General features: G+C 43.7%; 2 protein-coding genes and 2 pseudogenes across 2 annotated transcripts; 2 read left to right on the forward strand and 2 right to left on the reverse strand.

Moving 5' to 3' along the window:
- Window positions 1-1951: 1951 nt before the first annotated feature.
- LOC146812299 (microtubule-associated protein 1 light chain 3 gamma-like) lies at window positions 1952-2504 on the forward strand (annotated as a pseudogene).
- Window positions 2505-5622: 3118 nt separating this feature from the next.
- On the reverse strand, window positions 5623-17364 carry LOC146812300 (phosphoenolpyruvate carboxykinase, cytosolic [GTP]). Its single transcript, XM_085619291.1, has 10 exons — window positions 17219-17364; window positions 15557-15830; window positions 14438-14619; window positions 11384-11587; window positions 11087-11274; window positions 10051-10213; window positions 9709-9933; window positions 9450-9581; window positions 8215-8310; window positions 5623-6920 (listed from the first exon to the last, which is right to left on the reverse strand). The coding sequence occupies exons 2-10, from the start codon at window positions 15778-15780 to the stop codon at window positions 6466-6468; spliced, it is 1869 nt and encodes a 622-aa protein (XP_085475417.1). The 5' UTR covers window positions 15781-15830; window positions 17219-17364; the 3' UTR covers window positions 5623-6465.
- Window positions 17365-33027: 15663 nt separating this feature from the next.
- Window positions 33028-35079, forward strand: LOC146812301 (microtubule-associated protein 1 light chain 3 gamma pseudogene; annotated as a pseudogene).
- A 5410-nt stretch (window positions 35080-40489) lies between these two features.
- On the reverse strand, window positions 40490-52006 carry LOC146812302 (phosphoenolpyruvate carboxykinase, cytosolic [GTP]-like). Its single transcript, XM_085619292.1, has 10 exons — window positions 51874-52006; window positions 50142-50415; window positions 48619-48800; window positions 46120-46323; window positions 45823-46010; window positions 44775-44937; window positions 44433-44657; window positions 44174-44305; window positions 43064-43159; window positions 40490-41774 (listed from the first exon to the last, which is right to left on the reverse strand). The coding sequence occupies exons 2-10, from the start codon at window positions 50363-50365 to the stop codon at window positions 41320-41322; spliced, it is 1869 nt and encodes a 622-aa protein (XP_085475418.1). The 5' UTR covers window positions 50366-50415; window positions 51874-52006; the 3' UTR covers window positions 40490-41319.
- Window positions 52007-72089: the final 20083 nt, after the last annotated feature.

A 72089-nucleotide genomic window follows, 5' to 3' on the forward strand; every position in this document is an offset into this window, starting at 1 on the left:
TTCGCTGGGAACGGGAACAGGAAGATGGGTCTGTAGTTTTTTAGGTTAGGGCTTCTTCAGGAGGGGGTTGACCTCGGTGTTTTTCCAGTCGTCGGGGAACGAGGCGGTCGCCAGGGAGCGGTTGATGGTGTGGCGGAGCATGGGTGTGATGGGAAGTGCTACATAAATGCAATCACATTTCAATCTAATACAATACACTAACGTGAAGGCTTTCACTAAGTTGTCATCAATTCTAAATGATCAAAAGGAAGCGCTTGGCTTTTTTCTATCAAGATATAAACCCCTAATCAGAGACCTACAACACTCACAAATGGACAATATGGAGTCACAAACAAACAGTGGGGATTTGTTTACTGTCAGTAAAATGACCATAACAATAAATTGGTCAATGTACAAACATGCAACAATAAGGTGGAAATCAGTCATATGTGAGGTTTCAGTCATGTCTCAAGGAGTTAAGTTAGCATCCAGATTTAAATGTATACTTATCTTTGCTGATCTGTCATCATAGATGTTGACAAAATGGAAGAGGCTAAGCAGAGTCAAAAAGCACCTCAAAAAATGGAGTGAACATGGACCTGTTTCAATCAGGTACATTTACAGAGACTGTGGGAAATCACAAAAATCTCCTTTGGGGGCTGGGGACAGAAAATGCGCAATGGGCCAAGATGCAAGCTGGGAGGGACATGGGGAAGGGAGCATGCAAAAAATGGATAGGTGGTAGATGTTTCAAGGCTAAGCCATACTACTTTAGCTGAAAAGGTAGGAGCACTGGTGTTCCACGTAGGGACAGAGTTTTATCTTGGTGTTAGGCCATCGATTAATATGAGACTAACATAAAAAAATATACTAAAACAAGTGCAGGTGACGCTGCGGGGTAGCAGACCATTTCCAATGTGTTCATGGACACATATCAGTTGCTGATTGCTGTATTCAGGTGTCAAACTGGTTCTAAAGATATGAAACTTCAGTACATCTAGTATTAATATGTGTTACTATGAGAAAATAGCAAAATAATAATGCCACAGAATGTGCACCATTTTACCAAATAGTTTGCCTTTTCATGCTGCATAATTGAGTCTATTCTGCCACATAAGTTGGTCCTCCATTGCCACAGAATTCCAGAGGCCCTGGATTTAGTTAGTGCCCTACTAAAAAAATTGACAGTGTATGGTTAGAGACAGTCTGAGAGAAAGTCACCTACTCAAACATGTCCCTAATCACTGACAGTATATCGAAAGAGACAAAGAACAGAGTCAATGGGAGATCACTTTACTCTAGAAAACTCCATGGAGTTCCAGTGGATCGTTGCTTTAATTGGTATACATGTGTAGCACTGATGTATTTTCATAAGTAATTAATGTTACACTGCTTTAATGGGTGGGACTGTAAATAACATAAACTGAGTAATGAGTTTCTAGGGCAAGAGATGGACCCAGGGCGCCTTTTCTACTCCCCGTTAGTCAAACAAGAGTTGCCTTTCTGTAGCTTTTACCTGTCTTATCTCTTTCAGCATTGTGACACTAAGGCAGAGGCCTTCAAACGGTGGGACGTGCCCCCTGGGGGTTGGGAGGGGGGTGGCATGGATGTGTTCCCAGGGTGGTGCAAATGGGTCTGCAATTACATGTCAATGAAGATAGCCTGGAAGCGCGAAAGGCATGTTTCAAGGCTTTCAATTCCATGCAGCAGTTAAAGGTCATTAAAAAAGTGTGAGGACAGTACTACTGAGTGGCATGGGGCAGGGTAAGTGAGCCTGAAGTCGGGGTCAGGGACAAGGCTAAAAAGAAGAAGAAATTTAGCATTTTATTGTTTTTTGCTCCCCGTCGAATAACTGCATATAAAAACACACAAGCCTCGAGGAAAAATCATCAATGAACTGTCAATAAGGCCTAGAGGGCATGGTCTAGAGCCATGGTCAGCGAGCAACAGTGTAAACCTGTTGGGGAATGGAATGAAGCGTTTGCAGGGAAACGAAAACCCAATCCAGTGGAAGAGTTTAGCAACTCGGAAGGGTGAGGTGGCTGATATACACATAACGTTTTCGGCCTGCCGGTGGTCGTCGAAAGGTATCAAAGGGTAAAGACCCTGCCCAAAGCGCTGACCATGATGAAATGTATCACCATTATTCAATGCCGAATGGCGCTGTCCACAACCCAGGCTTTCTACCTTACGGTGAACCACAAGACCTTAAAGTCCTTGGGGCAGATTTATGAGCCCCTTGCGCCACTTTTGCGTCACTTTTAACATGGGAAAAGTGACGCAAAAGTGGCGCAAGGGGCTCATAAATCTGCCCCCTTGTTTCTCACAATGTCGGAAGGGTATCGGGATCACAAAAACACAACACAACATAACATAACAGATGGATATCACAAGGATGAAGATGGCTTCCTGTACATGACCTAAGTATCCCAGGAGATATCTGGCTGCAATCTGACCATGGCTGCAGTCTGACCAGTGACCAGCGGGAATGGACAGACTGCTCCTCACCAATACGGAATTTGTAACATTAAAGTAGGTTTCATTCAGAGAAAATGCTTTTTAGATAGCCACTGCACAGCCTTGAGGAGTGTGAACACTTGCTACCAAACCAACATATTTTGTATGTTAGCTGCTCCTGGAGAGAAGTTTAAATCAAGTCTTTAAAAACTACTTGTTGGGAGGCTCAACCAACAAGGATTTTTCTTTTTTGTAGAAAAAACGTTGTAGGAGTACAACTTCACAGGACTTACTTCAGCATTTTTGTATTTTGGAGATGGTGAGGATAAAGTGCTCTTAATCAATCATGTGTCTCTTCATCCTGAGGAAACCAACATATCCGATTTTGTTTTCAAGTGTGGCGGTTGCAGGTTAGAAAGTTGTAAATTGATGACATATGTCACCTAGTATGCTCTTTGGGGCATTGAGAGACGATAGTCACTGGTCCTGCACACAATTACTGCACCACAGTGACCATTGTAAAAGGACTTTGAGGTTATGCAGATAAGGACATCCGGTTTTTAATAGAAAATACATCTTATTTTAGTATCTTCGACTCTGTACGTTACATTTTATAACGCGTAATATCTAACTTATGTTCTATTTTTAAAGATGCAATTATATTTGTAATAAAGACACACACTTCAAATGAAAAATAAATGTAAGTTAAACTAATCAAATGGAAATATACGCTTAAACTTATGAAACATCAGTTAACTAATGTGATAACTGCAGATGGCTTCCTGTGTGACCACAGAGTCACATAATTAAATCCTTTTTGGTGGAGTGAGGAATAGTGACTTGTATATAGTGCTGTGATGTCCCAGTCTGTGACAGAAAGCACTGTGAGTGTCATTGTTTTAAAGTTGCATTACACTGTATACAACAGGCTGCTGCAAAGTACTATTTAAGATAAAACAAATGCTTTAAAAATATACATTTTTGTGATAAGAATTCAGGCAATTTATAATGTAAACATGTTTATATATGTCCATTAAAAGGGTGCACCCCATTTAATGGAAACATAGATTACCTCTCAAAACGAATACATATTTGTCACTATGATGATTCGACTCCATAACCTACACTGGCTTCAACCATTGAACTCATTTACATTTCTTTCAGGTATCGGGCAACATGGTGAGAGGGCAAGTTTCTTCTTTTGTTCTCTACTATCTGTTTTGCAGCAGAGGAGCCCTCCTCCAACCACACACACTCTGTGAGTGGACAATGAACCCCAGTTATGGCAGTCTTACTATGCAAAAGAACATGGGGCGCATTTTCCTTGCTAGCATTAGGGCCCAGGACGCCTTGGTTGTGCAAGGAACAGGGCCCGAGCAACTGGAGGAGGGGCTATATATGCTTTTATGTAGTTCTATTTTGCAGAAAGCTTGCTTTGAGCATTGGGCCTAGAAGTAATGGTCCTGGTGAGTGGGTACAGGAGACAGCCTGCTTTGCTGATCTGTAGGTATCATCTGCGTTGCAGCTGCATTAGCGGCCAGGGCACACATCCTGTGCCGGTGTTTGTTTGTAACTTGGAGTAATGGACCATGGGAGGGAAAAAAGGAGCAGAGGTGACACCTTGATTTGGGCATCAGAGAGATGAGATGGAGAGAATGATGAGAGGTGGGAGGGAGGGTTGGTGTGAGATTGGATCCCATGCTGTCAACAAAGGTCAGAGGTGACAGCAAAGAAGCAGATATCATTAGTGAAACAAGTGCAGTGACACTTTTCCAACAGGGCCCACTGCATCACAGTTAGGAATATTTTACAATAAAAAGTGGGCATGGAGCTCATTTTCCTTGCTAGGATGGACTGGACTGACTGGACTCCAGCGAGCCCGGTTGATAAGGGGTGATACCCCGAAAACGGTCCCAGGATGCTTGTTTACGTTCCAGGGGGGACCTGGCCTGGCAATTCGGGCTGGACTGCTCCCATGGAGAGCAGGGTCAAGACTGATTTGCATATGGCTGGGTCCAAACTGGAATGGCATGGTCAGCAAAAAAAACAATAGATTTAGTCCCAGATCTCTTTACTGGGGATGAAGGTTTCACATTGATCAGCATTCCGTCCATCAATTGTTCTTTTAGCATTACGGCAGATGGCGCCTTTAGCCCAAAAAAGGGGGAAGCATGCAGAAGCTCATTTTTTTTCATAAAGAGACCGGACTTGTTTCAACATTAAAGTGATTGTTAGGCATGGTGGGGAAGGAGTGAAAGAAGAGGAGATAGCCTGTTTCTCAGGGCTACAGGTATCTTTAGTGCTGCAGGTGGAATGCATTGGGGGCCAAAGCACCCCAAATATGTGGAGTAGTGTTTTTTATTAATATTGTTCTTGTTTGATACTGGTGCTTTTTTATATGTGCCACATTTAGTGTGGATTAGGAAGTACAGAACATAACTCCCCTCTTCTCCCACTCCGTAAATCCTTGCCATATAGTTTTGGAGGGGCACAACGACGAAACATTTCGCTTAGGGGAGACTCAGAGCAAAAAAGGAAAGTTTGAAGATCTGTGCCCTATGGGGTATACACTTTGTCCATTCAAACAGTGAGGTAAGTCATGAGTTCAGGAAAGGGGGGCAACAGAATGCGGGGGCTCTCATCCCCCCTCATCCCAGGCAGTAATAAGAGTAGAAAAGGTGGCTGTAGTGAGAGAGAGAGAGAGAGAGAGAGAGAGAGAGAGAGAGAGAGAGAGAGAGAGAGAGAGAGACAAAGAGAGAGAGAGAGAGAGACGAAGAGAGAGAGAGCGAGAGAGAGAGAGAGAGAGAGACAGAGACAGAGACAGAGAGAGAGCGAGAGAGAGAGAGAGAGAAAGAGAGAATCTGAGTGTAATTTCCAGGAGAAGAGCGGAAGAGTAAGTAGTGGGTGATGAGTAGGGTGACCCCACACATAGGTTAAGGAGGAAGCCAGGATCGCAGTAGTTGGGAGAATTCCAGCTTTTCCTTGGTCATGTGCCCCAGTCAAATCGAATTTTGAAGGAAATGAACATATTCCAAGACTCACTCTCTCTAATAGCCTATTTATCTTTCTTAAATGTACACAGACCATGTTTCTACATAAAATGGATTCTACAGATTTAACCCAGGTAGTACTACTAGGGCACCCTGGGTTCATGCAAAAAAACTTCAAAAGAAGAGCAAAACATTGAAAGGTTTTAAAAAAAAAGTTTTTTTAATCATTACCGCTGAGCAGTAGAGAACAAATACTTAATTTAGGCAGATATGAAATAGAAAATATTTTAAAATAGGCATATGCATTGTGCACACAATTTTCTTTAACTAAAACTTAGAAATCTCTAGTGAAATTGCTATGAAATGCATAGATCAATATAAATACACAAATGTTTTAAATATAAATATAGACATATATCCATATATTTGTCTCATCCATCATCGATCACTCATCTAACATCCAGCTAGTTGAACCATGGCTACCTGAAATAGTTACAACAAATCTTTTGCAAACATTTGACTATCCTGTTTTCAGTTGCATAATTTACTTGTTTGCTCATTGTTTCATAACCCATACTACAGCTATGGTGTCTAAATTCAATATCAATAGATGTTGATGTGAGCTCATAACGCTAACATTCCCCTTTGCTGCTTCCACACACATCCCTTCTCTGAACTCCATGAGAAGGAACTGATTTTCTGGTCAAATTGACCATTATAGGTGTTATTACATAAAACCTCAAGAATACCCGTTGCTCCAAATACATAGAAAAATCAATCATATGCCTAATAAGCAGATAATGTTAAAATTTAGTCTAAGCATTGGAGATGCAGCTGTAAAGCCCAAAACTCTATCATCGTGCCACTTCTGGCCTTGCTCCATTCGCTGAGTAATGCAATCAAATGCACATAGTATGCAGATCCCTGTAGAATGGAAATCAAGCCTGGGCAGGAACATACTAGACAGAGTTTTGAATTTCTTTCTTATTGTAAACATCTGTTTACAGTATGATTTATAAACCACTCTTTGACCAGCAGCTCACAGCTGCTTTATTCTGTTCTCCAGCTCGAGAAGCTCCCGCTCTATTTCATATGGAAGGTCAGCATTGACTTGTTCTTCAAAGTATTTCTTGATGTCCTCCACCTCCTCTTCCCAGAAGTCCCTGGACAGGTGGAAAAGCTCTGCCATGTTGACATCTCCCAGCCCTTTTAAGTTGAGGCCCGTGGCAGTGGGCACATAGCCGACGGCTGTACGCTTGGCACACTCTTCGTCATTTATCCTTCTGAACATCCACTCCAGCACGCGGGAGTTCTCACCATAGCCGGGCCAAAGGAAATTACCCTGCGCATCCTTGCGGAACCAGTTCACGTGGAAAATTTTGGGCAGCTTTGCGGCAGGGTAGTGCTCCATGCTCAGCCAGTGGGCGAGATAGCGGCCGAAGTTGTAGCCAAAGAAAGGCCTCATGGCAAAAGGATCATGCATGATGACTTTCCCTGAAAGAACAAGGATTAATGGACATGTCAACTTTTTTGTAATATTTAAGAGATTCACATTCATGAGCTATTTTAAATAACATGTTCATTCAAAAACGTGTTCACTCAAGCAGAGAGCTACTATGAGGCAGAGATGCCTGATAGAGGGCGGCTGACCTATTGAGAAACTTTAATGTAAAGGGACAATCAGTGAACTGTAATATTGCTGGAAGAGGATCAGGCCCATTTCAGTCACTGAATTTAGAAGGTTATGCTTTTATTACAAGCAGGTTAAACATTTAGCATAGCTGTCAGACCAAAGGGATAGGGTGATATACCTTATTCCCATGGGATTCTCTAAAAAAAACCACAATATTGAAAAATCATGATCCGGTGATTCCTCCTTGATGGGACATTTTGATGAAATTTACCCAGTGAATGGCTTTCCCCGGGTTCAGAAAATTACCACGCTGAGTGCCTTTCATAACCTAAAGGATTTGTTGACTCTGTTTAGATCTCAGTTCCCCTTTGCCTTAACTAAAATGTAAAGCCCGTGATGTGATCTTTAACCAACCCTGACCAATTTCCCTTCTTTTCTTTCATCCTCCTTTCCCTTTTCTTGTTCCTTCTCTCGTGTGTTGTTCTTCATTTGAGGTTAAAGAGGCAGGAGAGGGGCACCTCTCACAAATCTACCCACCTCGCCATTTCCCCTTGTTTCATCTCTCCCTCTTCCGCCTTTCCATGATTCTCACACTGAATGTTTTTTATTTCTTTTTCTGAATGTTGCCCCTACTTCCCTTCCTATCAACCTGAAAATCAAACATCCATACACCTGCTCTTCTCTTTAATGATTTCCTTACTTTTATCCCTCATTCAATCCTTAGCCCCATTTCCTCCTTTCTCACAACAGCAGTCCCGCTAGACATAGAAAAAAGTCTGCTTTGATCCTATTTCTTTTTTATATTACTGATTCCTGTTTGGCATATCCCAGGTGGTTATTGTTTACCCAATTAAACTTATAATTCATTTAATTGTAGAAATTATAATAGGTTTTTGTTAGTTCATTTTGTTTTGCTATTTTCTCCTTGAGGTCAGAAAAGTGATACCAGCATATGGTTTTGTATCATTACTCAAGAGTCCTACAAGTTGCAAATTGACTTTTGACAACTTGACGGCTGGTCAATTTGGCTCAGTTTGATGCCGTCATATTGACACTACATGCCATGTGTTCTTAAAATTGACTTCCATTGACATTGGCTTTCTCCAGCTGCATGAATGTCCTTGTATAACAATGTGCAATAGAATTCTCAATTACCTTTGTGCTCTGCTGCTGCTGTTGACTCGGATCTCATGGCCGCCCCCACAAAGACTCCATGCTGCCAGTTCAGTGCTTCATAGACCAGAGGTACACCTGCAGATCAGAGGAGGCAAGTTTAGAAAGTTGTATTAGTCCTACAATGTCCCTTTTCTTTTGCATTTTATAAACAGAACACTGAATGTACCCTACCATGTTACGTCCAGATAATCATGTTTTGGTTACTTCATCTTATAGAGATGATCCCTATATAGCACTGACATTCTTCTAAAGTTGTTTCAGGGCACTACAATAACCCAAAAGGATTTAATTTAACAAGTGTAGGTCACACAGACATGGATTTGGGAGATATTTTAGGCCTCAACATTAGACAAACAAGAAGGGTATTGTGTACTGTTGTGAAAGTGAGCTCATTTACTTCTGTTTACCCTGGAGGATAACCGGACATTTTCCTGCACACAGGATAGAGTCGGCTTCCTCCTCCCCTAAATGTAGTTCTATGGCAAAGTAAGATGAGGCAATCACATGGAGGTCCACCAGTAGGAGACAGCTGATACCCAATGAGAGCCACAAAAGATGTGAGGCAGCCAAAAATCTATGTATGGGACCTAACAATGCCAAGAGTGCTGTATAAGTTGGTCTAGGGGCACCACATGAGGTTTATAATGGGTAATGCTGCTTTTCAGGGGATTAGGACATTAACAATTGGCTTGCCCAGTTTAGGTCACTTTGTTAAAAACAAAAGGAATGTCATTTGGAAATGACTCTATCAGACTTTCGATGCAGAGGTCAGGTGTCTGTATTGTGCATGTTTCCAATGAGCCCTATATGAAGAGATACCAAGATGGGTCTTTCAGAGATACAGACTTATACCGAAAACCATTGCATGGATCAGTCAGCTTCTGATTGGAGAGGGCAAGCTTCATAACAGAAATGAAACTGGCCGACAACAGTCTACGAAGAGTAATCAAAGACAGAGGTGGAGACCAACGTAGCATCTTGGTTACTACAGTGCTCATATTCCCTCAAAGATACTTGTATAAGGAAACCCTACTTTTAAATTCTGCATATTAGGAAGTGTATAATGATTTCTGTAAGGAGTAAATCATGTTCTACATGGTTATTTTATGGCCCATTTCAGTAGATGATTTAACACATTTACATTTAAATAATGATTATCTGAACACCAAATGCCAATAACGCCTACAGCACAAAGTTTTTTTTCCATTTGTTACCTTTGGGCCTTCGTCCTCCAAAAATAATGCCCTCAATAGGCACACCTTCAGGAGATTCCCATGCCGGATCAATGATGGGGCACTGGATGGCGGGAGTGCAGAAACGGGAATTGGGATGGGCGCAAGGCTCATCTGGAAGGGAAGAGCAATTGTGAGAAGGTGTAATAACTATCGATCAAATCAGATCATGTCTGATCAAGATAGAACTGATTGAGAATATGTATGGAACAATCCATAACCATGGCAGTCCCTTCCTTACCACTCTCCGGTGACCATTCCTTGTTCTTCCATGATGTCAGTGTCACCCCAGGTTCTAGGATATCTCCGATGCCCTCCCAGTAGATGCCTCCATCACTGGTCTCCCCAACATTGGTGAAGATTGTGTTCTTCTCGATGGTCTTCATGGCATTTGGGTTTGTCTTGACTGATGTTCCAGGAGCAACACCAAAAAATCCATTCTCTGGGTTAATAGCCCTGAGGTGACCTGCAATACAATGAAGTCAGTGATTAGAAAGGAAAGAAAGACTTACACTGAGTGTGGTTCACCACACAATGTACATTCCAGTAGGTTATCTTGCAGCTTTAGATGGAGGCTGCTTACCTTGTTCATCAAACTTCATCCAGGCAATGTCATCTCCCACACACTCAATTTTCCATCCAGGCAATGTTGGATTCATCATGGCCAAGTTGGTTTTACCGCAGGCGCTAGGGAAGGCGGCTGCAAAATATTTCTTCTCACCCTCTGGATTTGTGATGCCCAATATCTATGATAGATAAAGATATGTTTTCTTACTGGGTGTTTCAAACATATTATTACACCTAATGGAGAACTGTTCATTAACACAGAAGTTTATGTCCTGTTTTCCGACTAATTGAATATGAAAATTAAACACTAGAAATGTCTCTGAATATTAAATCTGCTACATATACATACCCATCACCACCTATGTTTACAGACACACATGACAGTCATTTTTAGAGTTTTAGATACTTTTTAAATCTCTTCTCATCTTAATGGGTGTTCTAGGGTGGACAGCATGGTGGTACCTGTGTTGCTGGTGCTGCACCATAATTGTCTGTCCTTTTTCCCTCTACTGCACGCATACTCTATTTCTATTGTCTCTCCCGCATTTTTTGTTTTGTGTCAACGCAATTCCCTGGACTTCCAATTTCTTTTTTTGATTTCCACCATCCTTGTGCCTCATATGTCCTATTCCCCACCCAACAGCATCTCCTGCTTCAGATTTTACATTTGTGTTGCTTTCTTCAGATTTGTTTTTCTTTATTACTCTGCATGCTTCATTTTGTAAACATGCCACCACTTGTACAAAGTATTTTACCAAAAATAAAAATAGGCGTATTCTTAGCCTAAGCTCGTTGTACTTGTCGTTACAAACCATGAGACTTTATGTCATCATTTCTAAACATTGTTTGTGCCATCCTTACAATATGCATTGTGCCACAGGACTACCAATTTTGGCATTGGATTTGTCTTGTGTTTTGTGACCTGATTTCTTTATCGATTTGTGTTACATCACAATTTTCATAACAACTGGTGGAAAATAAATAAGGGAGTCATTGGAATTATTTCTTATTGAAGTTGTTTGTCTATTGGTGTCGATATAACCATCTCTTACCAGCATGTGTTCAGCTAGCCAGCCTTCCTCCTTGGCAATCCTGCTGGCGATCCTCAGCGCAAAGCACTTTTTCCCCAACAAGGAGTTCCCTCCGTAGCCGCTGCCGAAGGACACGATCTCTCTGCGTTCAGGAACGTGTGCGATGAGCGTCATATCTGGGTTACAGGGCCAGTTGTTCACCAAGGGTTCTGTAGACACACAAGAAGATGCCTTACTAATGCGCCTGGACTCACTGGCCGCATGTCAGTTTAGGAATGGGTGTGAGGGAATGACCACAAGACCACGTCACTAACGTACTTTTCAGTGGTAAGGGGCAGCCGACCGAATGGAGGCATTTCACAAATTCGCCATGGCCCAGGGCTCTCAAGACGTCGGTGCCCATCCGGGTCATGATCCTCATGCTGGCCACGACGTACGGCGAATCCGTCAACTCAATCCCAATCTTGGACAGGGGCGACCCAATGGGACCCATACTGAAAGGGATGACGTACATGGTGCGACCTATAAAATAAGATATGTTCAAAAATGAAGGAAGGTTGCAACAGAGGTAACATTATGTAAAGAAAAGAATTTACATACAGGAACATCCTGTAATGTAACCTATGACTTCCATGAACTAAGTGACTTTTTTTACCGGATCAAATATACAATTATTGATAAACGCTGTAATTTATCAAAATGAATGTATTTTGTAAAAAGAAATATTGAGGAGTATCGAAGGGTAAGAAGGAGAGCTATGTGATTGTGCAGGGGGGCCATTCTCAATATAATCCTGACTTGTGAATCACAACCTTCCATTAAAACTGACCAACTTTTGGCTTCTCGTTGAGTAATATGGCTCATAAATTGTGATTCTCGTGCCAATTAACAATAATCTATAAATATAATGTTACATATATATAGGGCTCCCGGTTTTAAGGTATTTCTTTTTTTTTATATTTCTGTCTGTATTAATGCATATTTATTTTTTTGCTAATATTATCTATATTTACCCATATTTATTTTGGGTTTCGTGAAAAAATGTATCTGAAATTAGTTTATTTCCACATTTATTTCATCAATAAATATAAACTCATGTTTGAATACCTACCAGGTTTCAATGCTATGAACACACGCAGAACATAAATCAATACACTTAACTGAAAATATCCAGATTTCAGTATCAACCTTGCGCATATCTACTGCTGTTTAAGTCTCTTTACTAAAATTAAATTCTTTTTTAACCCCCTTCCCGATCAATCCACACAGCTATTGATCTGGCAGTCATGGCAGACAGACTGTATTTTGAAAAACTCAAGGAGCAACCAAGTTTCATTTTTTTTCCACTTTTATAAATAAATACAGACAAGAAAATAAATGTTTGTCTGACTATTTATCTGTAAAAATCAGTAAAATCGGGAAACAGGGAGCCTTACATATCTAGTTAACTTAATTATTTTCCATATTCCACCGCAGTCTGTTTTCTATGTCTTTTTATTGCGGGTTTATTGTAGCATGTTATTTAGGTAGCAAAGCCCCTGTACTCACTACAGCACTATTTATGCACAATATGACATATGAATGGAAGTGAGTTACTGTTGACTTCCATGAGGAAGACAAGAGTACTCTTGGTATACTGCTGTCCTGCAAATCAGGTGTACAAAAAGCGTAGGTCACATTAAAATCAGCCCGTGCAGGTAAAAGCGGGAGGGGGTTGAGGGGGGGATTCGACAGACGACCATGAGGGAAAATAAAAACAATATTTAATTTCCCCTCAGCATCGTCTGTCGAAATCCCCCTACCTGACCTCACCGCTCCTACCTGCACGGGCCGCGGCTGATTAAAATCTGTATTAATCGGACCATTAATTCCATCTGTCGCCCTTTAGTTTCTCTGCTTTGCTTCTTTTCCCTGTCCCTGCTAATCGAGAAATAAGCCTTGCTAACACTTTAAACACTTTGGGGCAGATTTACAAGCCCCTTGCGCCACTTTTGCGTCACTTTTAACATGGGGAAAGTGACGCAAAAGTGGTGGAAGGGGCTTGTAAATCTGTCCCTTTAATTGGTCATTAGACTGACGTATTGATCAGGCCATTTTTGTAGACTTAGGGGCAGATTTATGACGACTGGCGCATCCCTGCATATCAGCAGGGATGCGCCAGTTATTATGCGCCACTGCTGCGCCACCATGGATGCGCCGCATTTATAATGCGGCGCACCATGGGGCAAAAACGGCACAGATGCGTGACGCATCTGTGCCGAAAAGTGGCGCATTGCTGGAGTTGCGTCGCAAGCGCGACGCAGCTCCAGCAATGATCTGGGGGGCCCTATCTTTACAATGCTGCGTCAATCCTTACGCCTGCTTAAAGCAGGCGCAGGGTTTTGACGCAGCATGGGCCTAAAAGTGACTGAGTGAAATCTTGTAGATTTCACTCAGCCACTTTTAGGAGGCGTTCCTGCGCCGGAACGCCCCCACCTGCCCTGGAACACCTACATGTGGTGCAGGGCTTTACAACGTGACGCATCTCTCAGATGCGTCACGTTGTAAATACCCCGCACCATGGCGCAGGATTTGCGCCGCTAATGCGTCACAAAAGTGACGCAACGGCGGCGCAAAAGTGGCGCAAGTGCAACATAAATCTGCCCCAAAGTCTATCAAAACATTTACTTGCTCGCTTCCTGAGTAAACTGTCTATAAGTGTAACTTATAACGCCAAAAACGTTGCAAACCGCATCCCCACTTTTTTGTTGAGAAATTATTTTCTAATCAGACATAAAAATGCTTTTTTTTTTAAGCTCTCGAGTTGTAAACAAAAAAGGAGAAATACTTCATAATGAATACACAAATCCGAATGTAGGCAACTAACTGATTATGGTAATCAACTCCCTGAAGGTCCCTGTCCCCAGGCCTGACGTTTTCCCCTACAAATCATTGATTCCAGGTGTGTTCGTCTAATCGGTTCAATTGAAGCAAAACAAGACTATAACACCCAAAATGCATTGGGCTAACACACAAGAGTGAAGGATTTGTGCGGATCTGCAATATGTACTAGTGATTTTATCTCTTTGAGACACCGCTTCATAAACTGACGTCACATCTTAATTCGACAGCCAACACCAGTCTACTTGCAACATTTCTGTGCCTTTTATATGTATGGCAAACATTTGCAATTCGAAATTATGCAAAGTGAGAAGGTGCTGAAAGCCAATAATTGACGCTCAACCAAAGATCTTCTCAGATGATAAACACATATAGTTCCCTTTATGTGTGCGCGTGCTTGAGAGCTGTACACAAATGCATGATGCTACTTGTACCGAGCCAAACACGTTGATAGTCACTGTGTGCACGTTTCTGTTTCTTTTAAACTCTCACCTTTCATGCATCCTGGAAACCGGGCCTTAAACGCCTTATCGAAGTCCTCCTCGGACATCCAGCGCCCTAGCTGGCTGGTTCCGGTCTTGGAGAGGGGCACGGTGTCCCTCTGCTCTTGAGTAACGATGACCGTCCTGCTCTCGATTCGGGCCACATCCCGGGGGTCGGTGAGAGCCAGCCAGCTGTGGAAAGAGAGGACGGACTCTTAGACAAATACCGGGCAGCTGTCCAGCCCCGTGGTGCTGCAAGGTTCATTCGAGACAACGCAAACAGAGCGTGCCAGGGATTTCAGTGAAACGTGTTTGTATTGCAGCGCAATCGAAAGATTATGGAATATTTTCCAATTTCCATGTTTTATTCCAGATTTTGCAAATTGTTAGCAAGAGCTTGAATCCCTATCAGCCTTCTTTCATGTACTGACGCTATCCTGCCTTTGAGATATATCTTAACATCTACTAGCCACCAGTTACATCCTGAATTCAGTGAGTAGCCCACGGTGTGGTGTGGGAAGAACCTATTTACAACATACCAGGATCAGATTGAAGTCGGTATCACTCACAGGAGTACCTAATACCAGCAATGGTTCAGCAGGTGCAGTGGCACCTGGGCCAACTGAACCCTGACCATTGCTCTATTTTACTATTCAATCAGAGGACAGGATGGGACATTTTTCTTGTTTGAATCTAGAATGATGCCACCCTTCATGCAGCTCGGCCTCATACACATTTATGGCTATTGTGCAATCAGGAAAAACGTTCATTGTAACATGCAAAAGACACAATTATTTGGCTGTCATACAACTACTCCTCATCGAGTCAACCCACGGTTTCCACAGGTTTGAATCCTCATAGCAAGGGAAGAAGCAGGTATGTTTTTCTAAATATGTAGAGAGTGAATGATGGAGTGAGTGCACGAGTAAATGAGTGAGTTAGTATCCATCCATCAACCACCATCCTACTAGGCCATGTCTAGGTGTCAGGAATGCGACTGCGAAATGACAAAGGTTATGAAATAAATATGTGTTTGTAAAATACAGTTCACCCGCTGACCACCCCCTAGCCGACCACCCACCACTGCCCTCATTACCGCCTCCAACCGCAGAGGGCGCCCTTCACTCACCAGTTCTCATACTTGGTCAGCCTCTTGACCATGCCGCTCTCCTCCATGAGCGCCAGGAGCCTCTCGTTCTCCCCCTCGGACCCGTCACAGATGTGGATGCTCTCCGGCTGGCACACCTTGGCATTGCCCACCACAAAGGCCCTCACGTCTGGGCTCAGGCTGTTCAGGTCCCCCTGGACCATCCTGCTGGTGATCTTCTGCTCGGTCTGCAGCAGGGGCGCCATCTTAGGAGAGACCGATGGTCGTGTCAGTGTTTGGAGAGTCTGAAGGTAAGCTATGGGGGGGGAAACGTCATACTCAGCAAATTCTCTACACATAGTGATTATCAACTGATTAACAATGACCTAGACTTATCTCTTCCAATTACTGGAAGCCAATGGTTTTTATGTATCTAACTCTGTACCATTTAAACATTTACATAAATATGTAAATAGATGCTATCCCAGCTAGCATGATGCACAGAAGCTTGTCATTCTGTAAGACTCAATTTATAACTTCAGGTTGTGTCACCGAACCAACATAAATGCTCGAAGCCTTTGGGTAATCAATGACTCTGAATTCAGTATGATCCCAAGATTCCTTGGGAATTGTACGTCAAGCATTCTGCAATTTAAGCAGATCCTCGCGACTATTAAAGTGTCCCTACGAGCCAGGAGGGCCTTGTTCTTGCAATACTAAATGACAGTCAGTGGCAGCCCAGGCTTGGCCGCCATTATGCCCTGGAATTCCTGCCACCCTGTTATTACCAGGGATCACTCCAGTATCTTCTTGCCATCAGTCAGGAAGTGTCTGATGCCAGCACTTCACTACTACTAACTGTGCACCATCACCTCGGTGGAATGTGTGCATGGAAAGGAATTATTTAGAATACAGAACATGGCTCTGCTTTTTGCTTCCGATAGCAGCACGTCTAGTGCCTTCGGTTCTCTTCTTGTGCTGTCATCATTAGATGAATATTCATGGGGTTAAGGGTTACAGGGCAGTGGATGGTCCATCCCAGCCTATGAAACTGCTGCTACTCACTTCGTGTGCCGCAGAGCGGGGACCACCAGGGAGGGGCAGTGGAGTCGTCCGTCCCTGAAGTTCTGTCTGTGAAGCCATGAGATCGAGGTACAAATCCATTCTGAACCAATAGATCACTTTGTGATATTCCCCTGTCGCAGGTTTCTTCTCTGTTAATAATGGGATTTCATCGAAATATGCAGAATCCCCAGTGTTAAGACCCATATTAAAAGGTAACATGCATATTTATCAGTCCTATCTGTATGGCTATTTAGATTGTGATATTTCACTGACATACTGTGAAATCAGTCCGGATTAAAGCAAGTAACTGAGGATCAGTCTACAGCGCTATGAGACATCTTTGGAAAAATAGGAGACGACTGTGCACAGTGCAAAGAAGAAAACTGTACCAAGAAAGAAAAACAACATATACAATCAATCAAATGGTCCTACACACCTCAATGCATCGACACACAACTGCGAACAGACATGACATCTGTAGACAATATTGCACACCATTTTCTGGAACGTTCCTTCAATAATTTGTGTAAAATAATGAAGACATACAAACAAGATGGACGGTCCAGGCAATTAGCCTGTTAAAGCAGTCATAGAGGAAACGTCAATGATGATGAAGCAAACTGTCTGAATGGCACTTACTGTTTCTTTAAGTGAGGGTGAAGAATGAATTAACTCTGCCGTCGGTTTCTTGGCTGGAAATGTTCTTCAAGATTTGGTTGGTTCCTTCTGGATTCGTTGAGTCTTTCTTGACTCTCTGAGTTCTTCCTTTGCTCTTGAAGTTGTGTTCTTTGAAGATGCTCCGGATGCCTTAAATAGCCGTCAATGGGGAGAGCCCCTCCCGCCACTACAGGTGAGGAGAGGAGGCAGGTCTCCCACGTCATAAGGTGTCTGTCCCACCCCTTGGAACTAGTCCATAAACAAGCGTCATCAGAAACCGTTCGCAAAAGAGTAAATCCCTCAAGCGGGAATTAATGATTGATCGAATTGTTGACTGCAGTCCAGTGTGTGCTTTTTTTTCTGCTGGCAGTTACACAAAATTAGACGTTTACACAACCTGTTGTGCATTTGACCTTTGACCTGCGCGAGTCCTGGTGACAGAAGGCTCGGCTATTTCTGCATCGCTGGTAGGAACCGGAGCTGATAACAACCAGCCTTGGTTACCTGCAGCCACCGGTGCGTCATCGCGCATACCAGAGCAGCACAGCAGCGCATGCGCAGGAAGGTGCGTGGTGCTTGTACCCTGGAGGCTCGATTCAGGCGTGTTTGCTCACCTTGTACATGTGCGTGGACTCAGGCTAAAATACAGTGTGATGCTGAAAGAAACAGAAATATGATATGTCAGCAATTTTAAAGAGCAGGGGGGCCTCTCGCAATGCTGCATCAATTTGTGCAGCAAGTGCAGTGGCACCGGAGCTGAGCGGCCGGAGGGGCCCACTGCACTCTGCTTATTACTGCATTTTATAATTCAAACAGCAGACAGTGTGCCCTTTTCCTTCATTGCACTAGGGCCCTTGACACAGTGTCATGAATATGTGCACAATTGTATTGTATTGAATTGTAATTGCATTTATATAGCGCTTATTACCCCAGACCAGGTGTAAAAGCTATTTTTTGCCGAGTAGCACGCTACTACGGAATCCATAGAGGGTTAGTGGTCAATTAGTATAGTGAAATATGCAAGTAATTTGAACGGTGGATATGTTAGTCAGTTTTTTGGATTGAGAGGGATAGTGGAGGGATAGAAGAGGGAAAAGGGTTTACATTTATATAGCGCTTCCTACCCCTGATGAGGTGTTGAAGCGCTTTTTCGGCGAGTAGCACGCTACTCCGGAATACATAAAGGATTTGTGGTGAATCAGTATAGTGAAATGCGCAAGTAATTTGCGTGGTGGATATGTTAGTCATTTATTTGGATTGAGAAGGATAGTGGAGGGATAGAAGAGAGAAAAGGGTTTATATTTATATAGAGCATGCTACCCCTGATGAGGAGTTGAAGCGCTTTTTCGGCGAGTTGCACACTACTCCGGAACCCATAAAGGATCAGTGGTGAATTAGTGTAGTGAAATATGACATTCATTTGAGTAGTGGACATGGTAGTCTGTTGTTTTGATTGAAAAGAATAGTGGAGGGATAGAAGAGGGAAGGATTTCGATTTTTTTGGGGACCTCACAGCAGTAGGAGGAGACTTGGGATGAGTAAAAGGGAGGTGGAAGGGGAAGAGTCAGAGGGAAGGGTTTAGAAAGGCTTGTTTGGCGGATCTAATTTCTCCTGCACTGTCCTGAGTTGCCTAGCTCTCTTGCACGAGGCTATTGTATGTAACGTTGATTTAATGCTGCGATGGTTGGGGAAAAATCAATAACAATTCTTAAAAAAAAAAAAAAGAAAGGCTTGTTTGGCAGATCTGACTAGTAAAAGAGATATGAGATGATGGAAGGAGGGGAAGAGTAGGGAAGAGTCTAGAGAGGGTTATTTTAGGGATCATAGTAGTGGTATGGGGTTTGGGATGAATGAGAGAGTGGCGATATATTGATAGAGGTATAGGGTGAGAAATAGGGTAGTGCATTGGAAAAAGTCGGAGAATGAGGCTTGAGATGAGTCAGAGAGTTGAGGTAGAGGCTTTATTGAGAGTGGTATAGGGGGAGAAATGGGGTAGTGCATTGGAAAGAGTAGTAGAATGATGTTTGAGATGAGTCAGAGAGTTGAGGTACAGGAATATATTTTTAGAGTGGTATAGGGTGAGAAATAGCGTAGTGGATTGTATATCATGAATTAGAAGAAAAGTAATAAATATATAGATACATACGTACATGGAAGGTATATATATGCTTAAAGAAGGTAGTATATGTAGATTAAAGACGCATTTATTAAATTCCGGCTTTCAAGTGATGTTGTACTTTAAATTCTTTTTTTTTGTAATTCAATAGTGAAGCAATTTTAGATAAATAGTTTTTTTTACCTTGTATGTGAGAAGTTGGCCTGGTATTTGCTGTCCACTAGTTATAGTGGGCACCTTGCACCAGCCCAAACAACCCCTTAGAGGTGATAGGTTAAAGACAACCTTTATTGAAAGCTATCCTAGTGGTAGTATTGGAGAGCAGCCTTCAGGCTAAGTCTTGAAGGAGCGTAAAGCAGCTTGTTTTACCAGTCTATAATCTCATGAATGACCAAATGAAAGCATAACCACACCAGGTATATATATATATATATATAAAATATATGTATTTATTCTAAAACACTACCTACTAGTCTCTTTATGAGGCTAGAGGTCAAAGCACACAAGTAACAAACATTTAATCAACAGTAAATAGCACAGTAAACAATAGGCTCCAGGGGGAGACCGAACCATATACTAAGTAAGTGGTATAAGAACCATGACTTGACTAGACACAAGGCCTGTAGAATCGCTGGGACCACAAGGAACCACCCAAGGTAGTGACACAGGGGACCCACGGAGGACGTGTGCAGTGTGAGAACACAGCCGCGGGACTCCATTAGCTTCTATGAGGAAAGTCGCGGTTGGATTTTTAAAGGTAAAGGACACTTAGGAGTGGACTAGGACCGAACCCTCTTGGACTTAGGCAGTTCTAGGGTCAACACCCACGGGAGCACCAGAGTACTTGTGTTACCTCACCCAGGGAAGCCGGTGCATAGGTGTCGAATGGTTTTGCGTCGCATTGTTGTTTTCGATGGCAGCTTGCAGAGAAGTGCTGCTGCCGGGAAGATGAGAAGTGTCTGGAGAGATCCAAGCCTGGATCGAAGAACCTGAAAGCAGAGCGGACAAAGTCTGGGTCACCCGCCAGTGACCAGGAGCATGATAGACGAATGCCCACCGATGTCGGGTGTTTCAGGTGAAAGAGGTGCAGCTTGACTCTTCAGCCACGAGGACCAGGATGTGTTGAGGATAACCAGGAGCTGGATTCGAGCTGTCACACAAAGAATGTCGAGTGCTGTAGCGTCGGTGCCCAGATTGGACACAACAAGCCTTGGCAACAGCAACCCACTCAGGAAGGAGAAAGATGCTTCGGTGCAGACCAGCAAGGTCCCGGGGACTCCCTAAGCGATGGAAAGTCAGTGCACGTCTCGGGCAACCAGAGAAGCCCAATTGAAGTAAGAGTTGCCTTCACTGGGACCCACCAGTCAACGGACCAGGGATAACAAAGGTACCTCGAGCGGGAACACCAAGAGCGGGCTCACGAAACACTTGTGGAGTGTAGGCCAGCAATCTTCAGTGCAAAGGGTGCTCGGGGTCTGGGCTACAAGTAACCCAATGCACAGTGTCCAGGGGTTCCGGTTCCACAGTACCCACGAGGGCCACGGGTCTCAGCTTTGCTGGGGACTCGGTTCGGCCTATGGGAAGTCTGGAAACCCACCTCCTGGGTTGCAAAGTCTTTGGCGTCCGGCGGGTGCTTCGGAGATGCAGACCGAACAGATGCGTCTTTGGTGCCTGCCAAGCAGGGGAGTAACTCCTTTACTCCAAGGAAGATTCTTCAGTCATCTGGCGTTGAACAGATTGTCGAAGGTCCAGGATTCAGTTTCAGAGTTTTGTCCAGGGATATCTAAAGTCCTGTAGTCAGGGGTTCCTTCTTTATACCCAAGGAAGGAGTTGGACCTACTCTGCGGACCCACCTATAGGAGGGTTTGGAAAGAGGGGTGGCTACACCCATTTCCTTTGTCAAGTTTAGCAGCAGAGCAGGGGCTGGTAGCCCCTGCAGCAGGTTTGAACTGGACTATGCACAGGGACACCAAATGTGCCCCCAGTGCTGGACTTCAAAGTACTCTTGGAGTGCACCCACCCAGCCCTAATCCACTAAGGCCTGTCTGGGAGGTGGTAACACCTCCCTGTGACAGGAAACCTATTGTCCAGGCCTCCCCTGCCAGAGTTTTGGTCAGCAGCAGGAGGCCAGACCCGTGTCTGTGGCTGGCAGCATCCATTTTGTGATGCCAGGGCTCTGTTAGCTGGTACCGGGTATACCGGTGCTGTCATGTCTCTCCCTCTAGAAGGGTGGGATCATACTCCCACACCAGTTACTGGTGTGGGGGTATGATTCCAAGGTGTTTGACACCAAACACAACATGTTTCCGTGCAGCCATCCCAAAGTTAGCATGAGTTTATAATGCACTTAAGAGTATATGGTCAGGCTGCATCACAGACAACCCTGGAGAATAGATTCTGTAGGCTGCAGAGGGGCGCTGCTCATGCATGGGCACCCTCTCACATAAAACCAAGCACCTTGCCTTCAGGATTGATTCGGCCTGCCATAGGGGTGACTGATGGGTTTATATGTGCAGTGATAGGGTGAGGTATAGTGAACCTATATCTCAGTAAGGGGTGCATGCACCACCTTACTCAGGCTGCAGTAGCAGACCTCTGATGTCATTTTGGAAGGCTTCCCAGGGGTGGCATAATACATGCTGCAGCCCCTGGTAGGCTTCTGGGGTACCTATGTCCTGGGTACATAGCATACCATATACTAGGGACTTACAAGGGCACCCCAGGATCCAATCTGTGGTGCACCTAAGGTACAGGGAATCAATTTAGAGAGGAAGCAGCTAGGCTGGGGTCCTGGATAGCAGGGCCCCAGCCAGACTAAAGTCGAAAAACAGTGTTACATCAGCAAAAAGTGGGGGTAACCATAAGAAGAAGATCCTACTCTCCGACATTGTATATTTGTTATTAGCAGTTCAGGAAAAATGTTACATACATCAACTTTGTGGAGCCAAAGTGTGGGTCCCAACCTAGCAAACATACATATCTTTCTTTAACTGACCCCTCCAGCTTCCCCCCAGGCTCAGTTCATCATATACCAAGGAAAAGTAATTCCGCACAGCATTGCATTGGGGCACACATAGAGGACCAGACTTAACATCAACATATACAATTTGAATGAGATCATTATTGACAGCCTCCCATGACCAATTATTTTAGGGACCATCTGTGTTATGTATCTGCCCATCCCTTAGTCTACGGAGGTAGCTCACACCAGCAGCAGCAATAATTGCGCTAGCATTGCCGCCCAGGCCCTCATATCAATATCTATTCTTTCATCCCTGCGGGTCTTTTTCATGTGCCACCAATCAGCATTTATCCATTCTGCCATATCTCTCAGCCAGTCTTCAATCTCCCGGTGTTTCGGAGACAACTACCCAATCACAATACTGCGTTTAGCTAACAGTAACCCCAGGACTAGGAACCTACGACTGAGCTTTTTTTTTCTTACGGAACGGAATGAGGCCCATCTCCCTAGGGATCTCCCACCCAGTAGCCGAGTTGAGCCTTATTAGGACGGACTGCCAGAACCCGTTAATGCCTGGGCAGTTCCATTACATATGTAGGAAGTCAGCAGATTGTGTTCCACATCTAGGGCACTCAGCTCAACGCTCCAGATTTATACTTTGCAGTCTACTGGGAACCAGGTATGCCTGATAGGCCACATTGTATTGGAGAAGCTTGAACCGCGGGTTAGTGGAAGTGGTCATGACCCCCTCGTGAATCTTTTTCCAATCTCTCTCAGTAAGAGGCATCTCAAGCTTTGCCTCCCATTTACACTGTACAGACTGTATTCTTGGAGGCATCCTCCAATAGGGCCCTGCAGATATGAGAAATCAACCTCCTGCCCCCGGACATTGCTGGTAGGATTTCCAGCGCACGTAAAACAGATGGCGCATCAGGGAACGACGGCCAGACCTCCCAGGCTGGGGCCGCAATTTTTGCGAATTGTAAAATATTGTCCTGTTCCGAGGTGGAGCGTTTCCGAGGTGTCCGCAAGCATAATACATTTTTTTCTTGGGGTGTAGGTCCCCCAAAATCTCGCAGCTGCTCTCTCACGATTTATGTAGGGTCATGGATCTTTCGATATTGCTGAATGGGCGCAGTGCCCAAATATTTATATCCGGTGCAAACGGAGCCCTTCTCAATATAGCCCAACCCCATCATCAGTACCTCTGGTAGGGAGTACCCACCGCACGTGCCCTTCAACAGTCTGCGTTCCCAGTCGTCATTGCCATCCATCCAGTGCGCCACGTGCTGGTGCTGCGCCGCTAGGTAGCAGTACCCTAAGCGCGGTACCTCAAGTCCACCCATCCGCCACTTGCGTTTTAACGTTGCCAAGCTTACTCATTTCCTCCCAGTGTCCCAGAGTAATTACACTATCAATTTCTCCAAGTCTGAGAAAACCCACCAATGTATATTGTACAGGGTGCTGTGAAAGAGATAAAAACACCTAGGGAGTACCACCATTTTGACTAAGACAATTTTACCCATCAAGGACAATCTAACAGTGTTCCAAAATGTAATGTTGCATTTTAATGTATCCACTATCCTGCCAATATTTGACTCCTCAAAGTCTTGTGCTCCGTTTGTAACACGGACACCCAAATACCTGACCTTCTTGGTCTTACATGGTAGAGCCAGAGGCAGCCGATCCACCTCAGACCATCCTACCAGTGTCCCCAAAGAAAATAGCTTGGGTTCGGAGCGATTGATGCACAATCCAGTATGGTCGCCAAATTCTGCCAGGATCTCCAACTTGATAGGGACCGAGGGACCAGGGCTCTGGAGATATACCAATGCATCGTCTGCATAACGGGACACCACATGTATGTTGTCCACTGTCTGTATTCCCCACCCATGTAGCATCACCCTAAGGTAGCAGGTGAGAGGCTCCATGGCCACTGCGAAAAGTAGCGGGGATAGGGGGCATCCCTGGCGGGTCCACCGACTCAACACAAAGCTCAGAGACACCGTCCTACTCACTTGCAGTCTGGGCGAAGGTCCTCTAGATAGTAGTTGCACCTATTTCATATAGTGGTCTCCAATGCCTACTTTACGTAGTACTTCTCAAATAAATTTCCACGGTAATGAATCGAAAGCTTGTTCCATATCCAGCAACGCTAGAGCATACTGCTCCTCATGTAAAGTGGGGGAATGGAGCACCAGTGACAGCTGTCTCAGATTGCACTGAGTATTCCTGTTGAGGATGAACCCACATTGGTCGTCTATTATTAATTGAGGCAGATAAGCCAATAATCTTGTGGGCAGTACTTTGCTTAATTTTTTCAAGCCAACCTTTAACATTGATAACGGACGGTAAGAGGTCACCGCCAGACAGTCTCTACCGGGCTGTGGCAGCATCACTACAATCGCCTCCCTCATAGACTCTGGGAGCAACCCTCTCTCATAAGCCTCATGGTAGACCTCTAACAATTGCTCAGCTAGGTTTCCTTGTTTGGTATGGTAAAACACGGCCAGCAGGCCGTCCCCACCCGGGGCTTTCGCCATCTTTAGGGCTTTCATAGCCACCAATATCTCGCCTTTTGTTATGGGGCGTCCAGAAACTTCCTGTCATCTGCAGATAACTGTTCCATTCGGATCGCCCCTAGATATGACTGCATCTCTTGGGAGCCCATGAGAGTCAGGGCCCTATATACATCTTAAAGGTGTTCAGTGAACACCTCCACTATTGCTTGTTGTGAGGACTCTAATCTACCCTGCTTATCTTAGAGCCCCGATATTGGTAGACTCCTGTTCTCACCTCGAATAAGCAAAGCAAGCATTCGGCTCGCTTTATCACTCTCCCTTTAAAGGCACTTCCTATAGTTGGAGTGTGTTAACTTATCTAGCCTTTCCGACGTGTCTAATAGTTCTGCCTTAAATTCCTGCCAAGCCTGTAAACTGAGCGGTTGCTCTGTCATTCCTTCTCCAAATCTCCTAATTGCTTCTCTAATTTATCGAGCATATTGGTAATTTGCCGTTTGACCTCATATGTTATTTTCAAGCACTCCCCTCTCAAACCACCTTCATTGTGTCCCAATCCATCGCTCTGGTAGAGGCCCTGCCCCAGTTTTCCCTAAAGTAACCATCAAGCACTCTGGTCACCTCATGCCCAAATACCTGGTCCGACAATGCTTCTACACTCATTCTCCACAGGGGAAGTGCCTGTACCTATACTTGAATATGGAATGTGATGAGCAAGGAGGAGATATCTGAGATATATTGTAGTAAAAACGTGATGTTATGCACCCATTGTAGCACCGCATCAGATATCAAAGAGTAGTCAATCCGACTATATGTGACCGTGGCATGCACATATCATGAATACAATCTACTCCGGGGGTGGTGCAGTCTCCAAACATCATGCAGACCCAACCCCTTTTTAATTCCTGCAATGCATCTGTCATTGCAGGTTTGGTGGCCATCATAGGGGGGTGGCGATCCATCTCTCTGTTTAGAACACAGTTTAAATCCCTGGCCAGGATCACTGCCGGCAGCGCATGCTCTAAAACAGCTCTCAGAATGTTACTAGAGAAGGCTGGATCATCAGTAGTCAGGGCGTGCACGATCACCAAACACACTTCTCTTACATCTAGTGTCCTAGCCACAAACATATTGGCCCTCCGGATCAATTTTTACCTCCTTTGCTTCAAAAGGAACCCTGGGAGCCACCCACATAATTGCCCCCTGGCATAGCTAGAGTACGTGGTGGAAAAGATCAGCCCACGCCATTTACAACGCAAAGCAGGAAGGCACAAGCCCCATGTATGAGTCTCTTGTAAGAAGGCCACTGATACATCATAGCTGCATAGATAAGAGTGTACTCTGCCTTTTAACAAATTGCCCCGTCCCCTGATGTTCCAGGTCATACATTTCCAGTTAGAATCCATCTATAGTGTTTCTAAGACTTCTCTGAAGTCAAACACTGCCTACAGTTGATTTGACTGGAAGGGGAAAAGTAATTGTAACCCCTCTGAAGTCCAACGCTTTACCTACTGTTGCTTAAACTGTAGTGGGAATAGTAAATCTAACCACTCTGAAGTCCAAAACTTTCATTCCTGCTGCGTACAGTGGAGTGGGAATAGTTAATTCAACTACTCTGAAGTTCAACACTTTCTCTACTGTTGCTTAGACTGAAGTGGGAATAGTAAATCTAAACCCTCTGATGTCCAACGCTTTATCTACTTTTGCTTAGACTGGAGTTGGAACAGAAGATCTAACCCTTCTAAGCCCAACACTTTTCCCACTGTTGGTTAGAGTCGATTTATAAGATTTGTACTATTGTTTATCTTTTTGGGTTTCTAAATGTTCATGTTATTTTTAGAGAATTCTTTTTATATTTAATACTTTAATGTACTATTTGTTTTAAATATATAATTTCATTATTGATTTTTTGTTCCTGTTAACGTTATTCTTAAACATTTGTAAATAAATTAAAATAATAGTAATATATATTTGTAAATTTAGTGTACAGTATTAAATAAAACAAATCCTAGTATGTTTACTTTAGTATTTTAATAATATAAAATAAATATTTGTGTTGGCTGCATATATGTTTGGTTATTCTTAATTTATTGTACTGTTAATATTTGAAATTAAAAGTAAAATATTTAAACAATTGGGTATTTATTGTTCAATTTCTTTTTAGCAGTTGTGAACCAGGCAATTTGCTAAATTTGTGTGCTAAAAATATTTTCATTTATGTACCAAGCCCATGTTAGGAGACAGTTGCTAAAATGAGTGCATCTGGATACTGAATCACAAGTTGGAAGGATTGTGTTGAGGGGGTCCCTTCCAAATTACAAGTCGGATTCAGATGTATCAATGGGTTGCAAATGTATTTTGGGTCGCAATCCATTGATCAGGCCCGACCTTCAAGTCGGGGTGGCAACTAATTTGCAAAGGGGAAGGGGTCTCTTCTGAACCACTACCCCTTCCCTTTTGTAATTTTTTGTAAAAGTTTCATGGGGGACTAGGCAGACCATTGCCAACTCCAGGCGAAACTGAAAAAGATTTTGGGCATCATTACGACTTTGGCGGTCTTTCGGCAGTGGTGGCTGGCATGGCACTTAAACGTTGCTGGCGGGCCCCACGTCTCTGCTCCTACTCTCCTCGTCTCAACTCGAGGAACAGGAAGCACAGCCAGGCTCCCCTAAACAATAACACTGCAATGCAGGGTTGTGATTGGCCTGAGCGCCCTGGTTCCACGCTCAGCCAGGGAATGGGGGCCTGGGCATGTTCTCCATTCAGGCTGTAATGCACACTGCATGGAGAACAGGAAACGTGCGCATGCCTGTTTTGGGCGGCCCGAGAGGTCTGGCCAAACAGTCATGTGCACTTAGGAGTGGGAAAACCACTCCTCCCCTGCCCTGCTCCAAGAGTGGAGCAGCCCGCCCACCCACAAAGCAGCACAGAAACATGAAATGATGATAACTCAAAGTTATTGTTTTATGTTTACTTTATGTTGCACTGCTTAAAAGCAGTGTGGCGACTGCCACCACTGTCTTTCGGCACTGCCTGCAGGAAAACCACAGAGGCCACGGTGCATCTCACCGCCAGATCCAGAGTTGAATCCAGGTTGGGCAGGGGGTGTTGCGGCGGTTTCACGGTGGCAGCTGTGTTGGGCTCATAGAAGAGCCTTCACAGCTGACCACCGCTGTGACAGTGCCTGCAGCACGTTCCTAAACGGTGTTGCATGCATGCCACACCGTGCAGGAACTGGGGTGCAATTCCAGTGGAGCACAACATGTGCCCCCCTGCATGCACCCCCAGGCCAAGGAGCAGTAGGGGGTCATGTTAGGGCCCCCTTAGTAGCCTCTCAGCCACCCTTTTCATGGTGGGTTCACTGCCATGAAAAGGGCAGCGAAAAGGCAACTCATAATATGTTCAGCTGTGCGGGGCACCACCAGCATATTAAGGCCGATTTCAGACCGCCGGCCCAGCAGGATCGTTGATCCTGGCGGAGCTGGCGGTCTCGTGGCAGTCCACGAGCCACACTCAGAATACCGCGGGCAGACATTCAGTGTGGTGGTGGTTGGACTGCCACCACAAGTACGGCAGCCCAGAGGAGCACCATACTCGTAATAAGTTCTATAGTTTAATGTTCAAGTTAAATAGTTGTTTATTTAGACAATCAAGTCCACCAAAGTGAGAACAGCATACAATAACTATGATTAAAATTAATGTGATACATAAAAAGGGCAGAAGACATCATTAATCACACAATCAATTCATAAGTAAATTAAGCAATAAATAAGACATGATATTTTGATATAAACAAATTAAAAACATATATATAATTTATTTTGTTCAAAGCAGCCTCGATTCCATTCAGAAAAATAGGCTGATTTAAAAACTGTTTTACTTTATTTAAGCATAATAACAGAAATTGTGGTCTGTCTACACTTTCGCAAGCCGCCATCCCTGTGAATGTGGCCAATTTGACTGACCCACAATTTACAGCCCACCTTGTGAATAATAATGGGGTAGGTCATATTGCGAGCCACTAAGAATTGGAATTTTGCGAACCAGCCTATTAGAACATAAGCTGGTTCACAACATTTCCACAATAGCCAGAAAAACTTTAGTTGCAAATGGCAACCAGTTTTTACAAACGTTGCCTAATCCAAAACCATTAGTCAAAAACCTAACAGAAGATCTCCAGAACTACTTTTTTTTATCGAGCTTTGTTTTGTAACTCACTTTATATCATCGATCATTTTCATATGTTCTTAATATAATTGTGAGTTGAACAATATTTATTGAATAATCCACAAGGTTAAGCCACCGATCCGCACTCTAATATTTTTCATTTCTACTAAAATGTAGATGTGGCACATATGTGGCTGCAAAAAGAAATAAATACACTGAAATTATCACACAAGTGAAAGAAGACAGCAGAAAAAGTACATTTTCTTATACAAAAAAAGTAAAAATATTAACAAGTTGGTGAAAAATTTTGAACAGGGACAGAAAACGCAAATAAAAGCATATTTTCAACACAGCAAAATGGAATAAAAAAGTAACAAGAAACCTGGGGTGGACATATGATTGAGAATAATCTGAGAGAATCACACTAAAGTTCATGCTCACACTGAAGGGAATGTGGGGAGGCAACACCTTAAACAACAGTGCAGTGAACTTTATTTACTCTGATCTAATGCCACTAGAGCTTTTGAGGTAGGTTGTACCATTTACCAGCAGTGACTGGGTCAGTGGACAGCTGTGAGGAGAGCCTCCAAGTATGCTCCGCAGTAGGGAAGACGCAGTCGAGGTCACCAGAGCCAATCTATCAAGCAATCCATCCATCACTTGGTCTCAGTGCTGGGTCAGATGCCACACCTGGCAAGTCCCACTGAAGGAATGAGGCATTGACCAAGTGTTGACCCATACAGAGGATGACTGACCAGTAAGTGAGCGATGAGACTCAAAAGGGAGACAATGAATCTAGGTGCGAGAACAGAAGGTGTTGCAGGGTCTAGGGACAGACTGAGGAGCAACGTGGAAAGTCTCTTGGGGATAGTCTGTTGCACTTGTGTGAACCTCTACCAGTTGGATTACTGTTCTGCACGGGATAAGATATATGGTGTAGGAACTTATTTGGGTCTCCCTAGAGGCAGTTGGGAAAGCAGATCACCCTTATTTTTCTCTTAGGACGCTGGAAGAATTCTGTGAGGTCTCTTGCCCAGCGGACCCAGAAACAATACAGAGTAAGTAGCAAGTCCTCCTTCTCTGTCCATGCACAGCTCCAGGTGAGCAGACCATCTCTTGGGAACTTTTTGAAGCCAGTATTTCCCCACCAAGTTGTAGCCCAGATAGCGAGCTCTTCTATAGATGGATGTTAAATTACCTTTGTGAATCACATCCCATCCTGTACTGGAGCGCATGGATCCTTCTCCAGAGGAGTGTGCAGGCTTCAAAGCCCATCTTAGCCCAGCCAGGGAGAAGGAATTTGGAGTCTATAGTAAGGAGAGCTGAACACATTCTACTTGCCTGCCAGAAGCCAGGGATAAGGTGACCGTCTAAACCATGGAAGGAGATGTAGATCACAAATGTCACCATTTATATCCGTAGGATGCCTTCATAATGCGCCACACTCACATGTTCACTAAAAACATTCAGTGCTTGTCTCTTCTGGTGATTTCGGATAACAGTTTGACTTTGTTTATGATTTGTACTTTTCCTTAACCCTACACTTCCCACTAACTGTCGTGTAGTTCCTATAAACCTATATAGAATCTACACATTTAGACAACATATACTGTAGGATTGGAGTCAGACTGATTCTGGGCACCCCTACCGAATTGGCCAGTCTGTATACCAGCTAGCTCACAGTGCTACTAGAAACTTCTCATACCAAGGAGAGAACAGTTCTAGGCAACTATCAAACATGACAACCCTGATCCCTCAGAATCGTTGAAACAGTGTACTACTTTTCGCGCAGTCACTCGTTCTCACTTTGTCTCAGAGAGATTCAAAGAATAAACGGTTTGGACGTTTTTCAATAAGTACTTATTAACCAGCATCAACTACTATTAGACAGTAACATATATAAATGATTATAAGCACTAACAAAGCAAAAGGATGGTAGATTTCTACCATCGTGCTAAAACAAGAATATAGGCAAGTATATGAAATACATGACAGTAGTAAATGCGCACTCTCACGATGCGTCCCTAACTAGATGTACCTAAGTATACCTAGTATATATGTGGGTGTAAAGCCAAGAATCCTTCTAGGATAAAGTCAACCCCATTACATGAAGTGATAGACTGTGGTACCCCGCCTTGGTCTTGAGATGAGCACCCCGCAAGGGATGTTAGACCACTGTGAGCTGGAGTGTCTGCATGCAGGAGCCTCAGTGTCTCATGTCAGTGTGATGACATGGAAGTTCTTTTCTCCTTTCTCTATCTCAGCGAGAGATCATATATATATACCCAAAGTGGTACCTCTGGGGATATACCTTGCTTTGTCATGACGGGCTAGGATGACGGAAGGAATGAACCTTGTACATAGTTATTGTGCAGGAGATGGTAGGCCTGCTGTCCTGCTGTACTTCCAAGAATCCTCATGCACAATGAATGAGGCTTAAGCTTTTTGGAGAAAACCCCATGTCATCTTTGGACATTACTGTAACTAGGTAAAAGGTCAGTACTAAGAATTGTTATGTACTGTAATGGTAGGGAGAATATAGGTGAAGGGTTAGGTGACTACCTGAGCCTAAATTAGGGTACCTATATGGAACATAACATAACTAACCTAGATGACCAAGCATAGAACAATGATGACTACTTCTCCCAAGAGTGATTTTGCATTACTATACAGTTTGTGCTCTAGCCCAACTGATTGTCCGGCTTCTTTACTTGCCATTAATGTGGAAGTGCCTTTTGTTAGTTCATGTAGAATGTAAACTCTGCATACGTTTTAAAGACCAGAACATTGCTGGTCCTACCTGTCCTACCGGTTCAAAGCCAAAATATAGGAGCATCTAGAAGGGTCAACCATGCCATGGATGTTTGTGGAAGCTCATGGGTGAAAAGGTAATTTAATAGTACCTTGGATTCTGTGTTAACCTCAGATTTCAAACCAGGTGAAAAGCAGACTCAGAATGTGGAGTTCACAGAATGGCCAAGATCAATACTCCAGTGGATTTCAATAATTAAAGTATATCTTTTTGCTCCTTGGATATCATTTGTGGGAACACATCAGGAATACACCCTCATTCTTGGTTAACATACAGAGAAGTCCAGCACTAGAGACTACAGTTCTTTCTACAGTTTTGCAGCCTCAGGTGCCATGCGATCTCAAAACTCCTACCCTAGGTTTCTAAAACCCTGAATGGAAAACTGATTGATGGGTAAAACCATTGATTGTTGCTTTTCCTTTTTCTTTCAAGTGATCCTCTCCTGACTTTCCATTCTCTGCATGCTTCCTCTCTGAGCACAACCTACACTAAGTCACATGCATATTTGCTGTAATCTCTATTGTAGTTGAGCAAATTGTCCACATCTCATTACAAAGATTTCAACCTATCTTTATTTGAGCATCATACGCCCACAACCTAACAATGCCTAGTCACCTCTAGCTCATCTATCAGTCTCACCAAAAATGTGTACTAACGGGCATACCTCTCACTCAAGATCACACCTAACTCCTATTAATTTAATCTACTAGAAAGAAAGCGGAGTAAATGCATGGAAGGATTTCCTTGAAAGCACAAGACTAATCCCAGTAACCACTGCATTAACCACTAACTTTAGGCTACTAAGCTGCATGCTGTCCTGCTTTAAGCACTTCAAGGCCTCTTCAGGGGTAGTAAGTGCCACATGAATGCAATCACATTTCAATTTAATATCATACACAAACGTGAAGGCTTTCACTAAGTTGTTATCAATTCTACATGATCAAAAGGAACCCTTTGCCTTTCTTCTATCAAGATATAAACCTCTAATCAGAGACCTAGAGTCTACAACACCCACAAATATACAGTATGAAGTCACTGACAAACAGTGGGGATACGTTTGCTGACTGTCAGTAAAGTGGCCGTAACAATAAACTGGTCAATGTACAACCATACGACAATAAGGTGGAAATCAGTCATATGTGAGTTTTCAGTTATGTCTCAATGAGTTAAGTGAGTGTTCGGATTTAAATGTATACTTATCTTTGCTGATCTGTCATGATAGACATTGAAAAATGGAAAAGGCTAAACAGAGTCAAAAAGCAATCCAAGAAATGGGTTGAACATGAACCTGTTTCAATCAGGTACAATTACAGAGACTGTGGGAAATCACTAAATCTCCTTTGTGGCCAGGAGATACAAAAAGCGCAATGGGTCCATGTGCAAGCAGGGAAGGAAATGGGGGGTGGGGGGTGGTTGCAACAAATGGATAGGTGGCAGATGTTTCAGGTCTATGTCGTGCTACAGCTGCTGACAATGTTAGGGGACTGGGGTTCCACATGGGGACAGAGTTTTATCTTAGTGTTAGGCCATTGATTATTATGAGACTAACATAAACAAATTCTTATATATGCGCAGGTTATGCCGCGGCGTTGCAGACCATTTCCAATGTGTTCATGGACACATTTCAGTTGCCGATTGCTCTTTTCAGGTGTCAAACTGGTTCTAAAGATGTGAAACTTCTGTACATCCAGTGTTAATATGTGTTAGTATAAGAAAATAGCAAAATAATACTGCCACAGAACGTGCACCATTATGCCAAATAGTTTGCCTTTTCATGCTGCATAATTGAGTCTTTCCTGCCACATAATTTGGTCCTCCATTGCCACAGAATTCCAGAGGCCCTGGCTTTAGTTACAGCCCAAGTAAATAACTTGACATTGAATGAGTATAGGCAGTCTGAGATAAAGACACCTGCTCTAACAGGTCCATAATCACTGACAGTATATCGAAAGTGACCAAGAACAGATTCAATGGAAGATCACTTCACTCTAGAAAACTCCATGGAGTTCCAGTGGATCATTGCTTTAATTGGTATATATGTGTAGCACTGATGTATTTTCATAAGTAATTAATGTAAAACATTGCTTTAATGGGCGGGACTGTAAATAACAAAAACTTAGTAATGAGTTTCTAGGGCAAGATATGGACCCAGGGCGCCTTTTCTTCTCCCCGTTAGTCAAACAAGAGTTGCCTTTCTGTAGCTTTTACCTGTCTTGTATCTTTCAGCATTGAGACACTAAGGCAGAGGTCTTCGAAACTGTACCCCCCCCCCCCCTCCCCGGGGGACGTGGATGCATTCCCAGGGTGGCGCAAATGTGTCTGCAATTACATGTCAATGAAGATAGCTTGGAAAACGCGAAAGGCATGTTTCTAGTCTTTCAATTCCATGCAGCAGTTAAAGCTCATTAAAAAAGTGTGAGGACAGTACTACTGAGTGGCATGGGGCAGGGTAAGCAGTCCTGCCAAGTGCCACGCATCAGGGGTTAGACTAGCTCATTTCAGTGCAGTGATCCACATCACCACACTAAATAAAACTGTGGAGTAGCAGCAGGCAGCGCACACAGTGACGTGCGTGCGCTGCTCTGCAGGTTTGGGGCTCATAAGTGAGCGTGAAGTGGGGGGTCAAAGATGAGGCTTAAAAGAAGAAGAAATTCAGCATTTTATTGTTTTTGGCTCCCCTTCGAATAACTGCATATAAAAACACACACAAGCCTCGAGGAAATATCATCAATTAACTGTAATAAGGCCTAGAGGGCATGGTGGAGTGCCATGGTCAGCGAGCAACAGTGTAAACCTGCTGGGGAATGGATTGAAGCGTTTGCAGAGAAACGAAAAGCCAATCCAGTGGAAGAGTTTAGCAACTCGGAAGGGTGAGGTGGCTGATATACACAAAAAGTTTTCGCTTAAAGTGCCGGTGGTCGTCGAAAGGTATCAAAGGGTAAAGACCCTTCCCAAAGAGCTGACCATGATGACATTTATCACCATTATTCAATGCCGAATGGCGCTATCCACAACTCAGGCTGTCTACCTTCCGGTGAACCACAAAACCTTAAAGTCCTTGTTTCTCACAATGTCGGAAGGGTATCGGGATCACAAAAACACAACACAACATAACATAACAGATGGATATCACAAGGATGAAGATGGCTTCCTGTACATGACCTAAGTATCCCAGGAGATATTTGGCTGCAATCTGACCATGGCTGCAATCTGACCAGTGACCAGCGGGAATGGACAGACTGTTCCTCACCAATACGGAATTTGTAACATTAAAGCAGGTTTTGTCCAGAGAAAATGCTTTTTAGATAGCCATTGCACAGCCTTGAGGAGTGTGAACACTTGCTACCAAACCAAAATATTCTGTATGTTAGCTGCTCCTGGAGAGAAGTTTAAATCAAGTCTTTAAAAACGACTTGTTGGGAGGCTCAACCAACAAGGATTTTTCTTTTTTGTAGAAGAAACTTTGTAGGCGTACAACTTCACAGGACTTACTTCAGCATTTTTGTATTTTGGAGATGGTGAGGATAAAGTGCTCTTAATCAATCATGCTTCTCTTCCCCTGAGGAAACCAAGGTATCCGATTTTGTTTTCAAGCGTGGAGGTTGCAGGTTAGAAAGTGGTAAATTGATTAAATTTGTCACCTAGCATGCTCTTTGGGGCATTGAGAGACGATAGTCACTGGTCCTGCACGCAATTACTGTACTACAATGACCATTGTAAAAGGACTTTAAGGTTATGCAGGTAAGGACATCCGGTTTTTAATAGAAAATACATCTTATTTTAGTATCTTCAACTCTGTACATTATATTTTACAATGCGTAATATCTAACTTATGTTCTATTTTTAAAGATGCAATTATATTTGTAATAAAGACTCACACACATCAATGCAAGTTAAACTAATTGTTACAACGCATAGGAGGGGAACAATGCCACGGCGCGCAAGAACGCGCTGTGGACACTAGAAAGACTACACCTCCCAGGCACCCCTGCGGCACAACGGAAAGACGTGGTGACGCACCATCAAGGAAGCATTCAAGAGCTTCCGGAGACGCCACACGGGTGCCGATTACTCTGGATCCGGTGCAGTGCTGTGAGGCAGACGAGGCGGTAAGGCCGTTGTAATCTCTCCCAAGTCATCGAAACGGCGAACAGCACTGGGTGGCAGGGCAGGACCCCGCCCCTTCGTTGCTCCGTTCGGGGAACCTGTTACAGTGGTTCCGTGCGGAGCAACCTTCCGCCTGCGTGAGGGGAGGATTCCTTTGTGGCAGGTCAGACCTATGCTTTCTGTTTTGTAAACGCCACGATCAGCGTTTTACTGTATAATTCCTAGCTGTCACTCGTATTGGGAGTGAGCTGGGGGTTGGATTATTAAGCCTGAGGATCTGCACGTAGCATGTCGAACGGGGGAAAAAGACCCTCCCCTAGAGGTAGCCAATACCCTGAGTTCCTAGTTTCAAAGGAGCGAGACATTGTACCTAATCAGGCTTATTCGTGAAAAAACGTAGCGATACAGATAAAGCCTACGCCCCGATAGGGGACAACATTTATTTTGAGTAATGTGAGATGGATGAGTGCGACCACCTCCCAAGACGTATTGTGGATGTGAGTGAAACCATCACTACCGTTTGCTGAGTGGGTGTAAGCGAGCAACTGGGAAATTATCTTTGTGTTTATTATGTCTTCCTGAGCAGGGGATCAGTGAGTGAGCAGACGGAAGGCTCTTCGCTCCCCTGTTATATGCCTACCCATTTTTTGATCAGTGGTAGGTCAAGACTGCTTCACTAATCCTTCCCAAAGATGCCTCTCATGTTCTAAGATTGTATGTCCTATAGCTAATGTGCCTTTCTCTTTAATGCAGTTCTGAGTGCTACCCCACGCTGCATTGATTACCTGCTTCAGAAGAACTGTTATTTTCCTTTACAGGTACGCGACGTTCCCCCAGCCTTGGGGGGAGGAAAAAAAAGGGTAGGATAGGAAAGCGGGTTGGGTTTTAGGTACTGATCTCTGTCTTATTCTTTCTACAGGTCTGCCTCCCTGCTGTTCCCATCCTTTCCTTCCCCCGCTTGATCACCCCATGGAATCTGTGTATATCTGACCAGACCGTGGGGGTGTCGAGAGGTGGACCCCTTAGAGCAACGTACGATCCTGAGGATTCCTGGCCACCACAACACTAATCAAATGGAAATATACTCTTAAACTTATGAAACATCAGTTACCAAATGTAATAACTGCACATGGCTTCCTGTGTGACCACAGAGTCACAGAATTATATCCTGTTTGGTGGAGTGAGGAATAGTGACTTGTATATGGTGCTGCGATGTCCCACTCTTTGACAGAAAGCACTGTGAATGTCAATGTTTTTAAATTGCATTACACTGTATAAAACAGGCTGCTGCAAAATACTATTTGAGATAAAACAAATGCTTTAAAAATATACATTTTTGTGATAAGAATTCAGACTATATCTAATGTAAATATGTTTATATATATCCATTAAAAGGGCGCACCATATTTAATGGAAACATAGATTACCTCTCAAAATGTATACATATTTGTCACTATGATGCTGAGCGACTCATTAATTAAAATATACACTGGCTCCACCCATTGAACACATTTACATTTCTTTCAGGTAGCAGGCAACTTGGCGAGAGGGCAAGTTTTTTCTTTTGTACTCTACCATCTGTGTTGCAGCACAGGAGCCCCCCCACCATCCACACACACACTGGACCCCAGTAATGGCATTCTTACTATAAAAAAGAACATGGGCACAATTTCTTTGCTAGCATTAGGGCCCAGGATACCATTGTTGTGCACTGAATAGGGCCTGAGCAAAGGGAGCAGGGAGGGGGGCTAAATGTGCTTTTTTGTCATTATGTTTTGCAGAAATCTTGCTTTGGGCATCAAGTCTAGACGTAATGATCCTGGTGAGTGGGTACGGGAGGCAGCCACCTTTGCAGAGGTGTAGATATCATTATTGCTGCAGCTGCATTAGAGGCCAGGGCACACTTCCTGTGCCAGTGTTTCTTTGGGCTTTGGAGCAATGGACCATGGGAGGGAAAATGAAGCAGAGGTGACACCTTGATTTGGGCATCAGAGAGATGAGATGGAGAGCATGATGAGAGGTGGGAGGGAGGGTTGGAGTGATATTGCATCCCATGTTGTTAACAAAGGTCAGAGGTGACAGCAAAGCAGCAGCTATCATTAGTGAAACAAGGGCAGTAACACTTTTCCCACAGGACCCACTGCATCACAGTTATGAATATTTTACAATAAAAAGTGGGCATGGAGCTCATTTTCCTTGCTAGCATGGACTGGACTGACTGGACTCCAGCGAGCCCGGTTGATAAGGGGTGATACCCTGAAACCGGTCCCAGGATGCTTGTTTACGGTCCAGGGTGGACCTGGCCTGGCAGTTTGGGGTGGATTGTTCCCATGGGGAGAAGGATCAGGACTGGTGTGCGTATGGCTGGGTCCAAATTGGAATGAATGGCTTGGTTAGCAACAAAACTATGGATTTTTATTCAGTTCTCTGTAGTGGGGGTGAATGTTTGACATTGTTCAGCATTTCATCCAGCAATTGTTCTTTTTGCATTTGTCACCCGAGTGGGGTGGGTATGCCCAGATGTGAGTCCCGTGCCCCCATGCCACTGAAGTCAAGCTAGCCTGGCTGATGAGTGGTGATACCCCAAAACCTGTCCCAAGATGCTTGTTTTCGGTCCAGAGAGGACCTGGCCTGGCAGTTGAGGCTGGACGGTTCCCATGGAGAGCAGGGCCATTACTGATTTGCATATGGCTGCGTCCAAACTGGAATGGCATGGTGAGCACAAAAGTGATGGATTTAGACACAGAGCTCTGTACTGGGGGGGGTGAAGGTTTGATATTGTTTAGCATTTCATCCATCAATTGGTCTTTTTGAAGCTGTCACCCTGAGTGGGACAGGTATGCCCAGTTGTGGGTCCCGTGCTCACCATGCCACTGGAGACAAGCTAGCTTGGCTGATGAGGGGTGATACACCGAAACCAGTCGCAGGATGCTTGTTTCCGGTACAGGAAGGACGTGGCCTGGCAGTTTGGGCTGGACTGTTCCCATGGGGAGCAGGGTCAAGACTGATTTGCATATGGATGGATCCAAACTGGGATGGGATGGTGAGCAAAGAAATGATGGATTTAGGCACAGATTTCTGGACAGCAGGTGAATGTTTTACATTGTTCAGCATTCCGTCCTTCAATTGTTCTTTTTGCATTTGTCACCCGTGTGGGATGGATATGCCCAGACGTGGGACCTGTGCTCACCATGCCACTGGTTTCAAGCTAGCCTGGCTACTGAGGGTTGATACCCCGAAGCCGTTCCCAGGATGCTTGTTTCCAGTCCAGGGAGGACCTGGTCTGGCAGTTTGGGCTGGAATGTTCCCATGCGGTGCAGGGTCAAGCCTTATTTGTATATGGCTGGGTCCAAACTGGAATGGCATGGTCAGCAAAAAAAACCTATGGATTTAGGCCCAGATCTCTGTACTGGGGATGAATATGTCACATTGATCAGCATTCTGTCCATCAATTGTTCTGTTAGCATTACGGCAGATGGCGCCCTTGGCGCAAAAAAAGGGGGAAGCAGGCAATAGCTCATTTTCTTTCATAATAGACCAGACTTGTTTCATGATTGAAGTGATGGTCCAGCATGGTGGGGAAGGAGTGGAAGAAGAGGAGATAACCTGCTTCTCAGGGCTACCGCTATCTTTGGTGCAGCAGGTATGGTGCATTGGGGCCCAAAGCACCCAAAATATGTGGAGTAGGGTTTTTTAATTAATATTGTTCTTGTTTGATGCCGGTGCTTTTTTATAAGTGCCACATTTAGTGTGGATTATGAGCTACAGAAAAACACCCCTGAAATGTTCTCATGATCCCCGTCCCTTGTAATCATCCCTCCCCCTTCCACTCACCAAATCATTGCCATATAGTTTTGGAGGGGGCCCAACTTCAAAACATTTTGCTTAGGGGGGACTCAGAGCAAAAGGGTAAAGTTTGAAGATCTGGTGCACTAAGGGGAATTGACTTTGTCCACTGTCTTAACTAAACTTGAGGGGGACCCCCTGAAAGGCACCTGGAGGGGCCCCCTCCGGACTCAATCATTAACGCTCTGGCCAGGGTTATGTGCTGAGGGGGCCCCCTGGAGCTTGGGGGCCTCCCCACAGTGCAGGGACCTGTGTTATCCCACTGACTTTGTCCATTCAAACTGTGAGGTAAGTCATGAGTTCAGGAAAGGGAACAACAGAAGGTGTGGGCCATCATCCCCCTCATGCCAGGAAGTAATAGGAGTAGAAAAAGTGGCTGCAGAGAGAGAGAGAATTTGAGTGATGTTTCCAGGAGAAGAGTAGAAGAGTAAGTAGTGGGTGATGAGTTGGGTGACCCCACACATGGGTTCAGGAGGAAGCCAGGACCGCAGTAGTTGGAAGAATTCCAGCTTTTCCTTGGTCATGTGTCCCAGTCCAATCAAATTCTGGAGGAAATGAACACATTCCAAGAATCTCTCTCTATCTAGTAGCCTATTTGTCGTTCTTAAATTTAAACATACCATGTTTTTACATAAAATTGATTCTACAGAATTAACCCAGGTAGCACAACTAGGCACACTGGGTTCTTGCAAAAAATTACAAAAAAGAGAAAAACATTGAAAGGTTTTATAAAAATGTTTTTTTAATCATTACTGCAGGGCAGTAGAGAATAAATACTTAATTTAGACAGAGATGACAGACAATATTTTCAAATAGGCATATGCATTATCCACACACTTTTCTTTAACTAAAACTTAGAAATTTCTAATGAAATTGCTATGAAATGCATAGATAAATATAAATACTTTAATGTTTTAAATATAAATATAGAGATACATCCATATCTTTGTCTCATCCATCATCGATCACTCATCTAACATCCAGTCAGTTGAACCACGGCTACCTAAAACAGCTTCAACAAATCTTTTTCAGACATTTGGCTACCCTGTTTTCAGTTGCATAATTTACTTGTTTGCCTATTGTTTCATAACCCATACTACAGCTATGGTTTCTAAGTTCAATAGATGCTGATGTGAGCTCATAACGCTAACATTCCGCTTTGCAGCTTCCACACACATCCCTTCTCTGAACTCCATGAGAAGAAACTGATTTTCTGGTCAAATCGACCATTATAGGTGATATTACATAAAAACTCTAGAAAACCCATTGCTCCAAATGCATAGAAAAATCAAACATATGCCTAATGTGTAGATAAATGTTAAACATTAGTCTAAGCATTGGAGATACAGCTGTAAAGCCCAAAATTCTATCATCGTGCCACTTCTGGGCCTTGCTGCATTCGCTGAGTGATGCAATAAAATGCACATAGTTGGCAGATCCCTGTAGGATGGAAATTAAGCCTGGGCATGAACATGCTAGACAGAGCTTTAAATATCTTTCTTATAGTAAACATCTGTTACAGTATGATTTATAAATCGCTCCTTGACCAACAGCTCACAGCTGCTTAATTCTGTTCTCCAGCTCTAGAAGCTCCCGCTCTATTTCATATGGAAGGTCAGCGTTGACTTGTTCTTCAAAGTATTTCTTGATGTCTTCCACCTCTTCTTCCCAGAAGTCCCTGGACAAGTGGAAAAGCTCTGCCATGTTGACATCTCCCAGCCCTTTTAAGTTGAGGCCCGTGGCAGTGGGCACATAGCCGATGGCTGTACGCTTGGCACACTCTTCGTCATTTATCCTTCTGAACATCCACTCCAACACGCGGGAGTTCTCACCATAGCCGGGCCAAAGGAAATTGCCCTGCGCATCCTTGCGGAACCAGTTAACATGGAAAATTTTGGGCAGCTTTGCAGCAGGGTAGTGCTCCATGCTCAGCCAGTGGGCGAGGTAGCGGCCGAAGTTGTAACCAAAGAAAGGCCTCATGGCAAAAGGATCGTGCATGATGACTTTCCCTGAAAGAACAAGGATTAATGGACATGTCAACTTTCTTGTAATATTTAAGAGATTCACGTTCATGAGCTATTTTAAATAACATGTTCATTCAAAAACGTGTTCACTCAAGCAGAGAGCTACTATGAGGCAGAGGTGCCTGATAGGGGGCGGCTGACCTATTGAGAAACTTTCATATAAAGGGCCAATCAGTGAACTGTAATATTCCTGGAAGATGATCAGGCCCATTTCAGTCACTGAATTCAAAGGGTTATGTTTTTATTACTAGCAGGTTACAAGGTTAGCATGGCTGTCAGACAAGAGGGGTAGGGTGAAATACTTTATTCCTATGTGATTCTCTCAAAAACACAATATTGAAAAATCATGATCCGGTGATTCCTCCCTGATGGAACATTTTGATTAAATTTAGCCAGTGGATGGCTTTCCCCAGGTTCAGAAAATTACCACGGTTAGTGCCTTTCATAAATTAAAGGATTTGTTGACTCTGTTTACGTCTCAGGTCCCCTTTGCCTTTACTAAAAGGTAGAGCCCATTATGTGATCTCCGTGTCTTTACCCAACCCTGTCCAATTTCCCTTCTTTTCTTTCATCCTCCTTTCCCTTTTATGGTTTCTTCTCTCCTCCTCTCATGTGTTTTTCTTTATTGGAGGGGCATCTCTCACAAATCCAACCACCTCGTCATTTCCCCTTTTCTCATCTCTCCTTCTTCCGCCTTTCCATGATTTTCACCCTGAGTGTTTTTTTATTTCTTTTTCTGGATATTCCTCCCACTTCCCTTCCTATCAGCCTGAAAATAAACCACCCATACCCCTGCCACTCTCTTTAATGATTTTCTTACTTGTATCCCTCATTAAATCCTTAGCCCCATTTCCTCGTTTCTCACAACAGCAAACCCGCTAGACATAGAAAGAAGTCTGCTTTGATCCTATTTCTTTTTTCAATTACTGATTCCTATTTGGCATATCTCAGGTGGTTATTGTTTACCTAATTAAACTTATAATTAATTTAATTTTAGAAATGATAATAGGTTTTTGTCAGTTCATTTTGCTTAGTTTTTTGTCCTTGAGATCAGAAAAAAGATACCAGACTGAGGTTTTGTGTCAGTACTCAAGAGTCCTATAAGTTGCAAATTGACTTTTGACAACTTGACTGCTGGTCAATTTGGCTCAGTTTGATGCCGTCATATTGACACTACATGTCATGTATTCTTCAAATTTACTTCCATTGACATTGGCTTTCTCCAGCTGCATGAATGTCCTTGTATAACAATGTGCAATAGAATTCTCAATTACCTTTGTGCTCTGCGGCTGCTGTTGACTCGGATCTCATGGCCGCCCCCACAAACACTCCATGCTGCCAGTTCAGTGCTTCATAGACCAGAGGTACACCTGCAGATCAGAGGAGGTACGTTTAGAAAGTTGTACGAGTCCCATAATTTCCTTTTTCCTTTGCATTTTATAAACAGAAAACAGAATCTCCAACACACACCATGTTACGTCCAGAGAATCATTTTTTGGTTACTTCTTTTATTGAGATGATCCATATCTAGCACTGACATGCTTCTAAAGTAGTTTCAGGGCACTGCAACAAGCCAAAAGGATTTAATTTAACAAGTGTAGGTCACACAGACATGGATTTGGGAGATATGTTAGGGCTCAACATGAGATAGACCATAGAGGTCCACCAGTAGGAGACAGTTGATACCCAATACGAGCCAAAAATGATGCGAGGCATCCGAAAATCCATGTATGGGACCTTATAATGCCAAAAGTGCTGTATAAGTTGGTCTAGGGTTGCCACATGAGATTTATAATGGGTAATGCTGCTTTTCAGGGGATGATGGCATTAACAATTGGCTTGCACAGTTCAGGACACTTTGTTACAAACAAAAGGAATGTAATTTGGAAATGGCTATCTCCGACTTTCGGTGCAAAGGTCAGGTGTCTGTATTTTGCATGTTTCCACTGAGCCCAATATGAAGAGATACCAAGATGGGTCTTTCAGAGGTACTGACTTATTCAGAAAATCATGGCTTTCCATGTGGATCAGGTAGCCTCTGATTGGAGAGGTCAACCTTGGTAACAGAAATTACCAGACCGACAACAGTCACAGGAGACTAATCATAGTGTGTGATCAAAGACAGAGGTGGAGACTAAGGTTAGTATAGTGCTCATATTCCAACAAAGATACTTGTATAAGGAAACCCTAGTTTTAAATTCTGCATATTAGGAAGTGTATAATAATTTCTGTAAGGAGTAAATCGTGTTCTACATGGTCAGCTACATGGTTATTGTGTGGCCCATTTCACAAGATGATCTAATAAGTTTACATTTAAATAATGATTATCTGAATGCCAAATGCCAATAAAGTCTACAGCACAAAGTTTTTTTTCCATTTGTTACCTTTGGGCCTTCGTCCTCCAAAAATGATGCCCTCGATGGGCACGCCCTCAGGAGACTCCCATGCTGGATCAATGATGGGGCACTGGCTGGCGGGAGTGCAGAAACGAGAATTGGGATGGGCACAAGACTCATCTGGAAGAGAAGAGCAGGTGTGAGAAGGTGTAAGAACTATCGATCAAATCAGATCATGTGTGATCAAGATAGAACTGAACTAGAATATGTATCGAACAATCCCTAACCATGGCAATCCCTTCCTTACCACTCTCTGGTGACCATTCTTTGTTCTTCCATGATGTCAGTGTCACCCCAGGTTCTAGGATATCTCCGATGCCCTCCCAGTAGATGCCTCCATCACTGGTCTCCCCAACATTGGTGAAGATTGTGTTCTTCTCGATGGTCTTCATGGCATTTGGGTTTGTCTTGATGGATGTTCCAGGAGCAACACCAAAAAATCCATTCTCTGGATTAATAGCCCTGAGGTGACCTACAATACAATGAAGTGAGTGATTAGAAAGGAAAGAAAGGCTTGCACCCAGTGTGGTACATCACTTAATGTACATTCCATTAGGTTATCTTGCAACTTTAGATAGATGCTGCTTACCTTGTTCATCAAACTTCATCCAGGCAATGTCATCTCCCACACACTCAATTTTCCATCCAGGCAATGTTGGATTCATCATGGCCAAGTTCGTTTTTCCGCAAGCGCTAGGGAAGGCGGCTGCAAAATATTTCTTCTCACCCTCTGGATTTGTGATGCCCAATATCTGTGGAAGATAAAGATATATCTGTTTACTGGGTGTTTCAAATATATTATTACACCTAATGGAGAACTGTTCATTAACACAGAAAGTTTGTATGCTGTTGTTTCCCCTATAATTGAATGTGAAATGTAAACACTAGAAATGTCTCTGAATGATAGGTCTGCTACATATATATACCTATGAATACCCATGTTTACAGACACACTTCAGTCATTTTTAGAGTTTAGATACTTTTAAATCTCCTCTCATCTTAATGGGTGTTCTAGGGTGGACAGCATGGTGGTACCTGTGTTTCTGGTGCTGCACCATAATTGTCTGTCCTGCTTCCCTCTATTGCCCGCTTATTCTATATCTATTGTCTCTCCTGCATTTTTTGTTTTATGTCACCGCAATTCCCTAGACTTCCAATTTCCTTTTTTTGAGCTCTGCCTTTATTGTTTCTCATACGTCCAATTCCCCACCCAACAGCATGTCTTGCTACATATTTTACATTTGTGTTGCTTTCTTCAGTTTTCTTTTTTTTTTTACTCTGCATGGTCCATTTATGCATTTGTAAACATGCCATCACTTGTACAAAGTATTTCTCCAAGAATAAAAATAGGCGTATTCTTAGCCTAAGCTCATTGTACTTGTCGTCCCAAACCATGCAGACTTTAGGTCATCTTTTCTAAACACTGTTTGTGCCATCCTTACAATATGCATCGTGCCACAGGACTACCAATTTTGGCATTGGATTTGTCTTGTGTTTTGTGACCTGATTTTTTTATAGATTTGTGTTACTTACATCACACATTTCATAACAACTGGTGGAAAATAAAGAAGGGAGTCATTGGCATTATTTCTTATTGGAGTTGTTAGTCTATTGGTGGTGATATAACCATCTCTTACCAGCATGTGTTCAGCCAGCCATCCCTCCTCCTTGGCAATCCTGCTGGCGATCCTCAGCGCAAAGCACTTTTTCCCCAACAAGGAGTTTCCTCCGTAGCCGCTGCCGAAGGACACGATCTCTCTGCGTTCAGGAACGTGTGCGATGAGCGTCATATCCGGGTTACAGGGCCAGTTGTTCACCAAGGGTTCTGTAGACACACAAGAAGATGCCTTACTGATGCGCCTGGACTCGCTGGCCGCATGTCAGTCTAGGGATTGATGTAAGGGAATGACCACAAGACCACGTCACTAACATACTTTTCAGTGGTAAGGGGCAGCCGACCGAATGGAGGCATTTCACAAACTCGCCGCTGCCCAGGGCTCTCAAGACGTCGGTGCCCATCCGGGTCATGATCCTCATGCTGGCCACGACATACGGTGAATCCGTCAGCTCAATCCCAATCTTGGACAGGGGCGACCCAATGGGACCCATACTGAAAGGGATGACGTACATGGTACGACCTGTGAAACAATATATGTTCAAAAATTAAGGAAGGTTGCAACAGAGGTAACATTATCTAAAGAAATGAATTTCCATATAGGAACATCCTGTAATACTTATGGCTACATTGCAAAGACCTATGAGTCCATGCACGAAGTGAATTTCTACCAGGTTAAATATACAATTGTTGAGAAACACTGTAATTAAATCAAAATGAATGTATTTTGTAAAAAGAAATATTGAGGTGTATCGAAGGGTAAGAAAGAGAGCTATATGATAGTGCAGGAGGGAATAAATATATGTATTTACCGGCCATTCTCATAATAATCCTGACTTGTGACCCACAATCTTCCATTAAAACTGACCAACTTTTGGCTTCTGGTTGAGTGATATGGCTCATAAGTTGTGATTCTCATGCCAATTAACAATAATCAATAAATATAATGTTACATATATATGTAGGGCTACCGGTTTTTTGGTATTTTTTTTTTTACATTTCTGTCTGTATTAGTGCACATTTATTTTTTTGCTAATTTTATCTCTATTTACCCATATTTATTTTGGGTCTTGTGAAAAAACGCATCTGAAATTAGTTTATTTCCACATTTATTTTATCAATAAATATAAACTCATGTTTGGTTTCAATGCTATGGACACACGCAGAACATAAATCAATATACTTAACTGAAAATATCCAAATTTCAGTATCAACCTTGTGCATATCTACTGCTGTTTAAGCCTCTTTACTAAAATTAATTTCTTTTTTTAACCCCCTTACCGATCAATCCATACAGCTATTGACCTGGCAGTCGGTATTTTAGAATCACTCAAAAAGCAAACCATTTTCAGTTTTTTTCCACATTTAAAAAAAAATACAGAAAAGAAAAGAAATGTTTTTCTGGTTCTATTTATCTGTAAAAATCAGTAAAAACAGGAAACAGGGAGCCATACATATGTAGTTAACTTCCTTAATTTCCATATTCCACCGCAGTCTGTTTTCTATGTTTTTTTATTGCGGGTTTATTGTAGCATGTTATTTAGGTAGCAAAGCCCCTGTACTCACTACAGCACTATTTATGCACAATATGACATATGAATGGAAGTGAGTTACTTTTGACTTCCATGAGGAAGACACGAGTACTCTTGGTATAGTGCTGTCCTGCAAATCAGGTGTACAAAAAGTGTAGGTCACATTAAAATCAGCCCGTGCAGGTAAAAACGGTAGGGTGGTGGGGCCGGGTTGAGGGGAGATTCGACAGACGACCATGAGGGAAAAATACAATAAATTATTAATTTCCCCTCAGCATCGTCTGTCGAATCCCCCCACCGGGCCTCACCTCTCTCGCCTGCACGGGCCGCGGCCCGCGGCTGATTAAAATCTGTATTAATCGAGATCATTAATCCCATCTGTCGCCCTTTAGTTTCTCTGCTTGCTTCTTTCCCCTTTTCCTGCTAATCGAGCAAAAAGCCTTGCTAACACTTTAAACACTTTAATTGATCACTAGACTGACATATTGATCAGGCCATGTTTGTAGACAAAGTCTATCAAAACATTTACTTGTTCGCTTTCCGAGTAAACTGTCTAAAGTGTAATTTATTATGCCAAAAACGTTGCAAACCGCATCCCCACTTTTTGTTGAGAAATTATATTTCTAATCAGACATAAAAAATGTGTTTTTTTGAAGCTCTCGAGATGCAAACTAAAAAGGAGAAACACTTCATAATTAATACACAAATCCGAATGTAGGCAACTAACTGTAATCAACTCCCTAAAGGTCCCTGTCCCCAGGCCTGACGTTTTCCCCTACAAATCATTGATTCCAGGTGTGTTCGTCTAATCGGTTCAATTGAAGCAAAACAAGACTACAACACCCAAAATGCATTGGGCTAACACACAAGAGTGAAGGACTGGAAAGAGTGTTGTTAACGACCTGGGGTAGGTGTTCACTTTATGATCAATTGAAAGGTTGTGTGCGGATCTGCAATGTGTACTGGTGATTTTTACTCTTAGAGACCCAGCTTCATAAACTGACGTCACATCTTAATTCTACAGCCAACACCAGTCTACTTGCAACATTTCTGTGCTTTTTATATGTATGGCAAACATTTGCAATTCGAAGTTACGCAAAGTGAGAAGGTGTTGAATGCCAATAATTGACGCTCAACCAAAGATCTTCTCAGATAATAAACACATATAGCTCCCTTTATGTGTGCGCGTGCTTGAGAGCTGTACACAAATGCATGATGCTACCTGTACCGAGCCAAACACGTTGATAGTCACTGTGTGCACGTTTCTGTTTCTTTTAAACTCTCACCTTTCATGCATCCTGGAAACCGGGCCTTAAACGCCTTATCGAAGTCCTCCTCGGACATCCAGCGCCCGAGCTGGCTGGTTCCGGTCTTGGAGAGGGGCACGGTGTCCCTCTGCTCTTGAGTAACGATGACCGTCCTGCTCTCGATTCGGGCCACATCCCGGGGGTCGGTGAGAGCCAGCCAGCTGTGGAAAGAGAGGACGGACTATTAGACAAATACCGGGCAGCTGTCCAGCCCCGTGGTGCTGCAAGGTTCATTCGAGACAACGCAAACACAGAGCGTGCCAGGGATTTCAGTGAAACGTGTTTGTATTGCAGCGCAATCGAAAGATTATGGAACATTTTCCAATTTCCATGTTTTATTCCAGATGGTGCAATGTGTTAGCAAGAGCTTGAATTCCTACCAATCTTCTTTCATGTACTGACGCTATCCTGCCTTTGAGATATATCTTAACATCTACTAGCCACCAGTACATTTGGACATCCTGAATTCAGTGAGTAGCCCACGGTGTGGTGTGGGAAGAACCTATTTACAACATACCAGGATCAGATTGAAGTCGGTATCACTCACAGGAGCACCTAATACCAGCAATGGTTCAGCAGGTGCAGTGGCACCTGGGCCAACTGAACCCTGACCATTCCTCTATTTTAGTTTTCAATCAGAGGACAAGATGGGACATTTTTCTTATTTGAATCTAGAATGAGGGCACCCTTCCTTCAGCTGGACCTCATACACATTCATTGTTATTGTGTTATCAGGAAACGCGTTCATTGTAACATACAAATATACAATTATTTGGCTGTCATAGAACACCCCTCATCGAGTCAACCCACTGTTTCCATATGCACATTTCCAGGCACTCAGAAGACCTCAGCCATGAAAACGTGTACATTTGTGCATCTATTACAACAATCTACGCCCAAGCAACAAGTCACAGGTTTGAATCCTCATAGAAAAGACTCAGACTTCCTTCCTTCTGATGCCAATAAACTGAGTACTGCCCATTGTGATAACAGTAATTGTTAATTGGTGCGCTATAAAAACACCAAGCGCTATAGAAGAACTTGCTTTAGTTGTACTTCATGTGGCGCACGTTGAACACTGTAAGTGATCAAGTTTGGTGTTGAATTTACCAAGTAAGTTATCTGCACTTCAAGAAATTGTCTCTATCCCATTTTTACCGGGTAACGTTATAGGCGTTAAATAGGGGACTAGCATCAATGTATTTTCAAAAAAAGTGAAAGACTATATAATAACCAAGTCATAGCAATGGAAGAAGCAGGTATGGCTTTCTAAATATGCAGGGAGTGAGGGTTTGAGTAACTGAGTGTGTTAGTATCCATCCATCAACCACCATCCTACTAGGCCATGTCTCGGTGTCAGGAATGCGACTGCGAAATGACAAAGGTTATGAAATAAATATGTGTTTGTAAAATACAGTTCACCCCTCTGATCATTCCCCCAGCTGACTATCCACCGATGCCCTCATTACCCCCTCCAACCACAGAGGGCGCCATTCACTCACCAGCTCTCATACTTGGTCAGCCTCTTGACCATGCCGCTCTCCTCCATGAGCGCCAGTAGCCTCTCGTTCTCCCCCTCGGACCCGTCACAGATGTGGATGCTTTCGGGCTGGCACACCTTGGCATTGCCCACCACAAAGGCCCTCACGTCTGGACTCAGGCTGTTCAGGTCCCCCTGGACCATCCTGCTGGTGATCTTCTGCTCGGTCTGCAGCAGGGGCGCCATCTTAGGAGAGACCGATGGTCGTGTCAGTGTTTGGAGAGTCTGAAGGTAAGCTATAGGGGGAAAACGTCATACTCAGCAAATTCTCTACACATAGTGATTATCAACTGATTAACAATAGACTAATCTCTTCCAATTACTGGAAGCCAATTATTTGTATGTGTTTAACTCGGAAGCAATTCAAATATACATAAATATGTAAATAAACAGATGCTAACCCCGCTAGCATGATGCACAGAAGCGCTCTATTGGCTTCTCGTTCTGTAAGACTCAATTTATAACTGCAGGTTGTGTCACCAAACCAACATAAATGCTCGAAGCCTTTGGGGAATCAATGACTCTGAATTCAGTATGATCCCAAGATTCCTTGGGTATTTTACGTCAAGCATTCTGCAATTTAAACTGATTCTCACGACTATTCAGGTGTTGGTACCAGCCAGGAGGGCCTTGGCCTTGCAATACTAAATGGAATCCTGAGCCTAATGGTGGGGTGCTGGTCTTTGGACCCTATTGAGCAGCACTACCTGGTAGGTCAGTGGCAGCCCAGGCTTGGCCACCATTATGCCATGTAATTCCACCACCCCATTGCTCCAGGGATCACTCCAGTATCTTCTCTGCCATCAGTCAGGAAGTGTTTGAAGCCAGCACTTCACCACTACTACTTGTGCACCATCACCTCGGTGGAAATGTGTGCATGTAAAGGAATTATTTAAAATACAGAACACGGCTCTGCTGATTTTTGCTTCCGATAGCAGCACGTCTAGTGCCTTCGGTTCTCTTCTTGTGCTGTCATCATTAGATGAATATTCATGGGGTTAAGGGTTACAGGGCAGTGGATGGTCCATCCCAGCCTATGAAACTGCTGCTACCCACTTCGTGTGCCGCAGAGCGGGGACCACCAAAGAGGAGCAGTGGAGCCGTCCCTCAACTGCCGTCTGTGAAACCATGAGATCGAGGTACAAATCCACCCTGATCCACTAGATCACTTTGTGATATTCTTGGGTAGTAGGTCCCTTCTTTGCCAATAATGGGATTTTATCGAAATATGCAGAACCCCCAGGTTTAAGACCCGTATTAAAATTGTACATGCATATTTATCAGTCCTATCTGTATGGCTATTTAAATTGTGGCATTTTACTGCCATATTGTGAAATCAATCCGGATTAAAGCAAGTAACTGAGGATCAGTCTACAGCGCTATGAGACATCTTTGGAAAAATAGGAGACGACTGCGCACAGTGCAAAGAAGAAAACTGTACCAAGAAAGAAAAAAACAGCATATACCATTCAATCAAATGGTCCTACACACCTCAATGCATCGACATACAACTGCGATCAGACATGACATCTGTAGACAATATTGCACACCATTTTCTGGAACGTTCCTTCAATAATTTGTGTAAGATAATGAAGACATACAAACAAGCTGGACAGCCCAGGCAATTAGCCTGTTAAAGCAGTCATAGAGGAAACGTCAATGATGATGAAGCAAACTTTCTGGCTGGTACTTACTATTTCTTTAAGTGAGGGTGAAGAATTAATTAACTCTGCCGTCGGTTTCTTGGCTGGAAAAGTTCTTCTGGATTCGTTGAGTCTTTCTCGACTCTCTGAGTTCTTCCTTTGCTCTTGAAGTCGTGTTCTTTGAAGATGCTCCGGATGCCTTAAATAGCCGTCAATGGGGAGAACTCCTCCCGCCACTACAGGTGAGGAGAGGAGGCAGGTCTCCTACGTCATAAGGTGTCCGTCCCGCCCCTTGGAACCAATCCATAAACAAGCGTCATCAGAAACCGTTCGCAAAAGAGTAAATCCCTCAAGCGGGTAATGATTGATCGAATTGTTGACTGCAGTCCAGTTTGTGCTTTTTTTCTGCTGGCAGTTACACAAAATTAGACGTTTGCACAACCTGTTGTGCATTTGACCTTTGACCTGTGCGAGTTCTGACGAAAGAAGGCTCGGCTGATAACAACCAGCCTTGGTTACTTGCCACTACCGCTACCTCATCGCGCATACCAGAGCAGCACAGCAGCGCATGCGCAGGAAGGTGCTCGGTGCTTTTACCCTGGAGGCTCGATTCAGGCGTGTTTGCTCACCTTGTACATGTTACTGGACTCAGGATAAAGTACAGTGTGATGCTGAAAGAAACAGAAAGGTGACCTGTCAGCAATTTCAAAGAGCAGGGGGGCCTCAGGCAATGCTGCCTCAATTGGTGCAGCAGGTGCAGTGGCACAGGAGCCGAGAGGGCTGAGGGGCACACTACACTCTGCTTATTGCTGCATTTTATAACTCAAACAGCAGACAGGGTGCCCTTTTCCTTCATTGCACTAGGGCCCTTGACACAAGAAGATGTGCATAAAGACAATGAAAGAGCAAAGGCACACGCATGGGCAAGTCAGTGCAACTGTGCAGCAGCATAGTGCAGGGCAAGCACTTTGTCTTTAAATAGTCGAGGGGGGTTGGGGGGGGGGCAAACGACAAGGGAGAATTATCGAACAGTACTGCCTTATGATTTTTTCCCTAACATTACTCTCGCGAACGACCTTTCCAAAGGTCACTTTATCAGACGGCATCCTTGTAGGAACAACGAATCTGAGAATTCTGCATGATTGATTCTGACCCATCTCCACAGACCGTTCAACAGTAAAACAGGCATGTGACATCCTCTTCGCCAGTCCTACAAGCCTTTCAGAGGCGAGCCTGACAGGCCATTCAATGTACATCAACACAGCTGTATTCTTGGAGATAATCTTGACGTCTGATTCCACCCCAGCCATTGTGTACTTTTTTTAACCCCTGCCCACTGCTGCCACAGAGCATGGTTCAATCGTCACTCTTACTATGACAAGCTTCATGCCTGCCCCTCAGAGCAGGCAAAGCTAAAAGAGGTGCGGGGGCAAATAAATGTACACAACTCTGCGGCTTAGCTACAGCTTGTGGCGCCCGGGGCTATCCCTCAGTTTGCCGCCCCTGGCATACGTAGCCCTGTGATTGTGTGAGGTTAAGTCTCGGACTCGAATTTTGAATCTCACCTCACTGTCAAATTTCGGCCATAAATGCTTCTCACATGTATCATTGGAATGCTAGTTTTACATTGGTCTAATAACTAGTGCAAGTAAGTGTTAACTATCTGAACTTGCAGTTGTAGAGGCTGCGCACAGCACCCCGGGGCCACTCGCTTAAATATACTGGTGTAATTTTTTAAAAATACTTTCAAACATATTTATCATCCTGCCTGACTGTGACCGCTATGGGTCTCTCACAGGCTTTCCCGAGGCTTGCCCAGCAATCATGGTATCACGCACATGCTCACTGTGGTGGCCGGAGTCCGTGAGTCAGCTGACTCTAATGAATTTATGGTATAGGCCTGAGGCAATTGAGATTTGTGTTAGGGCCTCTCACACCCTAATATAGTCTGGGCCCAGGTCCCATGTGGGACAGAGACAGCAGCATGGAGTTTAGTGATTCTTCTCTCCTGGTTTATTATTTGAGCTCTCTCCAAACAGCCACAATGCCACATGTTCACAGACAAGTACTCTCATCAGCGTGCGTTGTGACTGTCACTCGAGACCGACTACTTTTGCTCTTACCTGTGTGAATCTGGATCTGAAGGTGGGGTGTTGGATTTAGGGGTCTTTCGACACCTGCTGTGCTGCAGGCTTTAAACAGCAATGCCGGGTGGACTGAATACCGGACTGAAGACCAAGCTGCTAATGAGCCATGGGCAGCCCAAAAAAAATTTCAATCTTTGCTTGAAGTGGCGTCTGGTGTATTTATACTTGGTGTGTAACTTGTCACTCGCTGTGCAACACTAGAGATATATATGCCAGGACATCAAGGCAGGCTCTGGTGATGGTCATGCCACTACAACTCTGAATGCCTCATATGCACCCAGTAATACCCCTTCTACATTAGTGGGGTCCAGTAAAGATCTGTGTTCTCTACTAAACTGTTGTCTTGTATTGTCAGTGGCTCTTATTGCACAGCTTCGCTCCAGTGGTTCTACAGCCTAACCGCAGGTCCTTGCTTTTTTCGGTGTTAATTTTTAGCGGAGCCATGTGACCTGCTTTCTAGAGGTCCATAGCTGTCATTTTAATTATAGTCAGCTGCAGCAGGCGTTTGCAGCAGTTTTAGATCTTCTAAGAGTTTTTCGTTGCTCAAATGGGTCAAATTTCTGATATTTATGTATCCTCATCTTCATTGCTTGATTTTTGCTCGCAAGAAAGTGTTAAATGTCACTCATAAACACACTGAAATTATGAACATGTCACACATAGCAATCTGAAACCTTGGCAGCTATGGATGGCACGTGTCATTATGTCATTTGCTAACTGCCTAACTTGGTTAGTCCCCCCCACTTCTTTTTATAGGACTTGTGCCCACTGCCCTGCCACTCACCAAAGATCCTTTCCTCCCCTTGTGACAAATGTTTAGCTCTTACCTTCCTCAGGCTCCAGTACGCCACAGTGGTGGCAGGGTCTCTACCGAAGGGGTTGGTTCTGCTGCAGTCTGCAGCAAATCGCCCAGCACTGCCACTGCCCCAGACTCAACTCATAACTGCCAAGATTTCAGATTGCTATGTGTGACATTTTCATAATTTCAGTGTAATTATGAGTGACATTTCAATGACTAAGAGTGACACTTTCTCCCGAGCAAAATCAAGCAAAGAAGACAAGGGAAACATATAAATATCAGAAATTACTCCCATTTGAGCAAAGAGAAACTCTAACAGCTGCAAAGCACCAGAAAGGAAGGGAACTTAGATGCGCCAAGAGCGGTGGAGAGAAGCAGCGCCATATCTTACGAACATGGTACTAAGGGGCAAATTCACATGCCGAAATTTGGCATTAAACAAACATTGCTAATGCCTCGCTCCGCCATTTTGAAAATGCAGGGATGCACCGTATTCACAAGAATGCGGTGCACCCCTGTGTTTCCCCTGGCGCTGGTGCTAAATCTAGCTGCCTAGCGCCAACGCAGGCAACCTTGAACCATAGTGCAAGGGTGTCTACCTTGGTGGGAATGTCTGTTTATGTGCAGGAAGGTGTCCCTTCCTGCACATAAACAAATCGTGATTTGTAACTTCATTATGCAGCACACATAGAAGTTGCAAATTGTCATTTTCTTTAAATGATTCATGGTGTTTTACTGTTTCTATGTGTGCTGCACAATGCAGTGTGAAATGGGGTCTAATTTACTAGGTGGCTTTAAGCCAAGTTCAGTGGTTTAATGCTGCCTCGTAAATAAGACAAAGGGTTTATCGCCACAGGAATGTCAGAAAAAGTGACGTTCCTGGGCGATAAGGGCTTGTAAATATGCCCCTATGTTCCGCTCTCCCTTTGATGCAGCGTTCGATACGCCAAAAATTTGTCGTTTTTCCCCTCTGTACATGTTTCTGTCCCGGAAAACGTTTAATCTTGCAACTGTGTACTTGCCCAGATACCTCCCTGCTGCCAAAGCCATGACTGCCTTATTGCTATGCCGTTCTCAGTGCTACATCAATTCACAGGCGTGTTCTGCACCCCCACCACCTACCACCGTCCCCTTCCGTCCCCTCAGCTTGCCTTCCCAGATCTCTCCACCAGTCGTTATTTCTCGTAGTGCACTCGGAGCGGCAGGCACTAAAATTGTTCAATGAAATCGACAATGCTAATTTAACATTCACAGCCCCAAAGTACAGCAAGCCTGCACCTCAGGGGTCCCCTTTTAAAACAAGGTGCAGGTTGAAATTCGCCTCAAATTTGTTTTTCACTAACACTGTTTATCAATGCAGCTGTGCAGTGTTGCACTGGGCGGAAAATAGACCCAGGCCTGAAAATAAAAATAAAAAGTTGCCCCAATAGTGAATCAGAAAGCTAAAAAAGTCTCTCATGTATGCAAATTGGGACACTTTTAAAGTTGTAAAAACACGCTGTGTGTTTTGCAAGATATGGAAGACTGCAACTTTTTGTGTTTTCTGAAGACCATGTTTATGGTACTGTCAGGGAAATCAACAGTAAAAACCGGCCCACAAGACAATAAAACAGGACACAAACAAAAAGACAGCCCACACACTGACCAATCAGACCAGACCATTGGGCACTGCCAGATTGCCCTAAAGGCAGGGACACTGGAATTATGCTATTGTGCGGCCGCAGAAACTTTTCCATAATTTTAGATTTGCCATGTTTGCCACACAGTCCATCATCTTCCGCATAATCTGCAGATTTTAACAGAATCTGTTTCTTGCTTAAATGATTCAAAAGCTACTAAAAATGTTGCAGCGTAGTGAAATGCACTTTACAAAGCAGGACTGGCCGCCTTCCTATTGCTTATTGCTATATTTCTGTACTAAACTGGTACTAATGTGGTGCAGTCAATGCCTAGACAGTGTTACCAATTTTAAAAACTAAAGAAGTAATGAAGTAATACTATTACAAAATGTGCCGCATAAAGCTTCATAATTGGTCTTGCCGCAGAATGTACTCAACCTTGCTACATAATTCGGCCCTCTCCTGCCACACAATTTCAGTGGTCCTGCCTAAAGGCCAGTCCGATCCTGCAGCTATAAAATATTGACTCAAGTTCTGCTTCGGGTAAAATTGTGTGACCACCCAGCGTACCCTTAATCAATATGCTGGTGGTAAATTACAAAATTGGAGCTGTAGCCAACTGCGCACATTATACCTGATTGAGTACACTAAACTAAAAACCAGTTGAACAGCACTTTGGCTTAATGCTTGAAACTGGAATACAGAAGAATAGGCCCTCGCGGACTCAGAGTAGCTGTATGGTACTGACTACTAAGAAGTGTCGGTAATCTCTAATTACTACTGCACCTCTGCCGAGAAGTGCAGGTACTCACTTGCGATAGAAAGCCCCGAGGGCACTCGGTACCTGCTCATTTAAAGCACTGCTTGTGCAGGTACCCCGACTTTCCCCTAGTGTGGGTGTCTGCCTCGCTGACTGTCCCGCCTGTAGGCGTCTGCCCCTCACCCAGGTTGAACCTTCCTAGCTCCCTCCACACACACACACACACACACACACACACACACACCCGTCCCCGCCCTCTGCGCAAGTTCCACTCTTGAGGCAGGATCATTTTCCTCCACCTTCCCAGAGCACTAATCCAGATTTTTTACCCCACTCTCAACAGGCTGGTGGCACTTACTTAGGCAGAGTCCGGAGGAGTGTGGCGGTGGCGCTCCAAGAATTGCCTCTCTCAAGGCAGTGGCTGCAGGCTGAATTAGGCCGCTACTGTGCGCTGTCACTGTGACAATTCAGGTTTGCCGGCCGCCTCATTATAAACATTTACCCTCCAGGCTTCAAAGGTGCAAGCAAGGCTGGCTGCAGGCAGGTTCAGGCCATGAAAAACAGCGGGCCGGCAATTTGAGTTTGCCGCCCGCCTCCGGTGATAATAGTCGTGCTGAGGGCCGCGCTCACGAGAGGCGAGTGCGTGCGCGTGACGCATCACTACTGCCGTGCTGCGCTACGTTTCAGCGCGAGGGCTGGCCAATTATGCCAGGGCCGTCATTGGTAGCGCTTTCGCACGCTACAATGATGGCTCTGGGATGGGAACTACTACAACCGGGTTACGTAGGTCCTAAGTGTCCTAAGTGTGCTTGCTGTTCACACGCGCGGCACTGGCTGCCCATGGCGACGGCTTTTCTAATTTATTTGAATACACGGACACTACTGTAGTAACTGACAGTAGTGTCAGCGAGTGTCCAAATAAATTAGAAAGGCCTCCGCCATGGGCCACGAGAGCCGCGCGGCCACTGCCCCCACATAGTGCCGCCTGGGGCGGACCGCCCCCACCGCCCCCCCCTAGCTACGCCAGTGACCCAACTTAATAACTTTTGAGCTGTTTGACGAATCTGCTTGAAGCTTGGCATAGCGTTAGAACGTTAAGCCCAGTGATGGGATCTCAAGTTGTGGGCAAAGTGGGGTAGAAAAAATGGGAATGGGAAGCAATACTTTGTTAGCAACATTGGCGCTGTTTGAAGGATCTTCATGAAAACAGAGATTCCAGAACTGCTCATTACATGCTAACAGTTTAACTAATTACATGCAGATTCAACCAGAGGCGGAACTAGGGTCAAATTTAGGTGGGGGCAGGGCGGGCAGGTGTACTAAAAATTTCGGGGGGGGGCTAATACGTCCGGCAATAGGCAGAGTGGAGATGCTGGGACTCTAAGAAGGGGTGAAAAAACAACAAAGCCTTGTTAATAAGTAAATGGTCTTTTAAAGACTTGTAAAGTACTCGGGTGCGGCTGCAGTAAGAGGGAGGATAGACCAGCCAGCCCACAGCAGATAAAACCTGTCTGTCTGCCCAGGAAGCTGTCTCAGCCCGGGCTGACACACACAAAGGGGGGGCTGAAGCCCTTTGAGCCCTATGTGCGTTGCACGCCTGGATTCAACCATGTCCTGCACCCAAAGCGTACCTGGCACTCAGTCCAGAGGTCACTGTGTGCTGTTAAAAGTTGAGTACAGCTTGTTTTGTGGCACAGGGGCATGTTCTGAGGCAAAGACGCAGGTCAAGCCCTGAGCCGACATTTCGCTGTGCATAACTGTTTGCGCTTTTCATTTGTGCAAATTTGGGGCCCATAAAGCGCTGCCTGATAAGTCGAAGTTTGCAACTGTGGCTAGTCAACAAATCAATACATTGAAATATCGTGAACCACATCAGACTTCACAAGAAAGAGTGTGATAAGATTTGAAAGCATAAAGGTTCAATAAAGGTTAAAATGTTTGCAGAAGGCAAAATCATCAAGTTAGTGTCAATCAATACATGAATGCATTAATTAATATGAAGTTCAAATCATTCAAAGTCATATCAGTGAGAGGCCGAACTACCATAAAGTAACCACGAAGAAACAAATAGGTAAAATCAGTTCTCCCATAAAGAGAGCACCCTAAAACTCTTCCTTTCCTCTACCTGTTCAACATCAATAAAAGGGTATGCGCAATAGTCTTTCTATAAGTGCACAAATACTGACAAAACCGCCTCCCCTCTAAAATGCAGAAAATCAAACATTATCCATCCTACTTTTCATCATTTATTTATAATCCTTTCTGTCATGTTCCAAAATAATCCATTTACATCACAATGTTTGCCAGTAATTTCATTAACCATTAATTAATATTTAAACTTGAATTCCCACCCTGCCAACAATCCTCATACCTCATATACTCCACTCAAACTATAATGAAAACAAACAAAAATCTCAATACGTGAATAATTTCAAACCACGGTATTTAGAAAAAACTATATTTTTCTTAATTTCACTAGGACATGTAACACCGCTATCAAGTTTAATTACTAAGCCTGGGCAAAGCACTACGCTATGCTCGCATAGTTTGCGAAGTTTGCGCTACTTCGCACTACGCGAATTGCAGCACAGTGCGAACACGCGCAGCGTAGTGTTGCGTAGTGCAGCGGTCATTTTTTGCTTGCTCGCGGTCCTCAATGTCAAGTTGGCGACCGCGAGCAAGCAAAATGACATCCCAGCGAGACTTTTTCCTCGTTCTCGATCAGCAACATCTAGTTGGAGATCGCGAGCGTGGAAAATAAACCTCCCGGCGAGATTCTCAACGCGAGTAGGTCAGGTTTCTCATTGCGAGTGGTCGCGTATGCTCGCGACCGCTCGCGATGAGAAACTACCAGTCCGCGTTGAGAAAGCTGCCGCTCGAGTAAAAATCTACTCGAGCGGCAGAAAACTACAGCTCGCACTGTGCAAGATGCCGTTTTCAATGATTGCACAGTGCCAGTTGCTTGTCCGCACTGTGCAATCATTGAAAACGACATCTTGCACAGTGCGAACAGGGTACTACGCAGTTCGCGAACTGCTATGCGTAGCTCGCGTAGTGCGAAGTGCATTTTGCGTAGCTTCGCGTAGTGCTACTTCGCGAACTACGCCCAGGGTTAGTAATTACCCATTTAAGCAATATGGGAGATCCTTCATTAATTGCATACATATATATTATTCAATTTCACTTTTATTTCCTGATGTACTAAGGTTGCTCTATGGTTGTTATTCAATCATTATTCCATAATGAGTCCATGCAGATGCACGTTTCGGTGAAACCACCAAATATTCTTTCTCCTCCTTCAGGACACAGAAACAATTTAAAATCCAAATGTTGGCAGGTCAACTACCTAATGTTCAACAATATGGAAAATTGCTGTAGGGCATATGCCAAGATCCTATGGCTCATGGCTGAAGGCTCTGTACAGTATAAAATGTCAGTTTAGGTGCTGGAGGCATTATATTATAAAAGTTATGGTTCCAAAGCAAAACTCATCAGCCACATAAATTTGCCAGTTAACTCGTGCCCCCTGATTCACTGCTAATAGCCGCCGATTTTGGAGATATGGCAAAGTGATTATATTTTTCAAATAGTGTGCGATCTAGAAGATTAGAGATTAAATGACTGAATGAAACACCATGTACATGCTCACTAGGTTCTCATACAGGCTTATCCTCCCAAAGTTAACTAACAATGGAATGAAAAACAAAAAAGAGAAAGCAGAACAGCAGACATGTGCCAGGGCTCTCATCAGGAGGGCAGGACACTGCAGCTTGCACAACACGTTGCCCCTGCCATGTTGCCAATGATGGTAACAACATAACTGCTAACCATCACAGTCTTACAAGTGTGACAATTTGGAATATTTCATGCCCCCAAAGCTATAAGAATGGCTGGACTGCAGTTAATGGTAATTTATAATGGATACTGAATTAAGAACTGACTGTTGCTGTGGTGATTTGTAAATTAGCCAGACAGTGCCACCTTGTGCCAGACAGTCACAAGCCCCGGTGTTGACAATTAAATGCCAGTGCGGAGCACTGAAAACCAACGGCTCAAATTAAGCACGGGTCCCCCCACTTAAGAATAGCCCTCCCAACCTGTTGGACAGGTAGGGAGAGCTAAAATCAAATTATTAATTTAACCGTCAACAAGGGTGCTATACGCAGATTCCTCCTCAGATTTGCCTATGGGTCAGGAAGAGGTGAAAGCATCCCAACTTGTCCAATGTCAGGAGTACATTCAAACAGGCCCCCCACCACACTTACAAAGTGTGGGGGTGTATATCACTGACTTCATCAATCACTTTGCCCTAGGGTGGGTAAAGCATTTTGATCGTGGAAGATGCTTAATGGAGCAAGAGGGGGGTTTACTTCCTCCTATGCTGTCTTGACTGAGGGTTTGGGAGCAGATATAACTGCCCAATCGCTCCTGCCTTGCCCAAGTACAAGATGAAAATTTAATGCCCCCTCTCCTGTTATAGACATTTTCCACAGGGTATTTCTGAGGCTTAAATTAACCTTGTTCAAGAACAGAAGGGGATCATGTGCCAACAAGGGGGTTGATGTTTGCACTCCTAGATCCCTCCGCCCGCCCAAGGGTTTCGTGGTTTAAAAAAAACAGAAAAAGAAAAAGCCTACTCTTTCATGGCCCTGCTTCAGTCCATGGAGGAGCAGGTGAGCTGGCATATCCATGCCCTCTCTATTAGTAATTGCAAACATGATGCAGAAGAGAGCGAAAGCTGACTCCGTACCTGCAGCACTGTATAGGCCAGGAAGGAGTGAGTCAGCTGAAACCTGTGCTGGGTCCTGTTTCCAACCTCAAACTGGGCATAGACGAGGGTGCAAGCTGATCCTTCCCTTCGTGGCTCACACAATAGGTAAGAGCAGATCAACTACCACCCCACCCCATACCTTGTATGGAAATTAGGCACAGGAGTATGTGACATATCTTCATCTCTTCTGTAGCCCGCTGAATGCAGTATGCTTATTTTTATCTTGATTTTAAGTCGGCCATTACTGCTGGGCAAGATGAAGAGGCATGGGAAAAATTACTACCACCACACTGGGGCAATGTGGGGGCAGTTAAGTTCACAAATGTCAGGAGGATGAAAACAAATTATTGAATAAATAGGAAAAATAGTCTTTGAATAACTAGTTTAGCCACTTCATGTAAAAAAATACTGATTAAAGTGTATAATCTGCACTGCTTTGCCACTACCTAGGATTCAGCCACAGTACTGCCAGTGAAAATACATTTTGAAACTATTCATTTGAGAAACATGCCAACTTTATCTTCACAAATCTTACACTTTTAAATATCAAGTCACTCTACTTTGTGGGCAACAAGGTACTTTGTCCTGACTTTTTAATAATTAAATGCAGGGTTTCCCACCTATCAAAAATGGTTATTTTGACATATGTGACAGTAGGTGTTTAGGCTGAAGCAGTCAGGCTACACATGGTAGGTCTGAAGCCAGCTTATAGGTAAGTTAAATATGTCAATCAGGGGTACGGTACCTGAACAATGTTTAAAGGGGGAGCATAATTACTTTACTCTTGTTTAGAAGGGTAAACGGCATCGAGTTCTATTGCAATCTAAAAAATAAAATATTGAGAAAGGCAAAAAATCTGAGTGACCACACAGAAAAGTCACTTTTCGTACATTGACCAACCCAATATATATATATATATATATATATATATATTAAACAAAACCTTCTCTCAGGCTTCACCCCGAGTCCCAGGGTTCGTCGCAGCAAAGGAAAGCACGGCACCACAGAGAGTTCACCTTTAGTATTTATTCAGTCAAAATCTTCAAGGACACGCACAAAGGGACGGTCGACGCGTTTCGGCACTCAGCCTTCAACTGGACCATAGAGTCCTAATGTCCAGAATGTCTCTTTTAAAGCAACATTTTCAAATTAAATAGTAGAAACTGAAGACATACTGGACATGCATCGCAAAGTCAATCAAAATATATTATTTACAAGTAAATAAAAATATAAATCAAATTTAGAATCACAGTAGTTCAGGCCACCATGGTGGTTATTTGTTGATGTAAATAAAGTTTTACAAAATTCATTGTAATTAATCTCAGGGAATTGTGAATTGATGAATGACAATCAAGGTAAAGTACCATTTGAGATGGACATTTACATCAAGTATGTAAATTCATGAATAAAGTACGCATTGTTTGTCAAAATTCATTACGTTCCCAATCTTGAATCAAGAAGAGATTATACTGAATTAATTTAAGGTAAGTTTCATATATCTATACCAACAAAAATTAAATGGTTTTAGAAGAGATGCAATGAGAATAATGGACAACTGACAATTGTTGATCAAGCGTGGAAATATGTACAAGTGCAAAAGAGCAAAAAAGACCAAAAAGAGACTGAAAAATGCCCAACATAAATTTTCAGTTTTGAGAGCCATTAAAGGTGCACATATAATTCAGCATCCAAATTATGTCCCAATGGGTTTTCAGTACCCATGAGTAGTATCATTCTTGACTCTGCTCTCCTCAAGGCAAGCATGCGATTTCCACCCCTTTCCTTCAACTTGACAATTTTGATGCCAGAATATTTAAGCTGACTATTGTCACCCGAGTGGAAGCCATAGAAATTTTTTGCCATAGGGTATGTAAAGTCCTTATTCTTGATCGCACGCAGATGCTGTAGGATGCGAAGTTTAAGTTTATTGATCGTGCTACCTATATAATATTTCTGGCAAGGGCATTCCAGTCTGTAGACTACGTATTTTGATTCACAAGTGATATGGTCTTTGATCATTTCATGATGGCCATTCTGTAGTTGATAAGAAGTGATGTTCTTGCCATGTTCACATGCCTTGCATTTTGGGCATTTCCAAAATCCAGGTGTGGTTAACCAGGACTTGGTAATAGGTAGTTTGATTTCAAAATGGCTTTGTGTTAGTATGTCTCCCAGAGAGGCTGTCTTCCGATAGGTAATTCTGGGTGTGGGAGACAAGATTTTCTTTAAGGTTTCATCAAGCAGTAGTACATATATATATTACCTACTGGCGGTCGCCAGTAGATAGTTATAGTTAGGACCGTGTTTCCATAAGGAAATCCGCAACATTCTATTTGGAATAACTTTGGCGCCGGTTGACGAATCCTCGCGAAATTTTCAAAACTAATGGGGCGCTCCGTTCAGCTCCTACCCTGAAAGTCTCGGGGGGATTCGTCAAGCAGCGGCCGAGAAAAAAGGGGGGTCCCAAAACGCGTTTTCCCCATGCATTTTTCCATAGGACCTTTAGACACAGCTACAGCCCGAACGGCTGAACAGAATTACTTGAAATTTGGCAGAGAGGTAGCCATAAGGTCAAGGAAGTGCCTTTTGCAGGTCTGGTGTAAATCTGTTCAGTATTTCGTGAGAAAATAGCATTTAAAAGCATATCTATATGTGGGCGGAGCCTAACCACACATCTCATCCTGAGATCTGATTGGCTGTCAGCACTTCATCCAAGAAGTGTTGGCAGCCATCTTGGGACCAATATACATGATAGCACCTCATTAAAAAGCATTGCAGTTAATAGAAGGTTTTAAGACTTTAGTTACATTATAAATCGTTTGTTGATGGTACCATACTCATTTTAGGAATTGTGGTATGTTCTAAGGTGATTTCACCATGTGAAAAAGCCTTCTGCTGGGATATCATGATTGAGAGAAAAATATTTTCTCATGCTTTTACCACAGAGGTTTGGAAGGTGATCTATAAGCTAAACTGAGAGCTTATTTTCTGTAAATTCACGTTATCTTTCTCAGTCATGTGAGAATGAAGTCTGACATTCTCAGTAAAACATGTACATCCAACAAGGGTAGAGACTGTCAGTTGATTCCTTTGTGTTCTACTGCAGCTTCCCAGAGTGTTCCAAAGAACTACTAGAGCGCTAACAGTCCTACTTATGATAAACGTATGGCACACCTGAAGCCATCTTGCTTGGATTAAAGTGGTAACTCTTAAAACATTTAATTTAAAAAGGAACAAAATGAGGGGGTTCATTTTTCCATAAAAAGTATGATTAGTGCTGCAGAAAGAAAAATTAGGGCACATTTTGAGTGACTTCTCAAATCCTCTTCTATTTCATTAAAAAATTCTGACATGCAGACTGAAACATGCACTTTCAATACCAGCAGCAGTTTTCCCTGGTGAGCAGTAGCTTTACTACAGTGATCTAATGAGCAAAAAGAGTGCTAACATTCTGAATTTATGGCAAATGTGTGACACATCTGAATGCCTTCTTGATGTAATCAAAGTAAAAAACTGAAAGTATTTCCTACTGAGGAGACTGCAGTAAATGAGGAAATTAGGAAACTTCATAACAAATAAGTCTCCCAAGATGGCCACCAGAGACAAAAGAGCCCAAATGTAGCCCAAATATCACCCAGATGTAGCCCAAGTATAGCCCAATGACAGAATGTCCCAGAATGTTCTTAAAAACAACTAGAGCGCTTACTGTCTTCATTATGACAAAAGTATGGCACACCTGAAGCCATCTTGATTGGAATAAACTGGTTACACTTAAAACATTTAATTTAAAAAGGAACACAATGCCATAGAAATTATGATTAATGCTGAAGAAAGAAAATGAGGGCACATTTTGAGTGACTTCTCAAATCCTCTTCTATTTCATTAAAATATTCTGACATGCAGACTGAAACATGCACTTTTAATACCAGGAGCAGACTTCCATGGTGAACAGTAGTTTTACTACAGTGATCTAATGAGCAACTAGAGTGCTAACATTCAGAATTTATGGCAAATGTGTGACATATCTGAATACCTTCATGATGGAATCAAAGTAAAAAACTGAAAGCATTTCCTACTGAGGAGACTGCAGTACATGAGGAAATTAGGAAACTTCATAACAAACAAATCTCCCAAGATGGCCACCGGAGACAAAAGAGCCCAAATGTAGCCCAAAATCACCCAGATGTAGCCCAAATATAGCCCAATGACAGAAGTGTGCAAAACACTTATTATTTTGTGTTTTTGCAGTGTTATATAGTGCAGACTTGTCAGGTATTGGAGTGCTTTACATGAGCATTGGTTACATCACACAAGAACAAATTCATTTTGGTTGTAGACATGGGGAGACTAAGTGATTTGACCAGAATGACAGAATGTCGAGCTGAAGCAGAAACTTTAACCTGGTTCCCCAGTTGCAAAGTCTGCAGTTCTGGAAGTAACACCACATCCTCTCCCCTAAGTGCAACATTTAATCAAGTGGTCAACTGGATAAAAAAACATAAAGATAACAAATAATTTAAAAGTGCTTTGTCGCTATTTGAAAACTCAGAAAATATGTCCTTATTTTAGTCTTTTAGAGCACTAACCATAATTTTGATGCCAATAAGACCCTCTCATATATGTAATTTCTAAAGGAAATGCTCTAGGTATTACAGTTTTGATTACATCAAGATGATGTCAGGCGTTCCACACTTTTGTAATAAATATAGAATGTTAGCAATCTAGTTGTTCATTAGGATACTGTTGAGAGGCAGAGGCCAGGGGCACGGACTCTGAAGATTGAAGGCAGGTAGGAGGGTGCAAAGGCAACAATTTAACCACACTGAGCAGGCAGGAAGGGCCGTGGAAGCACAACAGACTATGGAGGGCAGTGGAAAGGGGGGCAGGGGCAACAAACCAACAATACAGGACTTGCAAGAGAGGCTGTGGCAATGTAATAGACTATTGTGGGCAGAAGGAAGAGGCAATGGTAGTACAACCATACATGCCAACAGACCCGATTCAGCCAGGAAACGTCCAATGTTTTTAAGCTCAAATGGGCTTTATTTGATCTGTCTCCTGTTTACAATCTCCTCTTTTTCAATGTAACTCAAAGGGGAAAATCAATACCCCAGTTTTTTTTCAAAATCTCCCTCTTACCAAGTTCAAAATGTTCGCAAGTATGGTACATTGAATCATGGAAGGAAATGGGATAGGGACATGGACTTGGATAACAGAGGACAGGAGGGACATGGAGAGGTGCACCAAACTGACCCTGCAGGGCAGGCATCAGGGTTTGCAGCAGCACAATACACCACACAGGGCTATGCAGGACGGGAGTGCAGCACAACAATCTATAGAAAGCAAGAGGGAGGGGACAGGACTATGCACATGGACAACAGAGAACAGAGGGGCAAGAGGCAATGGTAGCTAGCTGACCATAATGGACAGACAGGAGAGAAAGCTGCAGCATATCAGACCATAAAGGGCAGGAGGGACGGATCAGGGGCATTACAATGGAACAGACAAGCCAGGAGGGAGGGAGTAGGGGTCTGCACATGTAAACAGAGGGCTGGGGGCAAGGGGGCAGGGCAGGAACGGCAAGATAGCCATGGAGGTCAGGCAGGATGGGCACTAGAAGCAAGACACACCATGAAGATCAACAGTGAGACTGTGATGGCATACACACAGACCATGGAGGGAAGGTGGGAGGGGGTCAGGGGCAGCTAACTGACCACACAGGGAAGGTGGGAGGGGCCATGGCAGCACAGAAGACCATGCATGGCAAGTGGGAGGGTTAGTGGCAGCACAATGGCTATGATGGGCAAGAAGGAGGGTGCAGGGGCATGCACAAAGGACGATGGAGGATAGAAGGGAGGGTCAGGACCTGTGCACAGAAAAGAAAGTTCAGGGGAAGGGGCCTCACAACAGACCACACGGGGCAGGCAGGAGGAGCAGTTGCAGCACAACAGACCAGGGAGGGCAGAAGGGTGTGGTCCTCCTGACCATGTAGGACAGGAGGAAGAGGATAGGGGCATGGCATGTGGACAGGCAGGGTGGAGGTGGCAGGGACAGGTTACAGTCATCTGACAATGCTAGGCAGGTGGGAGGGGAGTGGCAGCTCAACAGAACACTCAGAGTAGATAGGAGTGGCAGGTCCATGGGACATGGTGGGCAAAAAGGATGGAGCAGGGGCATGCACAAAGACATCGGAGGGCAGGGGGAAGGAGAATAGGGACAGCAAGCTAAGCACAGAGTTTAAGCAGGAGGTCAATGATGGGGCATAGAATTGGGCAATGGAGGGCAGGAGGAGTGGACTGGTACATCATACTAAATTGAGGGCAGTGGCAGCACATCAGACCATGCATGGCAGGAGGGAGGAGGCTAGTCCATGGATTCACACAACAGAGGATAGGGAGGAGGGGGATGGGGCAGCAAGCTAACTGTTCAGAGAAGTCGGGTATTAGGAACCTTATTGTTTTTAAAACATTGTGTCTGTGCGAACTACTTAAAATATGAACAAGTATGCAGCATAATCTCACTGTTATTCAGGAAGAAGAGGACGTTTGTGACTGTTACTCCGGGCTCACTTGGCAAAAACACCCCCTGACCCTCCACCCCCTATCGCAAAATGTAATGCCTGTGAAAAGGGTAGGTGAACACAGTGTTATATAGAACATAGTCCTGGGAGCACGATTGAAAATGAAAACTGGTATAAACTATGCACCAAAAAGTGTGATATAAGATGAACCGGGCGTGAAATATAATATGCAATACATTGTGCGCAATGACAGATTCATTGGAGAGCGCGAGATAGCACAGGCACTAGCGCGTGCTATGCGATATGCGCCTTGGAGTGTAATATGCACAGGGCAGTGTTGTGTAACCTAACTAGTCTCTAAAGTTGTAATATAAAATATGTGCTGGGGAGTGTAACGTTGCATATGCACTGTGACAAAGATATGGATCCCAGATTGCAATATGTATGGCATAGCACTGTGCGTTATAACATAGGCATCGAGGAAGGCACGTTAGATGGGGCAATATAACCCGTGCGAAGACAAGTGTGGCATGACATATTCACAGGGTGGTGTTACAGTGCACATGGGCTAGAGAGTGTCATAGCATATGCACTAGCTAGTGGAATACAACACAGAGGTGTGTGGCACTCGGCAGGCAATGGTGGGTGTAACACAGCATTGGGCTCTGTCAGGAGCGCGCTGTGACTCTCAAGTGATGTTCGTCCCCTTTCCAGAGAGTAAAATAAAAAGTATTACACATCCGGCAGTGGATGTGTGTTTTATTAACCGTGAGGGGGGTTTCTTGCATAGTTTTGGTCGAATTTTTGTCGAATCCCCTTTGAATGGCTTGGTGTGCATGTGTATTAAATGTGCCCGTCAATAGCTACCCATGTTTGTATAAATAAACGACAAGGGTGTCTACCGGGATTAGGCACGGTAGGGCATCAGACTTGTCAGAGCTTCACTAGTGGTGTAAATACATTCCACATGGATTCATTGCATGCATAGTCGCCTTTTAATGAATATTACGTAAATCGTCATGGTGATAGGTACGTACGGTTTGTCCAGCATGTCCTAGGTGTGTCTATAAATATATATTTTTTTAAAATAATAAAAAACAGTGGCCGGCCCTGGGGATTGGGGTCAAAAAAATATAATTAGGAGACAGGCCCTGGGGAATGGGGTCATCAGGGCCAATAAATTAGAATAAGAAAAGGAACCACACAGCCCCCCTTCTTAAAAAACTTAAAATAAATAAAAGACTGGCATCGTGCCGGAGGCCATGCCCCCTCCGTGCAGCACTCTGCAAACGCGCCCCCAACAGGCATCTCCAGTATGCGCCAGGGAGCTGCGCTGCAGACAGGTGTTCTGAGGCCAAGCCCCTTTTTACACCTCTCTGCAACACAGCTCTGTGGCGCTTACTGGAGGTACCTAGTGGTCTAGTTTGACCCTAGGGACCCTTAGGATTCAAGGGGACTTAATCTCTCAACTTAGAACAGCCACAGGGCGCGTTTACACAGTGGTGAAGGGAGGGGACGGGGCCTGAGGTGACGTGTGCAAACACGCACTATGGCACGTTTTAAATTGGGGATATAATTTCCCTTCAATACTGAGGGCCCCTGGGGGCTAACTAGCCCACCAAGTGCTTCCAGTAAGCGCCACTGAGCTGCATTGCAGAGAGGTGGTCCAGGCCGTGCCACTTTTTACACCTCTCTGCAACGCAGCTCTGTGGCACTTACTGGAAGTACCTAGTGGGCTAGTTGGACCCTAGGGACCCTCAGGATTCAAATGAACTTAATCTCCCAACTAAAAACGGACACAGGGCGTGTTTACACAGTGGTGAAGGGAGGGGACGGGGCCTGAGTTAACGTGTGCAAAAACGCCCTGTGGCCTGTTTTAAGAGGTAGTTTTAATCCCCATGCCCTATTATATACTAGGGGCTTACAGAGGAGGTCATGCTAATCACAGGGGGACCCCAACGCATAATGTTCCCTAGTGTATGTAGGTGTTTTCACTGTATTCTAAGTGTCTTTTAACATAGCACTGGCTCTAGGACTGGTTAGTCAGACTCAGTTACCACCAGTATCCGTCTGAAAAAGTTGAGGGTACAGGATGATTTTGCAACAAGGCTTCTTTCTGCTCTTCTTTTTGTTCTTTCTGCACGTTATCCTTCTTCCTGCACTTATCTTCGTATTTGAGGACTTCTGTTGCTTCTTTCTGCACTTCTTTTGTTTCTTTATGTGCATTTTTTCTTCTTTCTTCACATGTCCTATCTCTGTAGGCATAGTTAGAAATTAGCATTTAAAAAACCTTTGAAATTCACAGAAAAAACCATAGGTTTCAGGCACGTTATAGTTAGGAATTAGCATTTAAAAAACCTCAGAAATTCACTGAAAAAAACATAGGTTTCAGGGGTGTTATAGTTAGCTGGACTTTTCACTTGTACAAAACCATTGAAATTCCCCCATTATAGTTAGTTCAGCTAACTATAACCCGCGCACCCGCAATGCACTGCTGATGACGTCACATATTACATCACTCATGACATGGTCAGTGACATCACTCATGACATCACTCATGACATCTCAAATGACATCACTGATGACATCACTGATGACATCATCCTTGTGATAGAGTGACAGACCTCCTCTCACCCTAATATAACCTTTGATACACACATTCAAAAATAGAGACTAAAATTTTCAAAACAATGGACATACCAATACCAGTTACAACAACCTCTTCAGTAATTCTAAGATCCACATACACATCCACTCATTCACCAACAGTCCTATACAGTCACTCATACATGTACTCACTCATCATATGTACTCATACACCTATACATCCTGTTTCACAATGCCACTCATCCGTAGAGTTACTCACACACATAGTCACTCATGCTAATAAAGAATCAAACATACATTTACTTGCATATACAGTTATACACACACCACCACACTTACTTCTACGGAAACTTACACATACTTAGTCTTTTAAACAATCACTTATAGAAACACATACTTATTCATACAGGAACTCTTTCAATCTCTCACTCTCACATATACTCACATATATACACCAATAGTCACATATACTAGTTTAAAACATATGTAGTTACTCATAAAGACACTATTGAGACAGTCATTCACTCACTAACACACCCATACACACACTCATCCACCCATACATTCCTGCACACATGCTGTGTTCAACACATACAAACAGTGAGTCACTCATTCATGCACCTATGCACTACGTAATACCCCCCACCGAACCATGCAGACACTCAGACTGATACTCAAAAAACCAACTAATAACCTATAAAGACACCCATGTAGCTACTCACCAACCCATGCAGCCACTTATACACAAAGTGAGAGACTAATACAGATATTTACATATTTAAACATTACTCACTAAGCCATGTATTCACTATGATACACTTAATCAGTCAGTTACACAATCAATTTTTCAAAAACAAATCATCCATTTAGACACTCATATACCCATTTATTCTTCCATCGACCTTGAGATATACATATATAAAACATATTTAATTTTCAGAAAAACACACATTCACTGGATGATGTCATCAGTGATGTCATCAGTGATGTCATTTGAGATGTCATCAGTGATGTCATGAGTGATGTCACTGACCATGTCATGAG

This window comes from Triturus cristatus, chromosome 7 (genome assembly GCF_964204655.1).
Source record: "Triturus cristatus chromosome 7, aTriCri1.1, whole genome shotgun sequence".
In the NCBI taxonomy this organism is placed as follows: domain Eukaryota; kingdom Metazoa; phylum Chordata; class Amphibia; order Caudata; family Salamandridae; genus Triturus; species Triturus cristatus.

Excerpts from the sequence above, each read along its gene's own strand:
- LOC146812302 (XM_085619292.1), bottom strand. The coding sequence starts at position 50,365 with ATGGCGCCCCTGCTGCAGACCGAGCAGAAGATCACCAGCAGGATGGTC. Across the intron at positions 44,658-44,774 it reads GATGAAGTTTGATGAACAAG|GTCACCTCAGGGCTATTAAT; the intron begins GTAAGCAGCATC and ends ATTGTATTGTAG. Across the intron at positions 41,775-43,063 it reads AGCAGCCGCAGAGCACAAAG|GGAAAGTCATCATGCACGAT; the intron begins GTAATTGAGAAT and ends TTGTTCTTTCAG.
- LOC146812300 (XM_085619291.1), bottom strand. The coding sequence starts at position 15,780 with ATGGCGCCCCTGCTGCAGACCGAGCAGAAGATCACCAGCAGGATGGTC. Across the intron at positions 14,620-15,556 it reads CTGACCAAGTATGAGAACTG|CTGGCTGGCTCTCACCGACC; the intron begins GTGAGTGAAGGG and ends CTCTTTCCACAG. Across the intron at positions 11,275-11,383 it reads CTGCCCCTTACCACTGAAAA|AACCCTTGGTGAACAACTGG; the intron begins GTACGTTAGTGA and ends GTGTGTCTACAG.